Source organism: Rattus norvegicus, chromosome 1, assembly GCF_021556685.1.
Source record: "Rattus norvegicus strain SHRSP/BbbUtx chromosome 1, alternate assembly SHRSP_T2T, whole genome shotgun sequence".
Classification (NCBI taxonomy): domain Eukaryota; kingdom Metazoa; phylum Chordata; class Mammalia; order Rodentia; family Muridae; genus Rattus; species Rattus norvegicus.
The window spans coordinates 268671053-268742691 of record NC_141534.1 but is presented as its reverse complement, the minus strand read 5'-3'; the positions used below and the strand labels follow the sequence as shown (position 1 = coordinate 268742691).

Sequence of the window (71639 nt, the reverse complement as noted above, 5' to 3'; positions counted from 1 at the left end):
AGAACCATAGAGACTGAGAGCGTTTCAGTGCCAGCAGGTGGTTGGGATGTAGTAACGATAACTTCTCAGAAGAGTTTGAGGTGGACTTCCAGGGGAGTACGGAATAGGTAGCCGGGGGTGGATCCACACTTGGTTACACGGATAAACACACCAACAGTACAATGGCTTCCAATAGTGCTCATCTGTCCTTTGGAGCCTGGGAATCCAAACTCCCCGTGTCAGAAGGAACTTCGGAAATTAGCTATGTGGCCTGTGTGGCAGAAACGTGGCTTTGGATACCTGGTGGGCCCAGGTTGTTGTTTGTTTGAAAACTGTGAATCCTTAACAGGAAGTGGGAAAACTCTCCCGGCTGGGTCAGAGAGATGAGTGTGTGTGAGAGGCAAACTTGTAAAGACGGAAGGGTCCATGAGTCAGTGGCCTCACCAGGCAGAGAAACGGCCCGCTGCTGATAGCTGGCAAGACAGAGATTGCTGAGGAACCCAGTCCAGCCGTCACCGTGAATTTAATCCATAGAGACCCATGGTTCAGTAGGAGCATGCTTGCCTTAGCAAGCATCGAGTCCTGGGTTCGATTCCCGGCACTACATAAATCCGGTATTGGTGGTACCTGCCTACATTTCCAGCATATCGGAGGTCAAAGGTCATCCCCTGTGGCACAGACCAGCCTAGGGCATGTGGGACCTTATCCCAGAAAGGGGTAAGAGGAATCAGAGTGGGAGGTAGTTCCAGAGGACTGGTATCAAGTGACAAGACATAAATGATGACAGCTGAAGATGAATGACATGGGGCTGCAAGTGCAGATGGCCACAGAGGCAGATGATTCACTGGTAACGAGGAGGGAGAGGGAGGCGGGATGGAGGACAGCAGAGGGAGGGTGGTCATGGCGTTGAACTTCAGGGCCAAGGAGGATTGGGTTAGTAAAGGCCTTTGGTCCATCTAGACAGCCTGTCTTTTGCTTCTGCCTCCTCTCCTGGTCGCAGGGCTCCCCATCTGCTCCCCCTTTGCAGTAAATGAAGCCCAGAGTGGTAAAAAGATTTAGCAGTGCAGACCTGGAGAAAAGAGGTAGGACTTGAGCTGCTGCAGCCTCAGTGGTGATTATGAAAAGGGAGGGCCATGACCGCACCCTCGAAGCCCATTCCTACCTCCAGAGAAAGAAAAAGATATCCAGCTCCCCCCCACCCCCAGCCCTGGTCTTGTTGCTGAGGGAGTCAGGGAGGGGAGAGGGCTCTGGCTGACCGGGGGCTGCACCCCCACTCTTGCTGTCTCCCATTTTGCCTCTGCCCACTCAGACTTTGCGGGAGGAGGGTGATTGTTTGAATTTCTTGTCAGAAACTCATCTGTGTGGACAGAATTCAATATTTGTCTTCCCCCCAAAGCTACTATCTTCCTATCTATCTGGGGTAATTGATTCTTACTTTTCCTATAGCAGTAGATTGAGTTTGCTGAGGAAGCAATTCTAAATGGTAAGTCGCACAGACAGAAACAATCAAAGCTCGAGTGATTGGTCTCTGAGATTTCCCTCAGCAGGATTTTCACCCCAAAGGGGTGGACTGATAACTCCTGACAGAGAGAGCATGGCCGGTCCCTCCACTGCTCAGGGGCGTGAGACCAGAGTCCCAGGCTCTGTTCGAGTGAGGCTAGCTGGGTTCTGGGCCCATTGCCTAAGGTATATGTGACCTTGGATGAATCAATGCCCAGTGTTCTGAAGAGTGTTCAGAATACCCAAGGGAACACAACTTAGAGAGTGTCTTATTCTCGGCTTAGAGGTTAAGGCACGCTGGTCTATCACACTGGAAAAGTAACGGAGGCAGGGTCTTAAAACAGCTGTGGACACCGAGCTCAAAATCAGGAAGCAGAGAGAGGTGGAGGCAGATACACAGCTTCCTTTTCCTCTTAACCCAGCCCAGGCCTCGTGCGTGGGATACTGCTGCCCACAGCCCCAGTAAGCCGCTCTGGAAACACCCTCACAAACACACCCACAGGCGGGTTCCACGCTGATCCCGGAAGTTCAGTCAGGTTGGCAATGCAGGTCATCACACCAAGGAACACTTGGAGATTTGTTAGAGTGACTTACAGGCCATGGCCTAGCCGGTCCAACAGTAGCTGTCTGCCAAAAAGGCTGGGCATCCCAACTGGTCTTGTATGTGCTAGAATCCTGGAAAAGAGGGTGCAGTGCAGTGGAGGAACGAACTTACCAGAGACCGTGAGGGCAAGCAGGCGAAGAGCCTAGGCTTGACAGGCGTGATGTTCTTCTTCTATGTCCTTCCATGACAGGCACGATGTCCTTCTTCCGTGTCCTTCCATGACAGGCATGATGCCCTTCTTCCGTGTCCTTCCATGACAGGCACGATGTCCTTCTTCTGTGTCCTTCCATGACAGGCATGATGTCCTTCTTCCGTGTCCTTCCATGACAGGCACGATGTCCTTCTTCCGTGTCCTTCCATGACAGGCATGATGCCCTTCTTCCGTGTCCTTCCATGACAGGCATGATGTTCTTCCATGTCCTTCCATGACAGGCACGATGCCCTTCTTCTGTGTCCTTCCATGACAGGCATGATGCCCTTCTTCCGTGTCCTTCCATGACAGGCACGATGTCCTTCTTCCGTGTCCTTCCATGACAGGCATGATGCCCTTCTTCTGTGTCCTTCCATGACAGGCATGATGTTCTTCCATGTCCTTCCATGACAGGCACGATGTCCTTCTTCCGTGTCCTTCCATGACAGGCACGATGCCCTTCTTCCGTGTCCTTCCATGATAGGCATGATGTTCTTCCATGTCCTTCCATGACAGGCACGATGCCCTTCTTCTGTGTCCTTCCATGACAGGCATGATGCCCTTCTTCCGTGTCCTTCCATGACAGGCATGATGCCCTTCTTCCGTGTCCTTCCATGACAGGCATGATGTTCTTCCATGTCCTTCCATGACAGGCACGATGTCCTTCTTCCGTGTCCTTCCATGACAGGCACGATGCCCTTCTTCCGTGTCCTTCCATGATAGGCACGATGTCCTTCTTCCGTGTCCTTCCATGATAGGCATGATGTTCTTCCATGTCCTTCCATGACAGGCACGATGTCCTTCTTCCGTGTCCTTCCATGACAGGCATGATGCCCTTCTTCCGGGTCTTTCCATGACAGGCATGATGCCCTTCTTCTGTGTCCTTCCATGACAGGCGTGATGTTCTTCCGTGTCCTTCCATGACAGGCATGATGCCCTTCTTCTGTGTCCTTCCATGACAGGCATGATGTCCTTCTTCCGTGTCCTTCCATGACAGGCACGATGTCCTTCTTCCGTGTCCTTCCATGACAGGCACGATGTCCTTCTTCCGTGTCCTTCCATGACAGGCATGATGCCCTTCTTCTGTGTCCTTCCATGACAGGCACGATGTCCTTCTTCCGTGTCCTTCCATGACAGGCATGATGCCCTTCTTCTGTGTCCTTCCATGACAGGCACGATGTCCTTCTTCCGTGTCCTTCCATGACAGGCATGATGCCCTTCTTCCGTGTCCTTCCATGACAGGCATGATGTCCTTCTTCTGTGTCCTTCCATGACAGGCATGATGCCCTTCTTCTGTGTCCTTCCATGACAGGCACGATGTCCTTCTTCCGTGTCCTTCCATGACAGGCATGATGCCCTTCTTCTGTGTCCTTCCATGACAGGCACGATGTCCTTCTTCCGTGTCCTTCCATGACAGGCATGATGCCCTTCTTCCGGGTCTTTCCATGACAGGCATGATGCCCTTCTTCTGTGTCCTTCCATGACAGGCGTGATGTCCTTCTTCTGTGTCCTTCTGTGTCTTTTATATAGGCTACCACCAGAAAGTGTAGTCCAGGTTAAAACTGGGTCTCCCCACTTCAAATGATCCGGATGAAAGGTGGTCTTCCCACTCCAAATTGATTAACTAGGAGAATTCCACCACAGGTGTACCCTGCTGCGTGGGTTCTAGTTAATCCCAGATACAGTCAAATTGACAAGCAAGAAGGGCCAGCACAGCCATTGAGCTGTCGCATTCCAAAGCTCTGTCACTTGCTTTAGAGCAGCGGTTCCCAACCTTCCTAATGCTGCATCCTTTAATGCAGTTCCTCATGCTGCGGTGACCCCACAACCATAAAATTATCATTGCTACTTCATAGCTGTGATTTTCTACTGTTATGGGTCATAATATAAATATCTGTTTCCAGACGGTCTTAGGTGACCCCTGTGAAAGGGTCATTCAGGCCCCCAAAGGGGTCTCATCCCACAGGTTGAGAACTGTGGGCCCCTTAATGTTGCTTGGAAAGTGCCTCAAGACACCATCCATCTTCTTTCTTGCTCTCAGTTGACTTGAGATTCCCCAACCTGGGTATGACACAGCTGAACAGCACATTATTAGCTTCCTATTAGCCTAGCTGTTGTAGCAGTTCTCGATGGGTAGTGATCACAGCCTAGGTTGCTTTAGGGACTTTGAAGCCTTTTGTTTTGTGATAGGGTCTCGTTGTGTAGCCTGGGCTAGCTCTGAACTAGCCAGCCCCCTCCCTCAGCTTCCGAAGCTGGGATTACAGGTGTGGCTTGCTGTGCCTGTATGAGCCATCCTTTCCCCACAGAACACAGCCATTGTCTCCCCTCACACTTGCCCCACAGACACTTCCCAGGAGATGAGTTTGGACCTTGGTCTGCTCCACACTGAGCCCTACTTTCCTTCTCTTTCAGGGCCCTTGTGGAGGGTGGATGGAGACTCTATTTTCTCCATGTTGTGCTTATGAACACACACACCTTAGACAGTATGTGCCCTAGTGTGACAATATCACACATGATGTGTAGCACATGGCTTACCTTCTTGGCTCCAGGCCTCTCCTGCATCACTTTGATGGAGGGAACCGTGCTTCTCAGATTCTCTCGACCTTGACTTCTGGGTGCGTTTGGCCACTCATGGGTGATGGAGATCAGAAGGGGACAGGAAGTACTTGCTAAGGATCCTTCACCTTCTTTTGCCTCCTGCAGCCACTCTGGCTATGCCTGGGTTTCCTCTGCCATTTCGGGGCCTGCTCAAAGTCTGGTGGAGTCTGATTGGCTATGGCATAGACCCTTGTCATTCCCACACTGGGTATCTAGTGCTTTATTTCATCATCTCAACAACCAGGGAAGAGGATGTTCTAACCATCGGTCCCACTTTACAGATGAAAATACTGAGTCTGAGGGTGGTGAACTTGTCTGCTACCATCTGCTGCTACCAGTCAGTGGTACAGCCGTAAGAAGACCCAAAGTCACTGGAGTATCTAAAGCCACGGGCATTTTGACTAGCCAACGGTGGAACAACCGTGGTGACCTGGTTCAAGGCTCACTTCTATTAGCCAACTGTGATCCCAACCTCCAGGTCCACCCTAGCCCCCAATCCTGCAGTCCTAAGAGATAGGGAGCAGCCCCCCAAATCTACATTAGCTCTTGTGACAGACACCTGAGCTGGGCTGTAGGAAGCTCCCCGTGTCTTTGATGGGAGCCCAGATCCCATGCAGGCACTTCTAGGAGATGGCTTGCTTTGAACAGATCTCTCAGTATAAAGGAGAAGAGAAAGTGAGGGGGTGGAGGAGGCAGAAAAGGGAGAAGGCGAGAAGAGATGAAGCCCCCCGGTTTCTCAGAGCCCAGCCTCTGAGTCTCTGATGACCAGCGGAAGGCTTTGAAAAAACGGAGGGCAGCATAGAAACCCCACTCTCTGAAAGTGGGGGTGGAAACCGGCTGATATCACATGGGGACCCCTGCTGTGGATCCAGGGGGACCTTGGAGGAGTTCAGGTGATAAAATATATATATATAAAAGTTAATAGAGAGCTGCCACACTGTCTTCTAATCCCCAGTGGGAATCCTGGGGGCAGAACACGTCAGGCTGCTACATCTTCATGCCCAGCCAGACTCCACACATCCTGAGAGGTCGCTCAGAGCTAGGGAACAGTCTCTCAGCTTGGGATGAAAGCGTCCTCCTGGAAAATGTGCCGTGTGTGGATCTTGGTTTGAACAGCTCTCCTGCGATGTCACTTCCTGAATGACATCCTAGGGGATCCCCGAATGCTCACTGGCTGCAGGTGATAGCATCTGCGGTGAGGACCCCAAAAGTGGATTGTGTGAGCCCGTGGTTAGACAAGAGGGGTCCTGGGGATGCCCCAGGAAGAGCGCCCTTCACTGGATCCAAATCTGGGTCAAGTTGCTACCGCCTTGAAGTCATTTGCTGCCTGCTTTCTAACGTGCTTAGAAAAGATAAAAAATGCTTTCCTTGGAGAGCAGGCCTGTGTGCGTTTTCCTTCATTTTATCTGGACCACTTTCCTTCAATGGCCAGACTCCAAGTGAGTGCCAGGCTCCCCTGTTCCTTAGGCACCCTTCTCCACCATCGCTCTCTGCACATTCCCATCCCTCTCTCTGGGCTTTCCCTTCAGTCTGCTGTTTGTAAGCCCAGCTCATTCATGTTCTCTGGCCTCAGCCGCTGAAGTGCCCAGCACCATCTTCCTCCAGAGAAGAGCTCTCCTTTTTCTATATCAGCGTCCCTTTGAGAGATCCTACAAACACATGGTTACTGTCTATCCCTGCAGTGGCCTCCGATGTCTCACTCCCAGCGTTTGTCCATTTACCTGTACTGTGTTCTCAGAGTCCAAGCGCTGAGAGGCTCAGGAGAGTGCACGGTTGGTTGGTGCAGGGAAGGAAGTAGAGAAACAGGGCTGGGAGATACTCCAAGATGTCGGGAGGCGATCGGTCAACAACTAGGAGACGGTAGGCCAAGGACCTGGCAAAGGTTTCTAGCTTCCTACAGAAGCCCGACCCTCCATGGGAAGACACCCATGTGCTAAATGTGTGGTTCAGCACTTTACTTGGGTCTGGGACGTCAGCTCCATATGCATCTGCCTCACCCCTCCGTATTTCATCGCTTATCCTGAGGGCACATATTTGAAAACATTTCTGAATAATGTGAAAAAGCCTAAGGAGGGGCCACTTGGCTGTCCTTTGTGACCTGTGACCTGTGACCTGTGACCCATGACCTGTGAGTGTATTTTTGAATAACACGAGTAGATTAAACAATCTTCTGAGAGGCTGCTTCTGCCCAGGTCAAAGGTCAACAGGTAGTTGTCAAGTAGACGAGGTAAGAAGTGGATTATCTGAGGATGGAGACCTGATCACCATCGAGAAAACCAGAAACAATTAACACAGAAAGGAAGTTGCCTTTGGGTTTTGAGGGGAGGGTTGTTTTCAATAAGTCAGCATGTGGATTTAACAAAAAACGCTTTCCTATAACTTCAGTACAACTTACTTTATTCTTAGACCAGGGTCTTACTGGACTTACCTGGAACTTGCTATATAGACTAATGCTGGCCCAACACTCACAGACGCCAGCCTGCTTCTGTCTCCCGAGTTCTAGAGTTCAAGGTGTGCACCACCTGCCATGCCTGACTTCCATGATCTAGTCGTAAAACTCTGTGGTTTGGGTAAAATTTGCAAGGTTGTCACATTTTCTTAGACGTGAATTCCTTCTGAAGTGAAAGGACCCAGGGCATCCATCAGAGAGGCTGGGTTAGGTAGAGGAAGGTGCTGGCTGTCTCAGCAATCTGGAGAGCTGTGAGACCTGCTTCTCCACAGCGTCCTCTCCCAGTCTCACAGGCTGGCCCATGAGCTGTCTGGCACCGTCCTCCAGCCTTGCCCCACACTGAGCTCTGGGAAATACCTTGGGTCTCTGGGATGGTTTACCTGCACCAGCAGCTTGACTGCACTTGACCCAGACAGGCTTATGAGCGTGTTTCTAGAGAGGTTTAACCAAGGGCGGGAGATACCCCAAATGTTGGAAGCTGCCTCTCATGGGCTGGGGCCCTGCACTGAATAGAGGAAGCAAAGTGAACCCCAGCATTTATCTCAGCTTCTTGACTAGAGTAGAATATGACCAGCTGCCTCAAGCTCCCTCAGTGAGTCCAAATAAACCATCCTCCATTTAATTGCCTGTATTAGGTCATACAACGTAACCCATACTATTCTGGGCGGGCATGCCTGGTCGCCATCTTTACTCCACACTATAGGAGGCAGAGAATATTAATTATAGAGAAGCCAGATGGCCGTGGACGGAGCCATTGAGCAGCTGGACACCAAAACCAAAGGGTATCCTGAAGTTCACATGCCTGCAGTAGCAAGCTAGCCCTTCTCTGTGGCAGGGATGAGAATCAGGGCTCACCCTCGGTGTCCTCTCCAATGTGCTCTCCTGAGGCCATTGCCACTTGGCTCTGGGGCTCTGGGGCTTGGTCTATGCCATACCTAACAGTCTTAAAACCGTCCACAGGAGGGGACAGCAAGGATCAGGTGTCCAAAGCCTTTCCCACTGGCGCCTCTCCAGCTGCCTGCCCACCTCCCATTCTGAGGTCACTCTGCTGGCCCCCGAGCTTCCCAGCTAGGAGGGCCCTTCCTGTGCACACAGGGCCTGCAGCATCTGTGTTCCTGACAGTGGGCTCTTCCAGGCCACATCTGCACAGGCTGAAGTTCAGCCTTTCTAGAGACGACGACGCGGCCATTGAATTATTTGTTGAAGCTACCAACACATTCAAATGAGCACTGTCCACTCAGAAGCCCCGGGGCTAGTTGGAAGATGCACCAGTTCCCTTCGGTGGGCATCCACGTGACCTATCCCACTCTGTTTTGGCTCCCTGATGCAAACCTCGACTTCCAGCCTAGACTTCTTCCTCCGAGAAGGCCGAGGTCCTAGGAATGGAGATTAGGTGGCTTCTCGGTGAGTGCTGAGGTCCTCTGTAAGGGTCCTCCTGCCTGGGAAGGGCAGCAAGTATGGCCACCAGACTCTTGGCCTCTGTATTGTCGGATGCAGTGACTTCACAGGGTGTGCCCCAGGTAGGCAAACGGTCCCCAGGCTGAGGAGGGAAGATGTCACACACCTTCACAGGAGGCTCCGACATCATCCATGTAACCCCTGCTGCTTCCTGGCCCCTCTCACCCCCTATTTGTCCTCCACGGCTGGTCTATGTGTCCTTTGCTGCAGAAGAAAGGACATGGTCTGCAAACCGCTCAATGCTGGGCTTTGCCGAGGGGCTTTCTCTTATCTCCCTCTCTCCTTCCTCAGAACAATATTCAGCTGGTTTCAATGTGGGGATTAATCTGACCCCAGTGAACAAGCTACTCTTCGGCATGGAGAATACTCTCAGGTCTGTTGTTTATCTGTCTTCCTCCTACCCTACCCTAATCTTTGGAGCTTAAAAGGCTTAAAATGCTTCTTAGGCGGGGAATCATTCTTATAAGGCAACTATTGATGAGCTAAACAGGAATGATTTCAAAACTTAGTGTGAGAACTTTGCGTTCAGATCCCACTGCTGCGCACCAGGCAGACGAGAGAAGGAGTCCTCGAAGGCCTCATCTCCTAACACCCTCAGATACTGTCTCACCAGAGGGCCACTGTGACCCTCACATACACCAGCCCAGAGCTCCCCCTTCTCACCTGATCCAGCAGTGACATCCAAGACTTCCTATCGGCTCAGCCTCAGTGCTGGGCACTACCTCAGCCCGAGAGGACGTGTCCTTCCCTATTGTCCTTCTGCCCACTTGCAACTGACAGAGTGGCGTCCTCACCACCTCCTGCAGCCCAAGAACAGCTTTTGCTGCCTTGTTTCATTTCCTGCTTACACCCCAAGAAGAGAAATTTCTAGATAGAAAAGAGGAGGTTCAGAGAGAGGAGGAGCCTGCCCAAGAGCCATCGGTCATGAGGTATAGTATCAGGATTTAATCTCAAGGCTCTGACCCAACAGCCTTCTTATTTGGCTATTTCAGCAGGATCTAGAAAAGCGATGGGCAGTGACAGAGGGCAACCATGGGTAGAGCGTGAGTTTGTTGACAAACCAAGACAAGGAAGATCTGTGGGTCACTCCCAAATGATTGTAGCCTCTGTGTGATAGGAGGAGACAGAAAGACTAGGGACAGGGTGTCCCCTGGTGAGATGAGCAATTTATATCTGTGCTTGAGGACTCAGCATCCACTGCCATTGGAACTATACTACTCACATTAGAGTCATTGTGCACGGGGACAGGGTGGAGAAGGCAGGTGATGGAGACTATCTTGAGGGCAGTGTAGGCTGAGGACTTGGCAGTCCTATGCCTGCTCTCTCATGAGGTGGGGAGCACATTTGCCAAGCTGAGCTATTGAAGAAGCAGGCATTATTTGAAGGGGCTCCTGACTCCTCTACTAGTGTTGATTTTGGAGGGAGACCGGAGACACAGGCTTTGAGGATATAAAGTGTGGCCGCAGGCAGCAGCTTCCCAGACGTTCGCTCATGTTGTTGGGAAAAGAGGGCGCCTCCTCTCCGGCGTTTGCAGTCTCACTTATGTGGAAGGCCAGGCTTGGCATGAAGCAGGGAGAAGAGGCACAGAAATCAAGACAGGTTCTGGGACTCACTCACAAGAATCTATGGAGCCCCCTGCCCCCAGTTTAGGGGACAGCAAGGCCCCAGGCTGTCTACACTCTAAATCATCTGAGGAGTATGTGACATCTACTCAGGGACCACAGAATACACAGCGGTGTCCTGATAAAATAATAATGGGCCAGTCCTCCTCCCAGAATTGCTACAGGGAAGACTTACCATCCCCCTAGACAGGGATTAGAGCTAATAAATCAGGAGTCAGGATGTAGGATACATACACAGTGCCAGAGGCTACACACACACACACACACACACACACACACACACACACACACACACATACATACACACACACATGCACACACGCACACACACAGGGCTTGTCAGAGGAAAGAAAATCCATCATCCTCAGCTTAGGCACCCAGGAGGCACCAACCGGCAGGAAGTGGCCTGCAGGAAGTCCTTGAGACAGGAAAGGAAATAGTCATGCAGGGTCTATTTACTCTGGAGACTTAGTATCTGAGGGGCATGGCTGCCGCTTTTAAGAACCAAATAGATCTTCTTGAGAGAATTTTGTCAAACCTTGGGTCTTTACCACGGTTCCTGAAGGCACTTCCTGGGAGTTTCTCTCCCTGTAGGACTGTCCTTGTGCCCATGAGAATTCATAGCGGTGTCTCCAACTTCTGTTCATTCTGTTCCTCCAACAACTCGGTTCCCGGTGACCAGAAATAAGCCAGGGCACTACTGAATATCCTAGCTAGGGAGCTAGGCTAAGCTGTCCCCACCCGAGGATCACCAGAAAGATAAAGGCTGGATTCGGTTTTCCGTTCATCTACCGATGCTCCAGAGAGTTACTGCCTCCTGCCAGTCACGGACAGTGCATGCACCTGCCAGCCACAGATAGCGCATGCGCCTGCCAGTCATCGATAGCGCATGCTCCTGGCCTTGGCTTTTTGTAACCTCCTAGATCTATGCCTGCCATGCTCGCTTTCCCACTGTGTATTCTTGCGAGGTTTCCCATTCCCCAGGTTTGGGGTGTTCCTTAGGTTTCTTTTGTCCTGGAACCCACACATTCAGGTGCGTTGTTTAGATGAGCTGTTCTACCCAGGAGGGAGCAGTCGGGATCCCACACAGGGGAAAATAAGGGTCCTCCCAGCGGCCCCCTGCTGGGATGAGTTATAGAATCAGTAAACACTGGCTTGGCACAGGAGACTTCTCAGTGGAGCTGCCTGCAGGTTGTGTGGGAGACTTGGGGTACAGCCTTTCGGAGTGCTCTCCTGTGCCAGCGGCCGCGGCGGGGGCTTTTTAGTCATGCAGCAGCAGCTTGTGTTAGTTTCCAGTTAGTAACCTGCTCCCATCCATGTCCCTGTCCATCCCTTTTAGGGCCATCTTCTGACTATCCAACTCCACAGCCTTCCCATCCCGTCATTCCAGCCATTGGCTGCCATGTGCATGTGGTGTTGCGTTTCCCCTGAGTGTAGACCTCTTGGGACAGGCCTCTGCCTGGTCTGCCTCAAAAGGCATCTGCAAGCATGGGAGTGCCAAGGGCTGACACAGAAGGAAGGATGAGAGACACCGCTGAAGACTTTACTACTCTTGTGTCCCAGAGGAGTGGACCCTTGTCACCAGGGTAGCAGACAGAAGTACGGTGAAGAGAAGTCAGGGCCTGAGCCTTTGCCTGGCCTACACGGGAACAGCAAGACACATTGGGACTGGCTTCAGGGAGAAATCAGGGTAGGGTGTGGGCTCCATGGGTGGCCCCTTTCCCAGGGTGGGGGAATGCTGGGAAATTGGGATTGTGACCACAACAGTCTCTGTTCACCCCTCAGCACTCCATTGAGGCCTAAGAGGCATTGGGTGGTGTGAGTCATGAATTCCTGTGTCATGTTGTTTCTTCTCCTGTAGGCACGAATGGAGAATAAGACAGAGACATCAGTTCCCTTAGAAAGGATGTGGCAGAGAGGAGGCCACTGACCCAGATCTGCGTGAGACTAAGCACTTAGCTTGGAGCTGGACCAAGTTGGTTCAAATTACTGGGGCAAAGTCACACCTTAGCCTCTAGCTCTTCTTCCTCAAGCTGCACATGCAGAGACAACTTGGGGCAGCGAATGGGACTTGGATTATACACTGAATGTACGAGGTGCCGGCTGATCTTGGGAGACTTAGGATTTCCTCGGAGACAGGAAGAGTCAAAAGAGATCTGGACAGGGTGGGGATGCTAAGGCCAAAGGGATTCTGGGAGGTAAGGGAGGTGAGGGGGTTAGCCAGGGACCACTGAGTACCAGGCAGTGTTTGTGAGGGGGCTAGCCAGGGAGCACTGAGTACCAGGCAGTGCTTATCCCAGAGAGATAAAGGGAGGCTGGGACACTGGGCTCCTGATCTTCATTTATACCGCTCTGGATGTTCGAAACCCTTGCCCGTCCTTCATGGTATTTGATTCTCACAACACAGTAGGGTAGACATTTTTTCTCAGTGACCAGGAAAGAGCGGCCCGGGGCTTACAGATGGACATAAAGAACAGGGAGGTGAGGCAGGACCAGATTCTAAGCCAAGTCCTCTGCCTCTAAATTCACTCTGATTTTCAAAGGACAGCAACGTGATGAAAAACACTTTTGATACCACTGTGGTAACAGCTACCGTTTGTCTCGGGCTGGGCGCTACGCTCAGAGCCTTGAAGTCATCGCTGTCACCATGTTCCTGTGAGGAAGGTCCTCTAATCCTCCACTGTGCTCAGGTGGGGAAGCTGAAGCCCAGAGAGATTAAGACACTTGCCCACGGGGCAGAGCCGTGATTGGAACCAAGATGAATCTGGCTTCAAATCTGTGTGTGTGACCTTTGTAATATTTCGCCTGGCCCTCAAAGAGGTGGGCTCCGGGGGCCCTTGTCCCCACGACCTGATGCTGTTTGAAAAGATAGGAGGAAAGGAAGGCAGCTCTCCAAACCTTCAGCTTATCTGAGCTACAGACAGCATACGGCTTCCTCAGGAAGGGTAAGGAAGAAGACTGTCTGAGTCCTGGGTCCACAGGTGACCCACTCAGAGCAGGTCTTCACACCTGCGGCCTTCTCCCAAGGCCTAGATACAGTCACTTTGCCAGTGCCTTCCCAGTGGAGTCTGTACTAAAGAGGGCTGTGGTGGTTTGGACTTGAAACATCTCCACAGGCTTGTGCTCAGAAAATTCAGCTCCCGATGCACAGTACTGTTTGGAAGAATGTAGGCCTGTTAAGAGGTGGGGCCTGACTGGTCCAGAAAGAGGCACAAGGGGCGGGCCTTTGAAAGTTATCCGGCCCCTGGTTCTGGCCTGCATTTTCTACTTCAAGATCAGCCACTGTGTGGACAGCCGTTCCACCTCATGGACCCACTGCTTCAGACAGAACGCTCCCTCCCTTCCAACCTCCTTCCCCGCCAGGATGGGCTGAAAGCCCTCAGAAGCTGAGAGTCTAAATCTTTCCCTCCATGCTTTAGTTAACTGTTTGGCCCTGATGACACAGGCATTCATGATAAAGAACCATGGGTCTCTGACTTTCCAAGCAGTGATGGGCTGGGACGACCTCCGCTGGGTGCCCAGAGGCTCCTGTCCCCAGGTGTCCTCTGAAAGCTGTCTCTTTTGGTTCCGAGTCCTCGGCTCACAGAAAACACTCTGCAAACACAGGCGGCAGGATGAAAGGGCAAGCCTGTGGATGGGCGTGCTCACATTTCCTTCTGTCATTGTCCTGTGCCTGGACTAGACTCAGAGTGGCCCAGGCTCAGCAGAGCATCCATGGTCTGTGCACCCTACTTCAAAAGATCCCCCGGGGCCCAAGGTCAGTTTCCTCTCCCCTGTCTACTGTTTCTACCTGAGATCTCTGCTAAGGTTCTATAAGAAGTTCTCAGTCTTTATGCTAGTGGCAGGGAGGCGGGGTGGGGTGGGAGGGTCGGGGGGGGGGCAGAGGGAGTTCCTCCACTCTTGCCTGCCCTCCCCCTCTACTCTTGCCTGCCCTCCTTTGTCTTGCTGTAGAACAGGTGGAAGAGGGTAAGGAATGGATGAGTCTGTTACAGTTGCTCCGGAGCTGGGGCAAGGAAAACATTGTAACAGATGTGCTGTTTATCCTATTGGAAGGTATAGACTGGTAATTTCCGAAGGGAAGATGATTAATGCCCTATGTTATAGTTGACTCTGCTTTCATTCCAGAGAGAGCAGCTCACCTGAGGAAACTGTGGTCTTTGAAGCCCAGCAGCCCTTACTCAAATCGTTCTTTGCAACTTACTACTTACTAAGTATAAGACCTTGGCCAAGGGCTGGAGAGATGGCTCAGTAGTTAAGAACACCGACTGCTCCTCCAGAGGACCTAGGTTCAATTCACAGCACCTACATGGGAGCTCACACCTGACACCCTCACACGGACATTAAAAAAATACCTTGGGCAAGTTGGCTAAGGTCTCTGGCCCTCAGTGACCGTGTGTGTGTGTGTGTGTGTGTGTGTGTGTGTGTGTGTGTGTGAAGTGTTGTGGATTGGGTACCAGAGTGTAGCACCTTTCCGGATACAAGGCTTGCTCTGTGAATGTTACCCTCACCCTCCCTTGGCAAACTGCCCCTCTTCTAACTGCAGCCCGAGGAATGGAGAGCAGAAGACAGAGCCTACTGATCCTCCCAGGGGGCTATGAGCTATGCCATCTGGGGCTTCCCTAGGTCCTTTTCCACTTTGTGTGCTTCCTGGATGGCATAGGGGACAGAGATGAAAGGCACTTGGCCTGTCGGCTCACAGAATTGTGCTTCTCTGTGTCCCTGGCAGATGCAAGGAACCATGTCAGCCATGAAAAGGCACACTGGGCGTTTCAAATTGTTTCCTAAAGCAGGCCAGTGATTGGATAAAAAGATGACTCTAATCCATTCAATTGCGTGTCAAGTCCTGCACTAAGCTTGCATATGCATTGCTTCGTTTGGTTGCCACCCCAGCCCTATGAACTAGATACTCTATTATCTCCTGTGGATGAGGGAGTCAGGGTTCAGGAAGGCTAAGTATCTTGTCCAGGGTCACTCAGCTAGGAAGTGGTAGAGCTGAGGTTCAAATCCAAGTCTGTTTGACCTTCAAGTTCGGGGGACCTTGTTACCCATTAGGAAACAGTCTTGGAATAAAGGGGTTCTCACTTTGACCCTGCTTCTGATTGCTTGAGCATTTCAGTTAAATGTGTACGTTCTTTCTTAGCAACAGGGACGTTAGGGGTCCTGTGTATGAGACTCTTCAAACCCCAGTACCAAAAAAGTTCTTTTTCCTCCTCGTTTTTTTTGGGGGCGAGGATGTGAAAAGGACACTTGACCCAGATACGCAGTGTCTTTTCGAATAAGCAGATTGCAGGGAACGGCTCTTAATTAAGGCCTGACCTTCACCCAGTTCAGCTGTTTCCTGTCTCTGGCTTTCTCTTCCTACTTAGGCTGCTATGAGAGAAAATGAGGCTGGACTCAGGAGGCATTAACTGCCTCCTATCTTTCCTCTCTGTGGCTCCAAACTCCTTGCCAGCTGCCACAGGCAGTCACAACTGGGTGTCCCAAAGGCCAGGAGCTAGAAACAAGGCATCTCCTGCTCCCCCCACCCCCAGCCTGTTTTCTGGTGGGGATGCCCCTGCCCTTCAGCAGGTGGGATGCAGACACAAAGAAACCTCATGAATGGCCACCTTCCTGTTCAAGTCTGAGGATCCAAGAGGAAGCAGGTCTCCCTCCCTCATATGGTGGCCTCAATTCAGTCTCCCTTCCAGTTCGCCTGGCCTGGTACTGGCTGTCACAGAGATCAAGCATCTCTCCCCCCCCCCCCCCCCCAGTCTGGAGAGTGACCACACCCTTACCTGCCCTGCGTGAGGTTCCCTGTTGTCTCTGACTCCGCCGATGCCAGCTGTCAAGGGTTCTATAACCCAGCCCATCTTTAATTCACTTCTTCTTCCTCTTAGATCTGTCTTTTCCCTCACGCTTCATCTTACTCCACTGCCTCTGGCTAAAATGCCTTCCTCCTCCCCCAGTGCAGCTTTAATCTACCCAGGTGCCATGACCTGGAAAGAGAGTTTCCATTGTCTGACATTTCCCCACTCCGCTCAGCTGTTTTAAGTGCCTAGAGCCCCCTGTGATGTATACCCCGAAATAGATACACGATCCTCGGGAAAGAGTCGTGATTAGCGATGTATCCGAGAGTGTAGGAGGAAGTTATCGATTAGTGATGTCTGCTGCAGTTATGGGAAGAAGATGTTATTGATGAGTAATGTCTGCCATGGGTAAAGAAAGGCAGACTACTGATCGGTGATGTCTACTGTGGATAGAAGAGGAGAAATGGCAGTAGACTTTGGTCTAGAGCCAATGGGTGTCTGTTTCTTCCTGTAGCCTCTAACAGTGCTTTGTCTCAACTTATCACGGACTACCATATCAACAAACATCTTATTTTATTGTCTCTGAGGGGTGAGACCTGACTCCCTTCCATCTACACTAGACGGTTAAGGACTTATTGAAGTTATGGCTAACTGGATGCCAGCAGCACCCTGAAGTCCTGGCCCTGTCATTCATCTCAAGGTCTCACTCACTGTCAAAACCGAATAGCAGGATGTCCAGCTGAGCCATATTGGGGATGGGGGACGACATTCACAGAGATAAAGCAGCCTTTTAGAGTCAACTAGACAGTGTGTGGTGGGACCAGTGTCTGGCTCCAAACTTTGGCAGTTAAGACTCCATGAATCTTGGTCCCTTTCTTCGAATATCCTGGTGGTCGGTGTGACCCAGAGCCACTTGGTTTGGATGAGACTGCCACCATTATTCTAAAGTCTCTGCGGGAAGAAACCGCTATACGTTTTTATATCCTTCCCTGCCACATGTGGAATGAAGGTCACAGATGCACATAGAACGTGGAGCCTTGGCTCCGAATGACCCTGGGAGTTCTAAAAACAGCACTCCAGGGGGTAAAAACAGTACTCCAGGGAGTGAAAACAGCATCTTTGCTGTTAACGAAATTTCTAACTTTGCCGGATGCAGTAGCAATGTTTATCCACAAGAGGGCAGTAAAGACAAGGCTACCAAATCCAACTCCTAAACCAGGCCTCAAAAAGCAAGGGGAGTCCAGCGGGGAGGGATGTTGTTTCTTTTATTGTGGCTGCTGTCATTAATCTCAGACTACTTGTGCCACAGCAGGCGGATGCAAAGATCTAATGGATAATTTCCTCACAACTTCCAGCAGAATGCGGGAACAGGCATTTAGCCATCTATGTCTTTGTCCGGCCTGTATTTTAGTGAGCGTCTACTGTATTATAGCTCTGTGCTGTCAGGGAGGGGAGGAGGGTGGATCATGTAGGATATACAGATTGGAAAGTTCTAGTGCATTTGTGAAAAGATGTGTGGGAGGCCTTGTCTGAGAGCCAGGAGGGCATCTTGGAAAAGGTGACATTTGACCTTGCATTGGAGGTCATCCCAGATAAACAGAACTGGAGAGGGACAACCCTAAGTTTTATATCAGAGAGTGGTTTTCATAGTGCCCTCCTCTTCCACTACGATGAACTCACAAGTCACTGAATCAGGGCCTGACTGAGGATCTGAGCTGTGGACCCCACACACCTGAGAATCTTGGGGTCCTGTGGGCTTGGGGGAGTGTTCGGTGCACGAGGGTACACGGACTTGGGTTGATCCCCTAGGAAGCTCCTGGGAGAGTCCAGTCCTCTCCTTCCCTCCGTTTGTGGCACTCTAGCTGGGGAACAGAGGCCAGAAACTACTTGGAAAGTCTGTTACTCTTCCCCAACCCTGCTCCTTTAGCCCAAGATCTGGGAGACCTGAAGGCACAGGAGAAAACAATGTGCACGGACTACCATCCTGAACACCTGGGGGCGCTAGCGAGCAGGCACGGCCCCACCCAGGGGTCTCGGGGAGGCAGAGGGAGGAGGAGCTAATGCATGAAGTCTATGGTCTCATGAGCGACAACAGTAAAACCCTAAGTTTGATTTGCTGAGAACAAGCCATGCCAGGCCTTTCCCAGACAGGAAGTGTTTACAACTGCACTTCCTGGCTGGTGCCTTTACTGTTCCCATTTTGCAACAGAACACACTGAGGCTCAGGGAGTTTAAGGGACTCAGACCTCCTAAAACATGCAAGATGCCGGGGCTGTAACCCCACCTAGAAGATTTAAGACCAGCTTGGGTACACAAAGAGTTCAGTCTTTGGATCCCCCAGCACACATACATGCACACGTTCACAAAAGCCACGATCCAGTCTTCGTGTGTTTGCTCAACATCAAACTTCGGAGTTCTTCCACCTCCAGCTGCTTCTGTGGAAGAGTCAGTCACGGTTGGTCTGATCTGCAGGGCAAGTTTCCTTCATGGCGTTTGCTCGCTTGCTTCCTGTGGACAATTCAGCTACCCTGAATTAGAGTGAATCTGGGCTAGGGAGGAAGCCAAGTGGACGAAGGTGCTTGCTGATGACCTGAGTCCACACAGCAGGAGAAAACCGACTCCTGTAGGTTCTTTTCCTACCTCCACACAGGCGCCATGACAACCCCCAAATCAGCCAACAGATTGATCAGCCAATTGATTGACAAATTGATCCATCTATCAACTAGTACACTAATTTATTTTAAAAACTGCATCTAACTCGGAGGCAGAGCCTTAAAATCAGTTGAAGTTTGGGAGCTGAGCAATGACTGAGGACGACCCTTATATTGACAATGTGGAGCACAGCCCTAGGTCCTTCCCCTCCCTACCCCACCTTGCAGCTCACCAGCCTGCATGCTATCATGCCACGTGGCCTTTATCTCCTCAGGCTTGTCTGAAGAGCAGACACTCCCTGCCCTGAAGGACGTCTTCTCCCTTCCTGCCTCTCCGGAAGCAAGCACGGATCATTTCAAATGCAGAGAGAGGCCAAGGGGCCCTGGATGGGTCTCCTAACTGGTTTCTCAGAGCCTCAGTGTCCTCAATCTGCAAGGTGAGTACATCCTTCCATTGCTGTGATAAGATATTCTGACGTAAACGACGGTAGAGAGAAAGGGTTTATCCCTTACGGATCCCGAGGGCACAGGGACGACACCAAGCGGCTGCGCATGCTCAGTGCTCCTGGCGTCCCAAAGCAGAACACAGAAAGACAACAGGAAGTGGGACCCAGCTATAACACCTCAAAGCCCACCACTAGAGACGGATTTCGTCCAGTAAAACCACACAGCCTAATTGTTCCATAACTTCCCCAAATGGCGCCACCGGCTGGGGTCTGTTCAAACACAGGTGTTTATGCGGGACGTTTCACATTCAAATCACAACGGTGAAGTAACGCTCAGTTCCACCAATCTAAGGTGCGCACAGGCGCTTTTATGTGTCACTGGGTAAGAAAAAGAAAAATTGACACTCGGCTGAGTATGTTGGTGCAACTCTGTCTCCAACTCTTGAGAGGCTGAGGCAGGAGGATCACTGTGAGTTTGAGGTCAGCATGGACTATGTATAGTATGAGGTACACACACACACACACACACACACACACACACACACACACACACACACTGAAATGCCATGTATCTGTAAGAAACGCGCACAGTAACACCTCAGCACAGTTTCCTGCTTGGAGCCACCTGTGATTGAATACGGGGCTCATTATTCCAAATACTGTCTTGCCTAGGGTCCCTGTTGGAATCCCCTCTGCCCTCAGGGGCCCTCTCCCCAGGACCCACTCTCTTCCTGCCCGCAAGCTCTCCAGAGCAGTTTCTCCCCAGGCAAAAACTTGGACCCAAGTCCCTTCAGAAACAGAAAAAAGTACCTTGCAAGCTTCTCAGGGAAGATTTGATTCCTCTCTGTTCTCGGCAGCCTGTCAGACTCCTACCTGGTTCTTTGAAAGTTCGAACATTAGCTGGGTCAGCAGGGAGCCAAGTACACAGCGGAACTTCTTTGCTGCAGTAAAACTTTTCTTTCTCCCGAGGCAGGATGGAGTTCTCTAACCAGCCTCAGCTCAGCACTTGCCCGTTCCTGGAATGGCGAGGCCTTTACGATGGCTTGAAAGGCAGACACGCGCTGCCCAAAGAGGCCAAAAGCAAACTCTGCCAAAGGCTGCCGGCTCTCTGCAGACCCAGAGCAAGGATCCAGGAGCCCCTGTCATTCACGGTTGGAAACTTAGGGAAGGCAGTAGCCCTCTATCGCTGGGAAGAATGGGATTCGCTGGTGAGGACCGTGCCTGCCCCTTTGCATGCACACAGTCAGCCTCTCCATTACCTCAGCCTCCCAGCTTTGGCCCTACTGCATACACAGGGTCTCTCCGTTGCCTCAGCCTCATGGTTTTGGGTCCATTGCTTCCACTTGAACAGCACTTAGGAGGAGAGAGGGCGGAGACAACCCAAGACACTCTGCTTTTGAGGAAGGCTCTGGGTTCTGTTCGGACTTGGCCTTTTTAGGAGGCTCACGGGATTACTCGCGTAGGACAAAAAACTCTGAAGTAACCTGTTCCAGACCCAGGTGACTCCCAGGGAGTATCCTACAGGGGCAGGGTGATCTGAGCACCAGACGAGGACCCTGCCTGCCACTATAGAGATGTTCACTGTAGTGGATATGGACTGTTCTAGACCCACCAACCACTGGGAACCAATGACAGTTCCCAAGTCACGCAGCATCCCAGGCAGACAAGTCTCCTGGGGCTCCATTTTTAATATTTTGCCTTTTGTCTACCCGTGGGCTGATCCTCCTTCTTGAGAGCCAAAAAAGAAGAAGCGGGTTAGCTGACGAGAGGGAGCTAAGCAGATCTCTGCAACGGGGTAGGGGCTCCAGCATTTGAGTCCCCAGCACAGGGACTGGCAAAGAGAGGCAGCAAGGACTCAAGTTCCAGAGAGATGGCATTATATGAAGATGTCATTCAAAGTCAGAGTGTGGTGGTGCACAGTCAAGCTCAGCTTCCTCACTGCGCAGATGCTCCCTGCCTCTCACATCTGACAGGCTCTTCAGGTAGAAAGCCTTGCCTCTCTCTCCCAAGGATCGCCACTAACACCTACCTAGCAGAGAGCCTGACCTGAGTGGTCACGAAGCTAACTTTCGTGTATCCCACCAAATGTGAACATAAATAAAATCTCATGTAAAACACGAATCTTTCTGATCAAAGGGTACCACTGCAGATGGTCTGGGTGCTATGTGACTCGGTCTGTGTCTCAAATTATTCCTTTCTAATATATCTAAAAGGGGGAAAAATAATTTCAGCCAGGCTTGGCTCATACCTGTAGTCTCAGCACCTCACAGTTTGAAGCAGGAGGATAGTTGAGAGTCTGAGGCCAGCCTGAGCTAGCCTAAGCTATACAGTGAATTCTGGGCTAGGCCAGTCTAAATTATGATAGGCGAGTCCTTTAAAAACATTAAATGAGAAGACAAGGCAGGGATCGAAAGTTTAAGGCTAACCTGGGCAACTTTACCAATCCCATAAATAAAAAAAAGTCTCAATTTTAAAACATGTCAGACTCTGTAATTCTTTGGAGAAAGGCTTTCCTCAGAAGATTATTCTGGAAATCAAATGGAGTCGTGTACATAATTCACTATACAGGATCTAGAATGTTCTCCTCCCTTCTTCTGTGCCTGACTCCAAATGGCTTTCCTGCAGGTTTTGGGCCACCAAACACAATAGTTAGTGGATCTGAAGAGCTAGCTACCTTTACCTCAGGAAGTCACAGGGAAGCTTCTCGAAGCACCAGGAGACACCCCAGCTCCTCCTTCTCCCTCTAAGCTTCTCTCTTCCAATGGGTCCAAGCACACAGAACAAGCTCCCTCTGTGCCCATTACCAGACGGAACGTGCTTCCTCGAAAGAACAGCCACGTCCACCACTCTCTTCCCTTCTGCGTTGAGTTGCAGTCATTCTTGCTGATTAGGAGTGGGAAATGCTTTCACATCAGTCCTTGGTCTGCTCCCTCTAGAAGGACACGGGATCGCAGCAGCACAAAGGTATTCAGGTGAGCCCCTTTTGAAAGGGCAGTTCCCATCAACCATGAGCTAGCAGGGACTCCTTTACATGTGTTTTTGATGCCGAAAATGTAACATTTGACTTTCTTCTCTTGTTCCAGAGTGTTATCCAAACAAATAAGAGTTAGAGGATGTTTGTTTAAACCTGGAAACATGACCTGAGATTTTTTTTTCTCCTCCGACTTCAGCATACAGCTCAGCCATTTAATCCCTGAGCTTTAAAGCACGCGATTCACTTTATATTTATTTAATCTTCTATACTGTGAATTGACTCTTTCTTGGCATCTGCGGGCAGGGAGGACATTTTATAATCTCACCGCAGTGGGGCGAAACCAGCAATGAAGCCGTGGCTCTCTGGCTGCTGAATGGGCAACCCTCCTTATCCCGATCGGTGGGCGTTCTCTGGGGGTGGGGGAGCGCGCACTCTGAAAGCCACCGCTGTGTTGGAGGCTGTGAGCATAAGCGGGGGTGCTCCCCGCTCCCACAGCACTGGGACGGTGATTATTATAGTTGCTTTTGCTTTTAGGAGAATGTTCACACCTGTAGAAGACCCCAGATGGCAGAACCTGGTGTTGGACCTTTCCCAAAGTCACCTCGTACCGCGCCTCCCTCCTCCAGGCACCAGCGCACTGGCTTGCTCCGATCTCCACTCATCTTGAACCCTTTGCATCTCTCCAGTCTTCGTCCAGATACGCCCCTCGCTGCCTTTTCTTGGGTCACTGCTATTTCTGTCTTCCTCTCCTACCTAGAATTGGTGCCATTCTTTGTCCTGCTTGCCTTTTAAATTTCTGATCCAACCATCAGATTGGTTTCCCCAAAACCCAGCCTGTGTTTGCCAGTGTTTCAACTTTATGCTGCAATAGACAGTGCCAGGACATCTATTCGTGAAAGATGGATTTAGAAGAAAGGAGACCTCGGGAGAGGAGAGAGAGAGGAATATGTCCGAGGAAGAGAGAGGAATATGTCCGAGGAATGGAGGAGCCTTGCCTTGGGGCATTTTGCTGTGTAGGACCAGAATTCCAATTTCCAGGGGGCTATGTTCTAGTACTAAGAATGGTTAGTTAGCATTCCAGTTAGCTGGATTAAAAATATTGAGTAAATTGTTTCAAGTGTGCTCAAACACCTAAAGGAAACCATGTACAAAGGACTCAAGAAAGATCAGAACAAAGGAAGCCACTGGAATGCAGTAAAATGTGCAAATAAAAACACCCCCCCCAAAAAACCCAAATATAAATACTTTAGCTGGAGAAAAAAGGGTGAAAAATGTATTCTGTGTATCTAACAACATATCTGAGTGAAAGAAAAAAATAGCAAAAATAGAGGGTCTGGGAAAAGGCTCAGGCAGTAAAGCACCCTCCGTGCAAGTGAGGGGGTCAGGGTTTGAACTCCAGCACCTATGTTAAAAGAAACGAGCAGACCTGGGCACAGTGCTTCACATCTGGGCTTCCAAAGCTGCAGAGACAGAAACAGGAGGGTCCTCGAAGCTCCCTCCACTCACAGTGAGAGGACAAGTTTCAGAAAGATAAGGGTGTGGGGGAGGCAATAGTGGAGACATCTGATGTTGGCTTCCGACTGCTACACTAATGCAAGCCATATGCACACATGTGTGCTGGAATACGTGTACATATATCCCTGAAGGAGGTGCTAATGGTAGAATTGATATGCAACAACAACAATAATGTATTTATCAGTTTCTATTTATGTATCTATTGATATCTATCTATCTATCTATCATCTATCTATCTATCTATCTATCTATCTATCTATCTATCTATCTCAAATCCATAGGGGTAACTATGCCAGCATCTCATCATTCCTATAAAGGATGTGTGTGTGTGTGTGTGTGTGTGTGTGTGTGTGTGTGTATGTGCACATATATATGTCTATATATCACATATATGTGATATATATCACAGTGCAATGAGTGTAATTTCTTTCGAATCTTCCTTATCAAGAGTTACTTTAAAAGCAAATGGTTCAAAGTATTCATTTACAAGGCAGCACAGAACTATGCCGTTTACAAGAAACTCATTTTAGATACAAAGAGGCAAATAGGTTGAAAGCATGAATTGGAAAACCACGGCTAGAAAGGCCGACCGGAGGAACCTAGGTAACTCTTAACACCCTGCATGGCGGCCCTTAAGACCAATGTTGTTATAGAGACTAAAGAGATTGCAGTGTGACCCACAAAGTCACTCTAGAAAGTGATCATCGTGGGAGAAAGTCATACACCCGAAAGCACCGACCTTTCCAACAGGAATCATGTGGTGCTGGCGTAGTGCTGTGCACGGAGTGGAATTAAGAAGCCAAAATTAAGCCCATTCAATGCTGAACACTTGACTCTGACAAGAGTTTCAAGACCATTAGAGGAGAGAAGAGTGGTGTTCTCAACAAATGGGGTTGAGACAGGTGAATTTACACCCAGAGAAATACATTAGCCAGGGCCCCTGTCTTTTAGTGCTTAAAAAAGTAACTCGGAGGGAACAAACAACTCTGTGAAAGAGCTCAAACAGAGAAAGCATAGGGATGGGTTCACTGTGTCTGTGTATTTGTGTATGTGCACATGAGTGCAGTACCCTCAGAGGCCAGAAGAGGGCATCAGATCCCCGGGAGCTGGAGTTGCTGGCAGAACTCACGAAAAGCCTGTCCTATACCAGAGTCAGGTGTGCACTACAATGTTGAGCTTGTCAACAGATGTTATTAATGAAGTGAGAGGACAATCTACAGGATGGGACAAAATACTGACAAATCAGATCACAACATCCACAACAAAAACTTTTAAAACTCATAGAACATAAAGATTAATAACGGGCAAAAGACTAGAATCGATGTTTCTCCAAGGAAGATACCAAAATGGTCAAGAAACATGTGTAAGTTAAAAACAAACAAACAAACAAACAAACAAACAAACAAAACCTCGACTTCAAGTCATTAGAGAAAATTGCCACCCACACAGCAGGGAGGCGTGTTACACCCAGTAGGATGGCCAATATAGAAGTTAAATACATGACAATGGTAAGAGCTGGCTAGAGCCAGGTGTGGTGGCTTGTGCCTTAATCCTAGCACTCTGGAAGCTGAGGTGAGAGCTTGAGGCCAGCCTGTAAGACAGGATTCCTTATCTCAAAAAGCCCATAATGTCGCTGAGGATGAGAAGCCACTGGAAGTTTTCTGCATTGCTGTGGAAATGTAAATTGTTGGAGCCACTGTGGAAAATGGCTTGGCAGTTTCCCAAGAAGTTAAAAATAGAATTTCTATAGAATCCAGCAATTCTACTTCTAGGTGTATTCTCATGGTCATTGGAACCATCTGTTCAGAAAAAAACTTGTACCCAAGTGCCTATAGTGGCATTATTCACCATAGCCCCAAAGCGGAAACAACCCAAATGCCCACCAACTGATAAATGGATAAGCCAGACATGGAACATTGTACAGAGACCGTTCGGCCTCAAAGAGCTCGGTAGCGCTGGTGAATGCTACAGCATGGCTGCACCTTGCAAATATTATGCTATGTGAAAAAGCCCAGACAAAAGGCCACATATTCCACTTATATGCAAGGTCAAGAAAAGTCAGATCCATAGAGACAGGAAGATGAGTGTCTGCCGGGGGCTGGGAGGAGGTGGAAATGGAGGGCAATTGCATCATGGGAAGGGAGTTTCTCTTAAGAAGGGTGCAGATGTTTGGCATCCGACACTGGCGATGGTGTATGGCACTGTGAACGGCCCACCGAGCGCCCAGGAATCAGAGGCAGTTCAGGCCATCCTGGGATAAAGCAAAAGACCCTGTTCCCCCAAAAAACTAAATGCAGAATGGTGAAAGTAGTTTGTCTCCCCGACATTGCTTGTCTGATGATCAAGTCTGTACAAAGCCCCAGGGTTCTAGTCTCATCCTGTCCCTATGATACAACACTGTCTAAGAGCAGCATGGGAAGAAAAGATCTTACCCTGCTACACTTCCAGGTCACAGCCAGCACAAGCCAAGTCGAAACTCTTAAAGCAGACATTCGAGAACACAGCTTGCTGGCCGGCTTGCTAATTCATGTTTCTTAGCTCTCTTATATACCCAGGACCACCGGCACAGTCAATAACATTGGTCAGTGGACTGGGGGCTGTCTTCATCAATTAACAGTCAAGACAACCCTGACACCCCAACCCTGACACCCCACAACACAGACATGCTCACAGGCCAACCTGATCTTGGCAACTCCTCAATCCAGGCCTCCTTTTCAGGTGACTCAGTCAAGTTGATTGCTAAAGCTTATCACAACACCTGCCGTCTATTATGGTTGATGTAGTAACAATGTACAAAAGTGAGAGAAATTCAACTAACAGTGTCTCAGCTATGGGGATACTCTTCAGCAAGTCATCTGAAGCTGAGGGATCTCCCGGTGGGGCTAAAAGAAGTGCTCACCAGTGAGCAGTGTTGCTTTGAAGATCATGTCTACAGCTGAGGAAAGAGGAGAGAGAGAGAGAGAGAGAGAGAGAGAGAGAGAGAGAGAGAGAGAGAGGTGTCACTAGCTCTAGCTTCTGTCATCCAGAAAAAGAAAGGTTCCCAAGTGTCTCCAGTACTCCAATGGGTGCATTCCAGGGCCACCTTACCTCAGGAAGAGTTGAGGGAACGTGCCCATTTCTAAATACTTATCAGAGGATGTGGAAAGAGAATCAAAAACGCTTACTAGAATATATTATCACAACAGCTACCAAGATGGACAGATATTATTTGGAATAGGGAAAGAAGTAGACTTCCTTTTGGATGCTCCCAGTGATTGATTAGTTATGTCTGTTTGGAAGAGTTTACAATGCTCAATGCCCTAGTTAACTGATTGCTGCTGCTTTCAATAGATGTATGGCGTATAGCATCCAGCTATGTATTAACCATCCTGTCACAGGAACAATGGCTAAGCAAGAGACTCAAACCGTGAGTATCCACAGAGGTCCATTTGCCAACTGCAGAGGAATTCTCTTCTAGACAGAAGCAGTTACCCAATTCCATGGTTTTCTTGCACCAAAACCAAGGGCAATGTCTCACATGCCTTTGGGAACATGCTGATTTCTCCTAACACTGTGCCTTCATGGTTCAACATAGCTCCCATGTTGAAGTGCTTGAGAGATGTTTGTTTTGTTCCTCTTCCTCCACCTTTCAGCCATCTCAAGGGACTTCTGGAGTTCTGTACTCTCTGAGAATACGTCTCCATTCCTTCCCTCTGATTCACCTAAAGATTCTTCCTCTAGGGCTTTGACTACTCTTTCCTGGCTATCTGAGGAGGAGGCTGAGAATCCATCTCAGGGAGGAGGTGCAAGAAGAACCAGATGAAGTCAGAGCTTACTAAAGGACCCTGTGATGTTTACTGATTTTCTTTCTATAAACAGAATCCTTCTAGCCAGTAGCAGACAGGGCTCCCTGGACGCCCTTGGTAGTAGGGATCAGGCGGTGGAGGGTCACTGCTTACAGAAGATTAATGCTCAGTCTGAGGACCCAGGAGTTTTGTTTGGGGTTTATGGGCCTGTGGTTGCCACTCTGGATTAAACCATGCTTTGGGGATAAGTGGCAGGCGTGAGGCAGCAGACAAGAGATCCATTTAGATACCTTGAGATCCTCTCAGGAATCTTAAATCTGAAAGATCAACGGGAATGCCACGTAGCAGTGACCATAGCAAAAGCCCAGGACACCATCAGTCACCCCGCCTCTCTGTTTACCCCGTAGTTAGATGCAAAACCAAATGTTTCACTTTCTCGAAAGCCTCCAGTTTAGGATACGTTGGGTGGGGGTTGGAGGAAACTGTCAGTGTGAGCATGTGACTAACAGAGGATAGAAGATGCTTAAACAATCACAGATGAGCCCTGAGCTGGAGGAGCAGGTGATCAAGTTCATGTGTGTGCTTTCTCACACATACAATGTAGCGAACACTGCTAAAGACAGGTAAGAATGCAAGGCAACGGGGAGACGAGCTGCAAGAATGACCTCGTGTCAGAGGTAGGCTAGCGCACAAGCCTGGCCCGAGATGCCTCCCCATGTGTCTCTGAGTCCCTGAAGTCAGCGTGAGGCTTGCAAAACCACGTTTCATCTCCACACATTGGCTAGATATTAGAATAAATGAACTCCCCACACGAATTCTCATGGAGTGGTTACTGGGTTATATCAAGGTCAATATTCCTTCCAGTGCAAAAGGACAGATGAACACAGCACTTCCCATGGCACCTGCCATGTAAGCTGGTGGCCCTTCTGACCTCAAGAGGAGTTTAGTAGAGTCATCGGGAAGGGTCGAGATCCACCCTACTCTGGTCCTCCCTTAGTGTGGCCATTGACCCTGGAGAGTACGGACAATGTCCACGTCTGCTTTAAATGCTCAGTTGGGCTCTCAGCAATTGGTCAGGAGCTAGGAGCTGGAGCGCAGCCTTTTGGTCAAGAGCTAAGCTATAAGGCTGATCTGTTGGAATAGGCTGAAGATTTGATTCCTTGGACCCACAAGGCAGGAGAGAGAACTGACTCTTGTGAACTGCTTACCACTGACTACCACTGCTTAATTAATCTATTTGCTTAATTAATTGATTGGCCAATTGACTATTGGTAATAACTTAAAAAGTATATTAGAATGAAGCTTCTGGAACACAAAGGCTCACAGTCTGGCTAAGGAGCAGATTGTCAGAGTCTACAACAGCCCACTGGGTCCTGGCTGGGTTGATAACCTGACTTCCCATGAGCAAAATGCAGGTCGTAATTGGATTTCCCCACAAGGCTGCTGAGGTGCAGATGAGATCCCAAGTGTGAAATGGATTAGCAGCTGGCATTCGGTGGGCTCTCCACCCTCACTCCACAGTTTCAAGGAAAGCAGTGTTGCTATGGCCCACACTCTCTGGAGGAAGTCAAGGAGACTGGGATCTGTTCTAGACGCAAGCTCCACACTACTCCTGCTCACAGGTGCCCAAGAGAATCTTCCAAACTCCTAAAAGAGTAGCAACCTTGATTAATTTTCCCAAAAGGTGAGGTCATCTGCTTCCTCCCACCCTCTCCTTCCCTGAAGGGTACCCTACTGTTTGATGGCAAGGACACCCCAAAGCCTTGTTGTTCAAACAGGACAATGATTAAATAAAAGTCAATGAGGGAAGCGTTTCCTCCAGGGACTCCTTTTTTGCTTCATCCCAGAAAAGCTCCATCATTAATTAGGGAGCGACTGAGTTCACCACAGTCATCAATAATTTAGAGACTTTCTTTGAAATATAGGACAAAGACAAGCAAAGCCAATCCATTGTCATAATGACAACTCCAGTGTCGATGCATCATCCGGACCTCCTCCAGCACCCAGATTCTCTCTGCTGTACCTTCCTTTGTCTCTCTCGGGTAGCTCTACACTACTGCAACTTTGTTACAGCAAAGTCTGGGGCACTAGAATGACTGAGATGTGCTGGTCAGCTATTGCTACAATGTTGCCAAGTAACAAATGATACAGTGTTGAGATCAATCGCAAATCCATCTTACTTGTGAAGGGAGGGCTGTTGGCTGAGCAACTGTGCTTTGAGTTGTAGCTTCAGCTCAGGTATCCTTTTATTTACTCGTTGAGACATGCTCATCTAGCTATGACTGTCAGAACCTAAAGAAGGACAGAGAGAAACTAAAAGCAATCCTTCTCTTAGGCTCAGAACCGGCGCATTCCTGTCTCTGTTACATAGCTAGAACAAGTCACCTAGCCAAGTCTGTTACTCAAGGTGCAAGGACACATACCCCATCCACAGGGAACAATGTAAGGGCAGGCGGGGAAGAAACTTCCTGAGGGGATAACTCGCTCAGCTCCACAAACCTGGGTTGGAAGCCTGGAGGCCTGGTTGTGAGGTGCCCTAAAGCCTCAGGCACTGAGGTTGTCCTATCCTGTCCACTTTGCCTACTTGGACCTCAGAACCGAGTTTCTTTTCCTATGACTACCTAGACAGGGTGGTTTAGATGAAAATGACTCTGTAGGCTCAGGTGTTTGAACACTTGACCCTAAGTTGATGCTGTTTGGGGAGTTGTAGGTGGTGCAGCCTTGCTAGGGGAGGTTTGTCATGGAAGGAAGGGAGGCTTGGTAACTAGTAGCCTGCCCTTCCTTCCAGTCTGTGTCCCCCGCCTCCAACCTCATGCTTGCTGGTGAGGATGTGAGATCTTAGCTTCCGGCTTCAGATGTCATGCCTGCCTCCTGCCATGTCTTCCCACTGCGAAGAACTTTTATCCCTCTGGAACTGTAAAATCATAAAGTCGTCCTTCTATAAGTTGCCTTGGTCATGGTGTTTTCTTACAGCAATATGTAACTAGCAGACAGGGCAAGGAGAATCTAGAGAAATGACCAATGTTTGCCCAAAAGTCTACAACAAATTTCCACTGAAATACATCAAATTGAGAACAATATAGACATGGGAGCTTTGAGGGTTCCACTTAGCCAGCTACTGAGGGCAGGAGGCTGGGTCATCCACATCTCCTCTTGCTGTTGTTGTTGTTCTGAAGCAAGGCTTCATGTATCCAAAGCTGGCCTGGAACTCATGCTATAGCCAAGGATGACTTTTAACTTGTGATCCTCTTGCCTTTACTTCTGGAGTGTGGGTGTGCACCTGTCATTACATGAAGTGCCAATGACTGAACCAAGGGCTTAAAATGCTTGCTTGCTAAGCATCCTTCCAACTGACTTACATCCCAGTCCTGACCTCTGAAGCAGTCTGAGAGGTGATCTACCTAAACTGGTCTAGAAATGACTCTAACAGACTTGTGTTTCTGCTTTTGTACACCAAGAGTAGGCTCGTCACTGGGGTTCACCTCCCAGGAACTCAGTCATGAGCGCTCATTAAGGTTAAAGCCATTGGTCCACAGTTTGCTAAGAGGCCTCTTGTTCACCCATTGTGAGGGAGTGCTCGCGTGGAAGCATGGCTGAAATAGACTGATGCTGTTGTCTTCTTTTACACGGAGACTCATGTGGTTGGGGTTTTAGACCACTGGGCATAGAGGAGTCCACGTGACGCACCATATCCCAGTAAACGTAACACAGGAAGTTCAGGGTGTTTGGGGGTGGTGCTTGGGAAGGGAGGTGTCTTGGAGAAAGACCCAGAGGAAGTGTCTGGAGCTGGGAAAGAACAGAAGAAGACTTCCGAGACAGAGGGAAGAAGAGGTCTTGGGGAAGGAATTGGTCAGTCTGAAGTGCAGTGCAGCACCAAGTTGCAGATCATGGGATACAGAGAGGAGTCGGGAACAAGGCAGTTGACCTGACAGGGTCACACCGCCCTGGAGTCAACTCATCTGTGTGAGTCATCAATTCTACTTGGCGCTGTCCTTCTAGAAGGTTCCTTCTGTAACTCTTGTGGAGAAGCTAGTGTGATAAATGCTTAAGGGAAGAGCTGTAAGACAGCAGCTAGTTTCACAGTCTGGGATCAGGGGTCACAGGGAGGAAGAAGATATGCCCCCCCTTTTTGTTCACTGTACTTATTAGGGATATAAAGGAAAGAGCCACGTGTGGGGAGTCACTGTAAAGTCTAAGAATCCCCAGCACCCTCCGGGACAAGTTGAGGACGGTTTTTACCTGACACCACAGAGGCCCACATAGAGTTAATTTCAATCCTCTCCCCCAACCAGGAAAAAGCCGGGAGCATTTCCGTGTTATTTCTCATCCTCATTTTTAACTGTTTTCCTAAATTGCTCATTTTTTTTTTCAAGAAATTCAAGAAATTCTTTTGTCCCTTTGGAAAGGTGAAGTCGTTTTAGCTCTTCATGTTTATCCAAATCCAAATCACCAAGGGCCTTGTCAGGCAGGCCTGATCTCCTTGGCTTCCAGGTATAATTAGTGGCCATTATAACTGTGCAACTGACCAATCACAGAAGGCTCCTCAGGGAGTCAGGGCTGGGAGACAGGCTATTAATAAAGTTATACTTAATAGAGTTGTCTCTCGCTGGGGATGGGGTGAGGGGCCAAAGCCCATCTGCCTGCTCACCCACCTCCAACCCCTTGTGGGCCCTTCAGGCCACTGTCAGGAGACAACTCTCACAGACGTGAACAGCAAACAAGCTATCACAGAAAAGAGCCACACGCTGGAAACGGCCGCAGCGTTTGCGGACTTTGCCAATGAGCGGTTAGGCCAGTGCGCTGTTAGGGCTAAGTGTATCTTGCAACCCGGAAACAGAAGATGAGAAAGATGAAGGGTGGATGCTTTCTGTCTCTGCAGCTACCCATAAGGGGGCTGTATCTTCCTTGCAACAACGAACAAGTTGTTGCTGGATGGCCAGTGAGTAATGAGTCCCAGCCCATCCCTTTCTCCCACTCTTTTTTGAAGACCCACAGGTGTTTGTGTAGGTTGTCCTCTGCAGGTGATTAACAGTACAATCCCACGGCACAGTAGGCTCTGTCACCTGCAGTAAACCGTACCCCTAGGTATAACCAGTGACCCAGGCCTATGTGCATTGTAAGCTCCTGTTGTCTCCTCTCCTCATTCACACAATGGATGTAAATTCTTGCGGACATGGCTTTGGTTGGTTGAGAGCAAAGGAGCCAAAACCCACATTTAACAGACAGAAAAACCACAGGGATCTCACACCCTCGCCAAGAGGCCAGGTCCCATTGTCCCTGCTGAAGAGTTAGTTCGACTGGGTCATAAGATGATAAGGAATGGTTTGGGCCATGTCCACACCCATGTAAGTCAACCAGACTGCAAAACGTTTAAAATAAAATTAAAAGAAAGTGTCATCAAATACGGTTTTATACAAGGGTTTGGGGCTGGCAGTTGACTGGAAGCATGCCTACGTAATTAGAGAGAACCATGGATAGAGGAGTGGTTAGAAATATCGAGATAGCTAGGTAGGTAGGTACCTCAGGGTTTTGTTTGCTGGTTCATTTATTTTTTGTTGTTGTCTTGTTTTAATTTCCTTTTTTCCTGAAACAGGTTTTCTCTGTGTAGCTCTGGCTGTCTTGGAACTTGCTCCGTAGACCAGGCTAGCCTTGAACTCAGAGATCTGCCTGCTTCTACTTCCCAGATGCTGGGACTAAAGGCATGCGCCACCACTGCCTGGCTAAGAATCTTAGTTTTAAACCAAGAGCCATTTCAAAAGCAGCGACTGGGGATGAACACCCGAGAGGAAGGTTTAGGTGTTTAAGGGACAAGGTAGACCAGGATTGATGGCTAGAAAGTTAGCCAGAAGGTTCTTGCTCAGCTTATAGGAGAAGCCTCTTGCTGAAGGGAGCCGAGAAAACTAGGATAAGGGACTCTAAACCAACCCAGCAGAATTTTCTGACACTGACTGGGTCATAAGCTCCCAGGGAGTACAGGGGCGGAGCTCAGTGTGCGACTGAGTAGAGATCTGGTTCAGAGGACACCATTACTGACTGGAGCTCACAGCAGAACCCTAGGTGTCCCAGCAGCCGCCACATCGAGTGCACAAAGGGAACATTAGTAAAAAGCTTCAGGTTAGAGCTTCCAGCTCTTGATCCAGAAGTTTCCTACAAATCCTAAGCCTCTAACCCCGGTCACAGTCTGCCCTGTGCACACAGATGTGCTTCAGAGAGTTTACTGATTGAGTCACAGTTGGGATTTATTGCCTTAGAACCAAACCAATGCATGCTGGGATTGAAGTTAGCATCACTGGGAGGCAGAGCAACCAGACACCTGTCTTCTGGTTTCAACTCTGATAACACTTCCTGCTTTGCCCCAGGGAAGAGGTTGGAGGTTGCCATCTGGTTCTCCCTGAATCTGCCCCTAAGTGGCTATCTGATTAGAATTCCTCTGTTTTCTTGTCTATGGAGTCAGAACCGAAGAAGTGAGTAGATGGATCCCAAAGGGTACTTTGACCTTGAGAATCTTGGCTTCCAGGGCGCACATGGAACGCAGCTCCATTCCATCCCTGCAACTGGGAGACCACATTGTGGTTGGAGGATGACTCTTTCAAACTGAACCTCACACAGACCTCTCAAAGAGTGCTGATTTCATGTTCTTTGTAGTCTTGTCCTGGGGGTACCAGATGGGCAGGGCCAGGTGTGAGGAATCTCAGTTCCACATCTGTTTTGTTCAAGTGTCCCAGTGTTTGTTCTAATAAGGCTGATCTGTGGGAATGAAGACCTGAGCTGTTTAAAACATCTCCTTCCTCTCAGTTGGGGAGGCTCTTTCTTTTAGCATCTCTCTGGAACAATGTTTTCTCCAAGGTATAAATGGGAGCTGGATCACAATCTGGAATAATCCATAGTTCAAACCGTGCTGTTCAGGTGAGAGTAGGGGAGATGTGCACACAGCTTCAGGACCTTGGCTTGTAGGGCTCTATCATTCAGTGATGCAGAAAACAGAAAATAGAAAACAAAAGGGAATTGTTTAGAGTTAAAGATTAAGGCCAGCATAGCATTCCTGCATAGACGGTATGAGCCCCTGAGTTTGGGACCTCACTATTTGGGGGAGCAGGTTGATCAAAAGTTTCCTACACTTTCTTCCTTCTCCAGAGCCATTACAAAAGTGTTTCTGCATTTGCATGGCCGGTGAGTGGCTGGATGATATAGACACTGGCCATCAAGCCTTAGAACCTAAGCAGAACCCAAAGGGTGGAAGAGAGAACACAGCATGCACACCCACCGGCCCGCCCGCACACAGTACACATGTACACCCACATACACACATGTACACACAAGCACACACATGTGTACACACACATACACACAGGTGGACACACACATGTAGGCACACATACACACATGTAAACACACACAGACATTGTCAGTGTCCTATAGCTCAGGGATCATGACAGTAAAACAGATTTCTCCCTTCTTTTCCCATCCTCAAAAGCAAGGGGAGCCCATAGCTGGCCTCCTTGGAGCCCAACTCCTCAGCTGCCCTGGTTGCACACTCCCTCACCCCAATGCACAATATTGAATAAATATGCCTGGCCCAGCTCCACGAGGGAGTTCTAGAGAGCCACAATTGTTATTTCCAGGAATGTACAGACACCAGCAAAAATTCATTTCCCAAACACATGGCTGTTTTGAGAACCAAATCTCCTGGGTCGTAGCAATCAAATGGAGGCTCTTTTTAGAGTCTGGCTTTACGATAGAAACCTGTTCTGCCTTCAGCTGCCTTTTGCCTACAAGAATTCAATGAGAGAGAGAGAGAGAGAGAGAGAGAGAGAGAGAGAGAGAGACCATTAGAGTTTCCTCTTCCCTTCTCTGCTTTAGCGTGACACACGTTCCTGGCCAACTTTCTTGACTCTGCACCTTAGTAAATTCCTCTTGACAATAGTTAGTGACAAGCGTGTCAGAAACAACAAACTCCGTCATCTATACAGCTTATCAATAATTTAGTCTCTTCCCCTCGCGAGAGCCTGTGTGTTTTACAATAATGAAATATATGATTTTAGAAATAAATAATAGGCTGTTGTCAACCCGATAGTAGCTGCAAGTTCTGAATGTGATTGATTGATTGAACATTTGACTTCATCCGTTCCAGCAGGATCAAAGCAAGGCTCTTCCGTCCGCCTAAGGCCACTAGCAATTTATTTAGAGACTGTGTTCGTATCCCAGCAGGTAGCAATATTGGACTGAGGTACACAGAAAATCAGCTCTTTGAGGTTTTTTTTTTTCCCCAAGTCCAAGGGAAGCAACAAATGAGGTTTTTTTTTTCCCCTTTTAGTTCATTAAATCATTAACCACTTAATCACTAAAAACAAGACATTATAAGTGTTCCCTTTAGCTGGGAACAGAAGGGAGGCCACTTTGCTGAGATCTAGTGTGGCAAGGTGGGCTCTTTTGAAACAATGTGACAGTCTGTAATTTTTTATTTATATGGTGCTGTATTTTTTTTTTCTTCATCTTAACTAATCAGCTTGGCAACAGCCACACTGACATTCCAAAGTGGCAGGTGTCTGAATTGCAATGAGCCATCTTTACAGCAGCTGAAGTGGGGGGAAAGGAAACAAAAGAATGCAAGTGATGTGTGTAAAACAAATGTCCCCTCTGCCAGAAAACAGGGTACAGGAAAGACCCAGAGGAGGGGGAACTCAGCTCCCCCAAATTCAGCCAGAGCTGAGCTCCCCCTTCACTTGGCACCTAGTTGGCTTATAATGACTGCCTCTTGTTTCTAAGCACACTGTGAAGGTCACGTTGAGTGTCTGTGCCCCCACCCCCACCCCCCCAGCTTCCTTGAGCTCCTTACAGCCCTGTGAACCAGAGGTCTCCCCAAGATTGGGAAAACTGTTTGGCATTCTGGTGGGCAGAGTTGGTCTAACCAGAGTTATAAAGGAGACAGGATGTGAGACCTGCGGACATCGCCCACCCAGGGACAGCCTATTGTAACAAGCACAGGTTACTGTCTTAGTTATTCTGGCAGGGGAATGAAGAAAAAGTGTCTTCGCCTTCTGGCTCCCCTCGTCCTGCGCGCCGTCTGACCTCAGGCAAGGCAATTTAATAATCAGCCAAATGCTTTTGACTTCATAGTCGCCTTTCATCCCCGATCTCAAAGCACTTCACAAATTCCAACTCATTAACCTTCACAACCCACCCTGGGGGACCCAGGGTAAGCATGTTTCCCCTGTGGTGGGAGCCCTGCGCTAGAGGCGGAGGAAACAACCCTTCCTTCAAGGTCACCCGAAAGTTGATCAGGAGACTTGAGAGCCCGTACACCAGGTGCAGGTGACTCTGGACCCTAAGTTTACCCTCCAAACCAGATGCCTCTCTTGTTGTGCATCCAAAATACCCAACAAAAAGTGACTTAAGTTGGGGGGTGGGGAGTGGGATTTATTCTGGCTTACAGTTCAAAGGGATACAGTCCCCGGTGGAGGATACAGAGGCAGGGGCTCCACAGTGTTAGGAGTGTACAGCTAGAGTCCTTCACTCACATCTTGATGGGCCAGAAAGTAGACAGGAAATAGACTGAGCTGTAAATTATCAAACCCCACCTCCTAGAGACTCACTTCCTCCAGCAAGGCTCTCTCTCCTGAAAGTTCCATGAACTTCCATAACAGCACCACCTGCTGGAGATGCCGTGTTAAACACATGAGCCCATGGGGGACATTCCACATGTGCAGTTGGCCTAGCTTTGCGCCTTCTGTTCTCACACAGAGCCAAGGAGTCTTACGTACAGAAGGGGCTAGCTGCTGGCTATGAGCAAAGTGCTCTCAGGTGGCGTGTTTCATTTGCTCCCTCCCTGGAACCTGTGGGTATCTGCAGACTCTCATCTTGCAAGGCAGACAAGGCTTGGGGCGGGGAGGGGCTTGAAGAATTTAAAACCAAGGCCACTGAGCTCATCGCTACTAAAATTGATCTACTTTTATTTATTTAAGCAGCAATAGTAATGTATAAGTATTCCTGGCTATTTCAAAATACCACCTTGATGAATATTCTGTTCTTCTGAGTCCCTGATCAACCCACGAGGCAACTCTCTGCTGAAACCAGAGCCAAGAAGGCCAGGAGCTTCTTGTGGTTTTAGATCAGAAGGTAGAGACCAGTATGCAATTCTGAAAAGAGCACTGGGGATGTGTTGCAGGGGAGGTGGTGGACAGCAGAACTGGGTTGGCTGGGGTTCTTTCCACAAAGTGGGGGTGTTCAAGTCCCTGTGACCTGGCCAAGCCCCTGCTTTCTGGGTATGCTCAGGCAATAAGTGCTGTCCCCTATCTTTCGCTTTCAGGAAATTATTCTCAGCCCTTTTTTGTGTGTGCAGCCACCACCTCATCGTGGAGCCAGGAGAAAGCTTCATTCCTGGAATTCCCCTGAGATGTGTGCTTTCTAGGCCACCAGGACACTCCCCCCAACACAGCTCTGTTTTGTAACACAAATGTACACGGCCCTCTCGGCTCACAGGGTCTCATAATGACAAAAACCTGTTCCCACCGCAGTCTGTCCCTTTTCATTTTTTTGAAAGTACCAAGCTCTGGTTGTTAAGAAGACCCAGGGCTGCAATATTCCAAAGCAGTGTTTCTCGCTTGCCTGACCTCCCAGGTTCTTTTCTCTGCTGTGGTGTTCAGTCCCTGCTCTCTCTCCATTTGTAGAGACAAAAGAAAAAAAAAATTCCTGAAGCACTGGCCGCTGTCCAGGAGCACAGAAGAAAACCAGCAAAGCAAACAACAGAGGAGAGAACAACAAAAGAACAAACTCAAATGCAGCTGCTTAAGGATTCCGCAGAGCTGACCCAGCGGGTCGGGCCACGGCTTCTTTTCCCTCATCCTAAGTGTTTGGTTCAGGGTTCAGATTCCAAGAGTCAAATCAAGGGCTGGTAAAGGAGTCCAGAGAAACATCTGGGTGGAAGTTCCTTGCCCATCAATGCGAACCCTGGGTCTCTTAAGACCCACCAGAGGGAATGATTTGGCTGGGGTCCTCTGGAAGGAGACTGAAAGGAGGATTTGGTGCAGACAGTTTCTCAGGGAGGTGATCCAAGGAAATAGGTGAGAGACTGGAGAACATGAGGAGGGTGAATGAAAAGCAAAATGACGAATACACTAATGAGGTAATGCTGAATATGCTAATGAGGAATGCTGAATATGCTAATGAGGCAATACTCAAGGTAACACAACCTTTTGAAGATTGTCAGGACACTCTGAAATGCATGGGATCTGAGATATTATCTACCAACTTGTGTCCCTGTTGGTAAAAGACTGCTTGGGGCCACAACCACTGGTACATCCAGGCATGGCCAGAGGACAAGCTCAGACAGGTGACACAGGAAGCAGTGTTGTGTACCACAGTGTATCTAAGGGTGGGTTCCATGAGCTCCGATAGCCCCCACGAACACCACATTGCCTATCATTTTCTTCAGTCACATTTATTAGCAGCCTTTGTGCTGGATCCAGAGTCTTCCTGGCTGGTCTCAAACTCGCTTTGCAGATGGGTGGTGTCACCTTGAATTTCCAAACCTCTAGTCCTCACTTCCTGTGCTGGGAAGGTTGGTCTGGGCCACCACACCTGGTTTATGTGGTCCTGGGGATGGAATCCAGGGCTTCTTGTGTGTTAGATAATTTCTCTTACAGTTGAGCCACATCCCAAGCCCTGTACCGAGTCATATTAATTCTGTTTTCTATACTTCATAGGAAAAGCAAAGCAAGACAAACCAAAACTGGAAGAACACACACCCAATTGTTAATAGTGCCTCTGGTTGGATGATAAAAGTTTCTTCACTTCTTGCACTTCTATTTTGGTTAAATTCCTATAATAAGAATATATTCTTCTTAAAAAGAAAATAAAATGACAATTTTTTTTCTTGAAAATAAGAGGGAAAGAAGTCACCCGCCATACAGAAGGGTATATACAGGTGGCCTCTGCCTTCCCCTGTGCCCAACCTTCATGCGTGCCTCACATTTGGGGTTCTCTGATGAACGTGGAACCAGATCTATTGCAGAGTAATTTGGGGACACTACTCAAACATGTCTGGGATCTGCAGGTATCAAGAATCTCTTGATGAGATGCAAAGTTCTCAGGATACCAGGAAGAGAACCAAAAATACCTATTCCTTTTCTTTTTCCTAAATCAAGTCATGGAAATAGGCAGCCTACAGTGATGTCGTCTAGGTCAACTCCTCAACGTTGATGACATCTTCAATAGTCAGACAGTGGCTCTGGTGTCTGCCGGGCCTCTGCTTCTGTTATCCACCCACTGGGAGAAGGACTTCCAGGTTGGGTAATTCTCTTGACAGTTCTCTCTCTAATTGAGCCTTGAGACTTAGGGATGAAAGATGGTATTTAAACAAAGAGTGATTGTACCAGAGTCTCTCATAATATAGCATGAACTATTCTTAGAGGGCCAGAAGTAGGACTGCGTCCAGGATAGTGGGTTTGTTGGCATGGTTACCGTTGACAAAGTTAGTCTTAGAGTACTTTCCACACAGTTAAAAGAGGGAAGCATCCTAGAGACGTGTTCCTTGACTTCCCTCAAACCCAGTCTCTAAATCATTTCTGATAAATGGAAATGCTTTAATTCTTCAGCCTTTTATTAATACAATACTTGGTGATATGTCCAGACTCTAGTGGTGCCCAAGTCCAGGACCGGGGGCAGGTGAGAGACAGTTGCTTAAAGCTTTGCTTCATGGGAGTCTGCACAGATCCCTGAGGGAAGGTTAAAGATTCTGTTATATATAAAAGAGACACGTGCTCCACTATGTTCATCGCAGCCTTATTTATAATAGCCAGAAAATGGAAAGAACCCAGATGCCCTTCAACAGAGGAATGGATACAGAAAATGTGGTACATCTACACAATGGAATATTACTCAGCTATCAAAAACAACGAGTTTATGAAATTCGTAGGCAAATGGTTGGAACTGGAAAATATCATCCTGAGTGAGCTAACCCAATCACAGAAAGACATACATGGTATGCACTCATTGATAAGTGGCTATTAGCCCAAATGCTTGAATTACCCTAGATCCCTAGAACAAACGAAACTCAAGACGGATGATCAAAATGTGAATGCTTCACTCCTTCTTTAAATGAGGAAAAAGAATACCCTTGGCTGGGAAGGGAGAGGCAAAGATTAAAACAGAGACTGAAGGAACACCCATTCAGAGCCTGCCCCACAGGTGGCCCATACATATACAGCCACCCAATTGGACAAGATGGATGAAGCAAAGAAGTGCAGACCGACAGGAGCCGGATGTAGATCGCTCCTGAGAGACACAGCCAGAATACAGCAAATACAGAGGCGAATGCCAGCAGCAAACCACTGAACTGAGAATAGGTCCCCCGTTGAAGGAATCAGAGAAAGAACTGGAAGAGCTTGAAGGGGCTCGAGACCCCAAAAGTACAACAATGTCAAGCAACCAGAGCTTCCAGGGACTAAGCCACTACCTAAAGACTATACATGGACTGACCCTGGACTCTGACCTCATAGGTAGCAATGAATATCCTAGTAAGAGCACCAGTGGAAGGGGAAGCCCTGGGTCCTGCTAAGACTGAACCCCCAGTGAACTAGACTATGGGGGGAGGGCGGCAATGGGGGGAGGGTTGGGAGGGGAATACCCATAAGGAAGGGGAGGGGGGAGGGGGATGTTTGCCCGGAAACCGGGAAAGGGAATAACACTTGAAATGTATATAAGAAATACTCAAGTTAATAAAAAAAATAAAATAAAATAAAATAAAATAAAATAAAAAGATTCTGTTATGTTCCCGAATGTCTGGTGCAGCATCGGAGAATTTAATTCTGATGAAACATGTTCAACATGAACTTGAAGTGAATCTCTGCCCCACTGGACATAGAATTGAAACACTTCCCTGAGTCAAACCCTGGAGATTCTGGGTCAGTGTTTTAGGAGCAAGGCCCAAGTTATGGATCTTTTATAGTTCTAGGTGTTATGGGTACTGCCGAGACAGGGATATATTTTAAGATGTAATCTTTTAATTGTGATTTAGGGATTCTGTCTTTCTTAAGCCTGTCTTTTTCATATAAATGCACTGTGATGAAAGGATATTTTATTTTGAATGACCAGGATGGGGGACTGGAGCTGAGACCCTGTTTAAGGTCAGGGTTAATCCTATTGCTGAAACCATGGTGTTGGGTTGGAGTACTAACTACCTTGCTTCAAAGCCTAGATAAATGATCTCTAGGTTCTCCACGTTCTTATCTGTCATGTGTGACTATACCAGAGCTCCGGTGTCTAGATAAGACGAGTATTGATTGCTGTCTTAAAATTAGAGGGTCCATGATTGTCCGTGTGAGACTGTCCTTCCCCTTGTAAGAGGGGTCATCTGAGATTCCACTTGCCCGACCCCAAATACATGTATGTAAGTCTGCCTCAATGACATGTGACCTTTGCAGGGTGGGTGCTAGAGTATGTAAGAGGAGGAAAACTGGGGTTCAGACCTCGGCCTTGTGGCTTTTGCGATCCATCTTTCATCACTTTGTAAGGGTGCAGCTGCATTCGAATCGCCACGCTCCCAGGAGTAACTGGGATAAAAATCCTTGTTTCACCACACTGGGCTGGGAAAGGATACTTTCTTCAGTTGGTCTGTGCCCTCTCAGAGGGGAATAGCTGCTTCCCCTACCTCCCCAAGACAAGCATTAGGTGTTACAGTTTTTACCTGCTATGGCTGTGAGCAGATAGACTGGGCCAGCAAGCACAAAGCTTTCAGCACCGGGTTGCCAGGCCATCACTCTAAACAAGAAGACTAGCTCCCGGGGAATCGAGCAGAAGTGAAGAGAAACTGAGGCACCAGGCCAGAGGGCAATCATGGTTGGCGGAACATTCCTTTCTGTGGTCCAGGATTGGTTTGCTAACGTAGGACTGAGGTGAGGACTCGGAGACCCTTTGGGGAGGACTGTGGACTTCAGAAACCGGGCTGCCCTCTCACACATCCCCAAGCCTTACACTTCTCCCACAGACCCCACTGCCCACAGCAACACACAGTAGGCACTCATTAAATATGGGCTGAAAAAAGAAAATCAATGTATCTGACTGAAGGACGGAACGACTCGACCCCAGGAGCCACTGAACAGAAACACTGAAGGCTTTGCTTTCGTTTGTGTAGCTTTTCCCTCTCAGAACAAATAGAAGAACCAAAACCAAAACAAAAAACATAATCAGACAAAGCTCTGCCTCTGAAAGGTACTGAGCAAACACATCTGAGTTATTATTGCAGGAAAAAAATCAATGGCTCCTCTGCCTACCGCTGAGCCTTGGGCGCTGACTTGGAAACACAGACACCCTCCCGTACCAACACTCTCCTGGGCTCATGAGCTGAGTGCAGAAGGTCCAGCTTCCCCGGCCAGCTGACCGATGGGAAATCATTTCCTTCTTGGAGCGCAGCCATTGCTTGGGGTATGAGCACACATTCGGTGCCTCCTGCCTTCCAGCTAATGTAGCAAGTGAACATTTAAAAGTATGTGCGTGGGGCATTGTGGGAGGGGGGGAGTAAGCCAGGCAACCGTGGGGCTTAAGAGCTTGGAGAGTGAGTTTCAGAATCATGGGAGGATTAAGGAAAGGCAAAGAAACTGGCCCAGAGCTAGCCAGATATTTGTTTGAGCGTAGGATTCTGGGAACCTTGAAAATAATAACAGATTCCTTTATCCTACCAGAGACAAGGCCCTATGACTTCATCTTGACTTGCCCCAAGGATTTTCTGTGACAGCAAAATGGTGGAAATCTATTCTGCTAGGTCCTGGAGATGGCGATACCTTGAACTGTCCCAACCATCTGCAGCCACCAAGGGATCTTAGGCTACAGAGAATTCGTGTTTGCAGAGTCCCCTTTTGGAGGAGCAAACTGACAAGCTTACAAAAGACATATGTTCTCTGAAGAACCTACAGGAGTATCCACGCTCACAGAAGCAAAGGGTGGCACTGTGGTTTTCAGATCTGGGAGAGGGGGAGTGGGAAAATGGGGGCAAAGGTTCTGCTGTGAGAGGCGAACAGCTTGGAGAGGCTCAGTGGTAGAGCATTTGCCTAGTGTGTGCGAGGGTTCAGTCACCAAAAAGTAAATAACTATATTACACACTTAAAAAATCTGGTAAGAGTGTTGACTTCACGTTGACTGCTCTTACTATATAAGCTTCTTCTGTTTGTTTTTTTTTTTAAAGAATTAACAGAATTAAAACAGATATATAACACAGAAAAAAAGAATTTGAGTCTGGAACTTAGAGCTTTATCCCTATAATTCCAGCACTTGGGAAGCTGAGTTAAGAGATTTCTGAGAGTTTGAGGCCAGCCTGTGTTGCACATTGAGTTATAGGGCAGCTTGGGTTACATGGTGGGACTTTAGCTTTGAGGGATAGTCTTTTCTTTTTAATTCACTTTACAACCCAATATCAGCTTTTCCTTTCCTCCCAGCATCTCTCATGAAAGTCCCCCCCCCCCCGCCCTCCTGTCTCAAAGGAGAAGGGGATCTTTCTCTCTCTCTCTCTCTCTCTCTCTCTCTCTCTCTCTCTCTCTCTCTCACACACACACACACACACACACACACACACACACAAGTCTCTGCAGGACTAGTTGTATTCTCTGAAGGATTGTCTTGGTGGATGGTTGATGAGAGAGAGCCTGGCCCATTGTGAGTAACACCTTCCTTGGGCAGGTGGACCTGAGCTGTGTAAGAAAGTTAGTTGACTGTAAGCCAGCAAGCTGCCCTCCTCCCTGGTTCTTGTTTGAGTTCCTGCGTGACTTTCTCAATGACACACTATTCCCTGAATGCTAAAATAAAACCGTTCCTTCTCAGGTTGCTTTGGTCACGGTGTTTATTGTAATGGCAGCAGAAAAGCCAGTAAGAGCAGCCACCAGCGTGGGTGTTTCACTGACTCATATGCAGTAGGGCCAAAGAAGGTGCAAGAGGTAGCAGGGTGGACAGGGTGAGGGAGACAGAGCTGGAAGCAGACTAGGAGACACATGTGAGACCTGGTCCTGGCCGGATCATCAGTTGGGGTGCTAGTGGTTATCATCCTGTTCTCCGAGTCTTTGCAACCCCAACTGCTGCTAATTGATAGTCACAGTTGGAAAGAAAATAATATTTAGTTCATACACATGCATGCGTTTTTCAAATCCTGTTATTGGTATTCTCAGAAATACTAATTTTTGGAAGCAGAGTCAGCCACAGATTAGTAATCGTGGTGTGATTCTTTGTATCTATTGGCTAGAGGCTATGAGAATCATTTTACTTGAATATTGCCCAGTGAGATTCGCTTGTGTGCTGGCTAGTTTTGTCTGTCAACTTGACACAAACTAGAGTTATCTGAGAGGAGGGAGCCTCAGTAAAGACAATGACTCCATAAGATCAGGCTGTAACCCATTTTCTTTATCAGTGATTGGTGAGGGAGGGCCCAGCCCATGGTGAGTGATACCACCCCTGGGCTGGTGGTCCTGGGTTCTATAAGAAAGCGGGCTGAGCAAGCCATGGGAGCAAGCCAATAAGCTGCACTCCTCCATGGCCTCTGCATCAGTTCCTGCCTCCAGGTTCTTGTACTGAGTTCCTGTCCTGATGTCAACAATGGGAGGTCTGAGCCAAAGAAACCCTTTCTTCCCCAACTTGCTTTTTAATCATGGTGTTTCATGACAGCAATAGAAGCCCTGACTAAGACAACTTGTATGTTTCGAATTTATTTAGTCATTGTAGACTGTAGTTATTCATAAATTTTCTGAATAAAAGTGGTTTTTACCTGTTAAACTGGTTTTGTTAGATATGCATAGTAGCACTCAAACATGAAGATCATTGAGATGGCTTAAGAGTTACTTACTATGCGTTCAGGATTTCTACGTAATTACCAGTGGTTCAGAGATTGTCTTCTTGGTGACTGGAAATACTAACACTGATTATCTAGAAGCATCGGTCCCCGACATGTGACCCATCAGAGATGATGTCCCAGCCTCTTCCACATGAAGCTGTAGTCAGCGAAGTTTTATCAAAGGGGCATCAGTAGAGGTGAAACGGACCTGCCATGGGTTATGTTTGCATGAGGAAGGTGCTTGGCTTCCTTTCTCCCTCTCTTTTCTTCCTGCTTGGTAGGGGTTAATGCTGAAGGAAGGATTGAGAGTGCACCCTGGGTCTCATTCCTGCTGCATGGACCAAGCATGGTGGCACAACAACAGCGGGCAGTGGGATCAGAAGGCCAAGATCCTCCTTGGCTACCTAGTGCTACATTAGACCCTGTTTTATAAAAAAGGGGTAGGGAAAAGAAAGAAGGAAAGAAGCCATGTAGCAAGGAAGCAGGAGAGGAGAGGAGAAAGAGGAGGGAGAAGCCAGCCCTTACACGGTTTCAGAAAGAAATGAGGCGACGTTTGCTCTGTAACCATGAAACAAACACTGCAGAGTACTGCTCCTGTTTGGTCAAAGTGAGGAACAGAGTCAGGAGAGACATAGTTCTGTGTTTTAGCATTGCCTTTCCAGGGAACGGAGGGGAAGGTGTTTGTGAACGCAGCCGCTATGACTGAGTACAGATGGGTAGATCTGCAGAGCAGAGTGCCCTGTTGCTGAGATTGGGGGTTCTCAGTGGCCACCCTCCCTTTTTTTTTTCTTTTTTCCGGAGCTGGGGACCGAACCCAGGGCCTTGCGCTTCCTAGGTAAGCGCTCTACCCCACCCTCCCTTTTAAGGCTGGTCCTCGTCACGCTCAGAAGCACCTGGTGGTTGCACCAAGAGGTGACCCTACACCTTCAATGATTCTTCAAGAAATGAGTGGGAGGAGCCCCCTCCCTGGAGGGGTCCACTTCACAATCTCAATGAGCACCATTCCCCATCCTGCTATGGCAGTTCACTTTGCAATCCTGCCTCTCCACTTCTGAGACCTGACTTTCCAAGCCCAAGGTACAGAGACCTGAAGCATGTGGGGTCCCCCATTAAGCCCTGTGACAGAGCTCCCTTTATCTGAGAGCACCTGGCTAGCTACTGGGCTACGTGTTGGGAGAGCTGATAGCATCTTTTGGCTTTGGCTTTGGCAGGAAAAGGCAAAGAAAGCTGAGCAAACACTGGAGTGGAAATCTGCCCCTGACTTACACGGTAGTTTGGATTTTTGTCCACTTTTTTTTTTTTTTTTAAAGCAAGAAGTCATTCGTATTTTGTTACTTTGCATTTTGTTACTTTGCATTTTGTTACTTTGTATTTTGTTACTTTGCATTTTGTTACTTTGTATTTTGTTACTTTGTATTTTGTTACTTTGTATTTGCTGTGTTGTACTTTGCCTTGTCGAAGTCATTAAGTCTGTAAGAGCCTGAGTCATTGGAGAGGCGATAATTTTCTGTTGAGTAATGGCTGAGGTTTCCCCAACCCATCCACTCCCCTACCTGCCTGACTGACCCAGCAACTCTGACAGCCGCTGCCAAGGGGCCCTGACCACAAACCTGTCAGGATCCCTCTTGCACCAGAGGCTTCATTACCAACCAGAGGCTGAGTGTCTGAGAGGCACTTTAAACAGCTGAGAATCAGGAAGGAGAAGCCAGTGCAATTAGCCAAGCCCTTGACAGCAGGATCAGAATAAAGAGCTAATTAGGTGCCCTAGATGCTTCTGCACGCCACAGAATCATCGTACATGTGACATCGTCAGGTCACAAGAAAGACTGTCCCAGAGCTGAGCGTCTCTTGGGGTGGGAGTGAAGCCAGGCAGGTGTTGCCACGGCGAACTCCGTTGCCTCTTGTGTTCTGTATGGAAGACCTGGGAGCTCGGTGCCGTGTTAGCCACCCTCTTCTTTCTCTTCACTAACAGAAGCAAGATTCTTTGAAAACTGAGACCATGCCTGGGAAATTGGATCTCTTTCCCAGTCTCCTTTCTAACTAGAAATGGATGGTGAGATATGTAGAAGTCAAATGAGCCTTCTGGTAAGATGCTCCCTTCTCCCTGTACTGCAGCTTCCGCTTAATGTGGGGCTGGAGAGATGGCTCAGGGGTTAAGAGCACTGACTGCTCTTCCAGAGGTCCCCAGTTCAATTCCCAACAACCACGTGGTGGCTTGCAACCATCTGTGATGGTTTCTGATGCCCTTTTCCGGTATGTCTGAAGACAGCGACAGTGTGCTCACATAAAATAAATAAATGAATCTTAAAAAAGAAAAAGAAAGAATGTAGGTGTGAAGCATGGGTTCCAGCAGCTGTTCTGTCTCCATATAGCAATCCTAGGGCTCATTCTTGCCCTTAAGATCAAAGAGCAGAAAGACAGGGAATGGTCATGCAGAGTGAGCTCAGAACTGTCCTGCTGCTATGAGATCCTTAACCTGTAGACCCTGTGCTACATGCTCTACAATCGAAGCTTTGTCTACAGGTCCTCCTCTTGCAGCAAGTCTCAACAGATGCAATATACACTTCCTGTGGTGGTTTGAAAATGCTCGGCCCAGGGAGTGGCACGATTTGGAGGTGTGGCCTTGTTGAAGTAGGTGTGGCCTTGTTGGAGTAGGTGTGGCCCTGTTGCAGTAGGTGTGTCACTGTGGATGTGGGCTTTAAGACCCTCATCCTAGCTGCCTGGAAGCCAGTGCTCTGCTAGCAGCCTTCAGTTGAAGATGTAGAACTCTCAGCTCCTCCTGCACCAAGCCTTCCTGGATGCTGCCATGTTCCCGCCTTGATGATAATGAACTGAACCTCTGAACCTAAAAGCCAGCGCCAATTAAATGCTGTTCTTATAAGAGTTGCCTTGGTCATGGTGTCTGTTCACAGCAGTAAAACTCTAACTAAGACACTCTCTCTTTATCATTTGCACACATCCTTCCAAGAATCTCTAAAACCCTGAACCACCAACCACGGCTGTACCTTTCTGCCTCCCCGACCCACTTCTTGGGTCCAGCTGGGAAGCAGGAAAGCTGAGCTCACAGGGTCCTGGGCTCAGGCCTAGGTGCTGGGTGTCCACAGGCATGGCCTCCTGCCTCCCTCATCTAATTCAGCAATGGCCACATCTAAGCATCAACTTAAGAAGTCATCAGCCTCAACTCTGGGTTTCTGACAATGTCTGTGTCTTTCCCACCTTTGTGAAATAGAGGTTCAAGTGGATTCTTTCTCTTAGCACATTCTCTGCTGTCTACCCTGGCCATGTGGTATTAGGCTTGGCTTCCTTAGCTGAGTCAAGCCCTAGACCCCTAGGATTTGAGTGCACCCCAAGGTCAAGCCCAGCATGGAGATTCCTGAGGAAGAGCCTAACAGGCAGTGCCCCACACTGTTCATCCCTCACCACCTGTCTGGCTTTGCGCCAGCTCGTGCAGAATTGTCCCTTTTTTTGACAGGAGAGTAGCATATTAACTTTACAGAGTAACTATGAAGAAAGACATTGGTGCGGAAAGGCCCTTAACTGTGTTGCCCTTGATAAACTACCAGTGGTGACATTGTTACAACCTGTTAGTGATGCAGAATCATCACTGGGGATTTGGAAGTTTAGAATCTCCGTGGGAACACAACTGTGTTGTGCCGGTGAAGGTGCTTCGGTGCTTCTAAACAGAAGGCCTACCCTAACGGGGAGAGCCCCTTCCTGGACTGAACACAAGGTGAGAAACAGCTGAGCATCAGTGCCTGTTGCTCTCTGCTTCCTGACTGTGTGTGTAGCCTCAGGCCCCCTCTGCTCTGACTTCCCTGTCCTGACAGACTGCCCGTCACTGGGAGTCACACTAAACCTTCCCTTCTTTAAGTTATTTATTTATCTATCTGTCTATCTATCTATCTATCTATCTATCTATCTATCTATCTATCTATCTATTTATTTTTTGGTGGGGGATGGTGCCAGGTGTTCTGTCTCAGCAGTGGGAAGAGAAGCTAATACACTAGTGTAACCATGGCAACAAGTAAGCCCCCCTCCCCCTTCTTCAGGGTGCCGTGCCAGCTAAGGAATCCAGTTCTATTTTAGAGGTAAGAGGGTCGTTTTAAAAAGCGACCTCTTTCCTTCTTTATTTTTTCCTCCTTATTTTTCTAATTTCCCAGTTCTCACTCCCATCCCTTGGTTTAATGGCACCATTATTTGTTCCTGGGGGTCATAAGGGAAGACAATTCCAAACCAAGCTCTCACCCGGGCATCTCCACCACCTGATGTGGCTGGCGTTTTTTCTTCTGCTGAGTTTTACATTTGAAGTTTGGGTTTACCTGCCTGTCCCCCTGCCCCCCAAGACACTCCCTCCGTGGTTTCTCAGGTGTGGCAAGACAGGCTGAAATGGAGCAACACATGTGGGCTACGTGTGTAAATGTATTAGACTTTATTTGGGGAAATGGGCTTTCGCCACCACCCAAGTTCAACAGTAAAGGCTGTTGAACCACAAGTGGGGAGTTGTTGATATCCCCAAACCACTTGCATCTCGAATTAGACACAACAAACCTGGGGAGGAACCTTTAAATCCCACACATCCACCACCCCCTCGCTCTAGATTCCTTTCGGTATCGAACAGGAAAGAAACACACATACCAGGAGGAGATGGAAGGAGATGGGAAGCCGGGGTGGGGGTCGGGTGTGGGTTCCGGGGGTAGGGTGGAGGGCACTTCAGGCTAGAGCAGGCAAAGTTGCATTTGTTAACTTTGGGATTGAGCTAGAAAACCTGGAGATATTGGAGCAAGGACCTTGGTGCTGCTCCTTCTCTGTCCCCACCAGGATGAGCTGTCATGACTAAGAACTTGGGTCGTCCCGGTGCTGGAGTTCCAGGCAGCAAATAGAACCATTCAGGGATTCAACCTGTGAGATCAGTCAGGAGTGTGCGTGCCCTCCAAATGCTAGGCAGGGGCACACTTGCTCCAGGGTGCCCTAAGGAAGACCCGTGCTTCTGGGACCGATGGAACTGCTACTGCAGACCCAGAAGTAGCACTGTCCCCACAACCCTAGCTGAAGGCTGCAACGAAACACACAGAAACCTCGTGTTGGCCTATAGCTGGGCCTGGTCCTTTAGCAGTCCTTTAATTCTAAGTACTTGAGTCACTGAGGCAGGGGGACTGCAAGTTGAAGGCCTGCGAAACTTGATGATACCTTGTTTTAAAAATAAACCTACAGAGACTTTTAAATAGGGGTTGGGGGTGTGATAAGGCTCAGTTGTGATTGTCAGCAGGTGCGAGGGCCTGGGTTCAAAAAAGTGCCACACAAAAAAGTACACGGTGAAGATGTTGGTAAGGGATTGGACACTTTCTACAAAGCAAACAGATGGGCTGACGGGCGGGCTGGCTGGAGTTTCCAGGGTAGACCAGCTGCTCCTGAGTGTGGGGAAAGGAGATCTTTTCATCTTTCCCCCGAAGCTCCGTGTTCCAAGAGGTAGGCTACCAGCCCACGGATATGGTCAGTTACTTGCCTCACCCTGTTTTCTTACTGCAAATTTAATCTGGCCTATGAACTCCTCGGCAGGCACTGGGAAAAGCGAGACCAGAAAAGCAAAGCACAAACCCAGACCTGAACCTTCAAGGTTGCAGACGCAAAGATTATTATTATATATTTTTAATGTGTTTGCTAATGCTCTAGAATGGTTGAGACTGTTAAAACCACAAGAATAGCGAACGGTTCTCAGCCACTCTGGGGCATTCAGGGTAGCTTCAAGCAGTGCGGTATGGGCCGTCTGCACAGTGGGTGAGGTCGGGTGCTAGGGGTCTGTGGAAGAGCTGAATTCTACTCTAACTGCAGCTCTGTGTTCGAGCTCCAAACCTCCTCTGGGTTTTGTCCCCTTAGATGTAGACTATAGCTCTGCTGGGCTCTGTGAAGAACTAATTCCGGAGGGGAAAATGACCGACCGTGTGAGCAGGAAAGCTGAACCCTGACACAAGGATGAGAGAAACAGCATCCCGCTAGCAACAGGCCACAGGGTCGCCAAGCACCGAATCCCGTGTGGCCATGCCACAGAAGGAACACCTTACACACAGTCCTCAGTTCCAGGCTAGCAGCCACAGCAACCCAGGTAGCCCTTCTGAAGGCTGGTGTCCTCTGCTCTCTGTGCGCCGCCACAGAACAGCCATCTCGGGAATGGCAATGAGAGTAAGGCCAGAACAACAGCGCAACAAAACAAAAAGCCAGGAGCTGCTCCTCGGCCTGTGATTGAGCCCTCAAGGGTTGTCTGCTGCTAATCACCACAGAGGGAGAAGTTCCGGTGCCCACGCCGGCCCCACTGCTCGAGCGCAGACACAGAAGTGCCTCCCCACAAGCACACTGGATCCTCTCGCTTTGTTCCCTAGAGCTCAGACGCCAGGGCTGCTCAGAAATATCTGGGAGCTTGCAGAGCATTGTGGGTACTGGCATGCAAATGAGGAGCACAACCAAGCGTGTCCCACATTGCTTCAGAGGACTTGAATTTTTTATGGTCTGTATGCGCTTTTTGATGTTTTCATTGTCTCCCAGCATAACTGATATGCATTCCGATTCTGACAACCAGGAGTTGTGGTGGGTTTTTTCTTTCTTTTTCTTCTTTTTTTCTTTTCTAGGAGCTGCTCGTCTATACCTTAAAAAATTATGTATGTATAATACAAGAAAACAAAATAGCAACAACAAGAGTAACAACAACAGCAACAAAAAATCCACCCCAACATATGGAGGCTACCTCACTTACAGGAGCACAATCCAAAACGAAGGAAACTGGAGGTAGTGGGCCTGTTTCTTAACGTAATGGTGGTCAGTGAGGAAGAGTCCTTCCTTATCCCCATCCCTTTACCTAGCTGGACTTGCTTTTAGTAACATTGGACACACATACACACACATACAGGTACACACACAGACACATATAGACAGACACACACAAACACACAGACACACACAGACATACATGGACACACACATAGACATATGTAGACACACATAGGCACTTACACACACACACACAAATACACACATAGATACACACACAGACACACACACAGACATATAGACACACACAGAGACATACACACACACAAACACACACACATGTAGACACACAGGCATAAAGACACACAGACACACATGCAGACACATACAGAGACACATACACAGAGATAGAGACACCTATACATACACAGAGAGACACACAGAGACACACACAGACAAACACACAGACACAGATACACACACACATACAGAGACACGCCCTGATGGAGTGAACTTTTACAGTCATTTGTCCTTTCAAGACCCATCACCATGCTGCTCAAACCTCAGGGACAGAGGTATTTCTGGTTTGGCTGCAGGAAAGATTTGCTGGCCACGTCACCAGGAAGGCATCTTTGAGAGCTGCCAGCTCCCTAGCTCCCAGTGGCTCCCCAGAAGGGCTCATCGGAGCTCAGACAACACCTTCCAGGCACCAAGCAGCCCTGTTTCATGTCAGCCCTAAGCAAGCAAGCAAATAAACAAAGAAAAGCAAAATAACTAAATGAAACCCAGACATATCTATAAAGGCCTGGAGAGGTTGTGTTTTCCTCCACAGCCTCTCACTCTCATCATGTAGCTGCACATTAATGTAGCCTGATAACCCTCCACTCCCCTCATTCCAAGCTCCTTCCTCCCCTCCAGCCCCGTTCCTCCGTCTCCATTGGCCTTGGCTGACTCTAACAAATGAAGGACAACTGTAAACTCCTGGGGGTCAGTGCTGGCCGTCCTTCAAATCTAGGGCAGTTTGTGGATTCCTTTGCTCTGGCACACACACCCTCTCTGCAACCTCTGCCCCTCATCTTCCCGTGCTCACCTTTGCTGAAGCCTGATGTGGTGCCATCTCAGAACTGCCCACTGCTATTGCCAGGGTCAGAAACGTCTTTTTCCCACTACTTCTCTAAGCCCACAGCCTTCCTGGCACATACGTGTATGTGTGTGTGTGTGTGTGTGTGTGTGTGTGTGTGTGTGTGTGTGCTGGTATGTACCAGAATGAAAGCACACAGTATCCGTGATTACCTAACTGCAGACACACTGTATGTGTTCTTCCCATGAACGTCAGCGGTGACAGGTACCATTGCCATCTCCCAGCCAGTGAATGGAGGCAATACTTGGCTGTCCCCTTTGCCTTCGAACTCCTTCTGTGGCCTGCGGGAGGACCCTGTGGGAGCTTTAGGGGTAACTGTTTCATCAATGCCTGAGTGCCCACGTTATCTTTCCAGTCATGGCCTCTTTCTCCATCACCTTCCTTGGATTTAAAAAGGAGGCCGACTCTCCCACAGCTAAAGCTGCAGGCGGGTGGGAGACAGGTCAGTCGACAGCTTGAAGAAACCAGGTTACCCTTTGTAATTACGACAGCCTTTAGGGGCTTGCTTCACCAAGCCACCCTCAAGACCACAAGAATTTATGATCCTTCTAAAAATACCCAAATGAGTCTCTGGAATTATCTTAGGGAGTCCGAGTCTAGTTCCAGAAACCATATAAATACACTTAAATCCTCAGTAAATGGTTTCCACTCTTCCTTTTATGACTGAATAAACTCTAAATATAAATGCTGGCAGCCACCCTTTAATAACACTGTTTTATATTTAACTCATCCAAGAATAAATGGCAGTGCCCTGGGCTCTCGCTTATTCACTTTAAACCTCAGGGTCAGACACCTCTCATTTTGTATTGGTGACAAAAATAAAGAAGGGGCGCCAGCGTCCTTACATCGGCCTCCCAGCTCCCGTGCCCCATACCCAACTAAGAGGCATCTCCTGGTGAAGATGAATGATGCCAAACAGGCTGAGGCTGTTGGAGCCACAGAGAAGAGGAGTTTGTCAGAGGAAGGCTTTGTAGCAGGGACTGCAGCAGGGTTGGGGAAACTTCAACTGGCACTCGTTATGGTGAATACAAAAAGAGACACTGTCCGAACTTCGCATAAAGCTGACCAGCCCCCACCCCACCCTAGCCCATTCCCTGAATCCCTTCCCCAGCCACAGCCCCATATTGTTCAGATCCCAGGCTTGGGGAAGACAAGGATTTCTTTTGACACTTAATAATGTCTGTTGACATGCAACATCCCTGCTAGGCTCTTTATTTTCTTTATTAAATGATTAAGTTCTGTAACTGATACCAGTTGTCATCAAACGCCATAAAAGCCAATCATGCCTCAAGTCATCAATATTTATTGTCCCCCGTAGTGGGGGAGGCTGTTTTCAGTTCAGGGCAGATGGGTTTAATTTTTCAGGGGAATGGCTGAAGCAGAGACACCTAGTATAAAATATCAGACCAGCACGGATCTGCAGACATGGTAAGATTGAGATGTTTGAGTGGCCGAAATGACGAGGGTGAGGGAGAAGGGGGAGAAAGAAGGGAGGAGAAAGAGGAAGGGTAAGGGAGAGAAGGGCAGGAGAGAGGAAGCTGGGAAGAGGAGGGAGGGCGGAGGTCTTCACAGAGAAGAGAACCAAGTATGGGAGAAGAAAGAAAAAGTCTACCCCAAAGTGTACTTACTATGAAGTGCTAGCTAGGCCTGGTGGTGTGGGTCTGTGATGCACACCCAGGAGGTTGAGAGGGAGACTGCAACTTCAAGGAATGACTGAGAACAGAGTTCGAAGCCAGCTACTGTATGTAGTAAGAGTCTGTCTCAAAATGAAACAAAGGCCTAGTGTGGTGGTGCACTCCAGCCCTTGGCCGGTATAAGCAGGAACATCTGGAGGATGAGGGCATCCTCAGTTCCACGAGAAGGTCAAAACCAGGCAGAGCTTTGAGATCATGTCAAAGATGACCCAGCAAAACCAAATGTTTTAAAAGGGTTAGGATGAAGCTCCATGATGAGAGTTTGCCTAGCATGTTCAAGGCCCTAGATTGCCCCCAACAATATACACCCACACCCATGCACACACATGTGCGCACACACATGCATGCACACACATGCATACACACCCATATGCACCCATGCACATGTGCACACACACACTCACAAACATACATGTGCACACATGCATGCACATGCTCACACACACATACACACACGCACATACATGCACTCACACACATGCACTCACACACATACACATCCATACACAAGTATGCACATGCACACACACATGCACTCACATACACATGCATGCACACATGCACATACACACATATATGCACACATATGCACAAATGCACACACACACTCTTTCTACTGATATGGTCCAGATGAAATGACATGAGAAACACTGTGTTTCTGAAATCACAGATTGGTTTTTAGAGTGGACAGAGTGCTGGAGAGATGCTTATCAGTTAAGAGCGCTTGATGCTCTTTCCGGGAACATGGCTTAGGTTCCTGGTATCCACCTTGGGCAGCTTATAACCTCCTGTGACTCTGGCTCTAGAGGATCCAATGTCTTCTTCTGGCTTCTGTTGGCATCTGCTCACACAAACTCATGCACCATATAGACATATTTTTAAAAATAGACTCTAAAAAATTAAAAAAGAGGAATCAAAGGGGATGCAGGAGACAAAAAAAAAAAAAAAGGCCGGAGGAAAGAGCATGAGAGGGGAACAGAACACATACGTAAGAGACAAGAGAGCACAGAGTTTGGTGCCCACACACGTAAATCTTAGCATTTGGGAGGCTGAGGCAGGATTGCTGTAAACTCGAGGCCAATATGGGAGTGTCGGACTAGCAAGGGCCACACAGCAAGACCTTGTCTCAAAATGTACAAAGGAAGAAGGAAGGGGAGGAGAGGGAGAAATGAAAAGGGGGAGAGGTGGGGGAGGAGGGGAGGAGAGGAGGAGGGGAGGAGGGGAGGAGGGGAGGAGGGGAGGAGGGAGAAGGAGAAGGGGGGAGGAGAGAAAAGAAGGGAAGGAAGGGGAAGAGGGGGAGGAAGGCAACCGTGAGGAGAAGGACGAAGAGAGAAAAGGCAGATGAGTAAAATGAAGGATGAGAGAAAACATGGGAACAAACCCAGAAGTAACAGAGACAGTGAGGGGAGGAGGCTTCTAGAGACTGAAAACGTAGGGGAAAGAATGGGCAGGGGAGACACCAGCCGAGCAGGGGTGGCCCTGGATTCTGGGGGCTCTGCAAGCTTTGGGCAGTCCAAGCCAGAGCCTGTCAGGAGTGAGTGTGACCTTTGGCGACCCCATGGCTTCTTCCTGTGTCACCTTCTGCCTCAGAAGTCTGAATCTTTCCCGGCAGAACACTCAAGAGCTCTCACACCCCACCTCAGGGAAGCCTGTGGATCTTGTCCTTACTGAGGTATAAATGACTGATGGGACCGCCTGCGGAGACCTTTTCATTTCTAGTCACCCATTCCCAGTCACGGATCAGCCAGATGGGGTGACGTTAGGCAATGCCAGTTTCTCTTCTCACAGGCAAAGCTATTTTGTCCCCTGATGTGTTTGGCCACAAATATGCTCTGTAGACCCCTAGATCCTTTTTGGAGTGATGGTGTGAGAGGTATGACTAGGCTTTGAGCTTACAAAGCCCAGGTTACACGTTGGGCCCTCAGGTCTCTGCTTAAGGCCCTGGGCTCCTAAAGGGACCAGATGAGGCCTGGGAGGAAGGCTGGGACTGGATGTGGAACCTTGTTCTTTGTCTTTGGGGTTCAATGAGAGTCTTTCAGAGACCTCAGGGATGATGAAGGGTCGAGAACTCCTGGCAAAAAATAAGTAGGTCACACCTCAAGGGATCCCTGCAGACGCTTCCGAATGGTTGGTCATGTAACTTGGCCCCGAGATAGAATAAGAGCCGTGGCCAGTCCACAGCACACGCACCGGCATTCCGAGGCAGGGAGGGCCCGCAGATGCACCCAGAGCATGCTAAAGGCTCGGCTGCTTCCTGTCCTCAGAAGACTGGTGTTTGGGACCCTAATGTCCTGCGACCGACCTGTACATCTCCCATCTGCGCAGTACCAAGAGGACACATGATGCATTCGTTCTGCACGCTCTCATCTCGTCTGGACCCCGAGGTCCACCAGGGTCTCTCCTGCAGGGCTGCCTTCTGAGAGCCCACTCACAGGAAACGGCGGCTGCAGGTTCTGTCTCAAGGACCCAGCTACCACCCCGGAGCTCAGCACCAGCATCTCTGGCCCAGAGAACCAGCTGCCCGCCTCCTCATCAGCGCCTGCTCGTTCCTTTCTGACTCTAGACTTTCCACTGCCGTTTTCATTCACATCTTTTAGATGAACCATGGGTCCTCACATGTTCCACACTCACGGCCCGTCGGGGTTCACCTTCTGGGAGTGTTCTCTCTCCCCATCGGATTTCTCTCTTGTTCACCCCGTTGTTGAGAGCTCGTAACAGTGCTCCCAATCAGCGCTCGTTTGCTCTGGCTCCCATGGCCATGTTTGAACAGGTATTTTTTAAATTTCAGTGTAATCAAATTTACCATATTTACTATATTTGTTTTTGTCCCACGGTTTATGTTTTAGGTGTCCTGAATAGGGTCGAAATTATGCTATTTTTACATATTCTTCTATTGGCTACCTAACGTTTTTCTTTCACAGTTAGGACTTTTTAAGAGCCGTTTTAAAGTGCGTTTTGAATTAGAGCCACAACTGCGTTCATCGTTGTCAGAGCGGCCGGTTTCCAGCATGTTCTTCATAGCCCACCCTCGAGTGCCTTTGCTGATCCCGGGGCCTCCTCATCATGGGTCAGTCACGACAGGAAACTTCTAAGTGTCTTTTTCATTCCAGTTTTCTACCTGTCTCCACATGGTGTCCCCTTATCTACACGGCCACATCCAGTAGAAATTCTAAATATCAGGGCAGTGTTTTCTTTCTTTGCTTTCTTATTTTTTTCTTTTTTAAAAATGCGGTCGCTATCTGTATAGACTTATTTTTTATTAGCATCCATTTAAATAAAATTTTACTGGTTTTGAATATAATTTCAAGAACTAATACTGAGAGATTGGATGTCAATATGTTTCTAAAGATGTTCTATGACTCTGTTTATTTGGGTCTCATTTTATTTATGTATTATTTCTGATGGAATCCCGTGCATCTCTCAGTTAATTCCTAGATACTCACCATGATGGAGGTGGGGCAGGCTTTTCTTTCTTTCTTTCTTTTTTTTTTTTGGTTCTTTTTTTCGGAGCTGGGGACCGAACCCAGGGCCTTGCGCTTCCTAGGTAAGCGCTCTACCACTGTGCTAAATCCCCAGCCCCGGGGCAGGCTTTTCATAGCTGAGTGCTTGTATATTTTCTAGTAAGTTGTCGCTGATGATATTATAAAGTCTTTTCTCGCAAGAATCTTTTCATTTTTTAAATGACAACTTTATTGAAGAAAATTTTATAAACAGTAAGATAAAACTCATTTTAATTGTTAGGCTTTCTCTCTCTGTGTATGTCTACTTAACATCTGACACAATTAAAACGTAGCTTTTTCATCTATCTACAATGTTCCTTCTCACCACTTTGTCTGATTCCTACATTTCCCACCTACCCAAGGCCTTTTATTTATTTTTTGTTTTATATCTTTTTGCTTGACATAGGGCCTCTAGGATAACACTGAACAGATACATTGAGAGCTCGTAACTTGTTTTCAATCTTTAAGAATTGTAAAATTTTTATTACCATTTTTTAAACCATAGAGTATTTTGTAGAAGACCATTATCACTCTGAGACAATTTCCTGAATGGAAATATCATAAGAAATTTCTTTTAGTTCCTTAATGAGATGAGTTCTAGTAACTGATTTTGAAGGCTAAGTCATCCTTGCGTTCCTGAGAGAAGATCATCTGGTCACGTGGCTTGTGTCTGTGGATGAGATTTACTAATACTTTTGTAAGGATGACAGCATGTTTAAATGTGGATTTTGTCCATATACATTTTTTCTTATAATATCTCTGTTTCACCTTAATGGTTAAGTACTTCCCATCCATCACGAGAGTTGAGAATTCTTGTCTCTTAGGTTTTCTGAAAGAATTGGAGACTAACACTTTTTCTTCCCTAAATATTTAGTGATTGCCAGTGAAGCCATTGGAACTGGGACTTTCTGAGAATATGTTAGACTTCTTTTTTTAAGGTCAAATGAATTTATATATAGGTTGTTACATTAACCAGCATATATATATATATATATATGTATATATATATATAATATATTCCCTTATTTGCACTTTAACATCTATAGGGTCTGTAATAGAGTCCTATTGTTTTATTACTATTTTTCTATGTCAACTCTCTTCTTGATCAATTTGTTTTAAAGTATATTGCTTTTATTTATATTTTAAGAAAGCAGCTTTCATTTTATCCATTTTTCTCTTTTTCCTTTTTCAGTCTCCCATATTTTTTTTTTGTTTTGAGTGGGCTCATCCTTCTGCTAAGTTTTAACCTTATTTTTTCATACTTTCTAGTTTCTTAAAATGTGATGTTCTAAAAAAGAGTTCTGATGTCCATAAACCTTCCTTAAAACACTGGTTTCCCCTGCATTCTACAGGGAATTAGCTTCTCGCTTATATTTTTAAAAATATTATATCTAGTTGAGATACGGCCTCAATACATAACCCTTGACAGCCCAGGACTCAACTATGTAGACCAGGCTGGGTTCGAACCCCCAGAGATTTACCTGCCTCTGCCTCCTGAGTTCTGGGATTGAAGACATATGCAGCCAGGCCCACCATTTTATTGTTTATAACTGAGTGTGTGTGTGTGTGTGTGTGTGTGTGTGTGTGTGTGTGTGTGTGTACGGGTATGGGCATGTGAGTGTGAGCACTTGTGGAGCCCAGAAGAGGTCACGGGATCCCCTGGAACCAAAGTTATGAGGAACCAAACTCTTGTCCTCTGCAAGAGCAGCAAATGCCTTAAGCCGAGTCGTCTTTCTGGCTCCTGCTTATCTCTCATCTTTGTATCAATACTTTCTTTTATGGCCTTAAACCTTTCTGCTATTTGTTTCTTCGGTGTTTTCTCCTGCACCCCATCCCCAGCCACAAGTGATGTTTTCCTGCCTCTGTATATTTATACAAGTTGCTAATTGAATTCTATGCTTTGAGAATTTTATGCTGAGTTCTGGGTTTTGCTGGTCTTGCAGCTGTGGGTTTGTCTTGAATGTCGGTTGATTCTTTTAAGCCTCGTCTTTTATTAGGATGGGCTTAGTGTCAGCTTTCCTCTGGGCTAGTTTAGTAGTTTAGGGCTAGATGCACACAGTCTGCCTATTGGTTAGGACTCAGGTGTCTCTCTCAGTCCTGAGACCACCTGGAAGTTAGAGGCTTCACTGGTCTTCAGAGCTGTCTGCATGGTCTCTTGGACTTTTGTCCTCTATAAGCACAGTTCAGTAGTCAACAAAAGTATACACAAGCTCTTCTCATATGTCTCCTTAACCTCCCCCCGCCCCCACAGTGCAGCCATGAGCTGACCACTCCTCTTTATGTTGCATTTCGGAATGTCCCTTCAGGCTCGTTTTGTCGCTACTTTTTCCGGGATCATAGTGGTCCACTGCCTGCTGCCCATTGAAAAACATTTTCTTTGTATATTGTATCTTGTTTTATTCTTTTGTCTTAAGGTATGGAGTCTGGTCAAAACAACACCAATGTGGCCGCAGTAGCGGTCAGAAATGAAATTTCGTCTGAGGCATGTATTACTATGGGATACGGTGACATTGCTAACATCTAAGTGTGCAGTGGGTTTTGTTGGTTTCCCAGTGGAGGTGATCATTAGCCTCTCTAACTAGGGATACATTTTATTCTTGTTCTTTAAGTATCAGCGAGCTGTTCTTTTTCCTTGGGTTGTAGTTGGGATCCGATTATCTTAGAAAGCACAGTTTGTACCTTTGTCAAGTTGGCCCATGTCAGTGGAATCATCTGAGTGTTTTCAAGTTTAATTTTTCCATGAGCATTTGCTATTTAGCATGTATCAAGCTAAAGGAACTTTTAAAAAGAATCTTTTCTTCTGACTTAAAAGTATTAATTAAACACCGAGTTTTATTTAAAGCACTCCAATGCACTGATAGGCGCACAGGTTTTCTCCTCTAGGCCCTCAGCGTGCTGAGTTATGATACTGTTAGGCTCTACACGGGTAAGCCATCTTTGCTTTGTGAAACACAGGCGGCCTTCTCATTCTGGGTTTTTGCATGTTAGACTCGGTTGGCTGAAGTCTTTCTAGGTCATTTTATCTTTCTGTACTCATACACGTATGACTCATATTCTGGCAGTAAAATGTGTTAGGCTGCTTTTCCTCTTTCTGATCTCTGAAATTGGCTTTAGGTTGTGATTATCTGTTCCTGGGATAGAACTGGTTTCTAAGGCGTTCCAGCATTAGGGCTTACGGTAGAGGGCTGCTCAGTCCCTGTATCTGTTACCTCACTCACTCGATGTCCACAGCCACTGAGCCTGTGCCACCTCTCTGTTGGCCACTTAACAGGTACCTTGTTATTAAATCAGTTGTCACCCTAGCACAGTGCTGGAGTTAAGTCACCCTTAGTCTACTTAACAACAGCCCCATAGTGAAAGCCCAGTGGTGGTAGAGCTTCCTCCAAGGGAATGTAGGGAAGTTCTTGACTGAATAAGGACCAGGAAAAAATGTGTTGGTCAACACATTAAAGATCACCGGAGAGGGCACCAAAAGGTATCAGATTCTTGATTTCTCTCCCTGTGCTTTCTGTCTGTGTATCCACAGCAGGAGGTCCAGCTGTGATCTGTCATGTGTGTTGTACCTGAGGCCTCATAGTTGTTTCTGTGTCTGATGATTGAATCTACACTTGTGTCTGTGTGTGCCTGAATATCCCTCCCTCTCCCCTCCCCCTCTCCCTCTCCCTCTCCCTCTTCCTCTCCTTTTCCCTCTTTCCCCTCCCCCATCTCTGTGTGTATGTGTATGTGTATATGTATGTGTATGTGCCTGTGCCTGTTTCTGTCTGTCTGTCTGTCTTCGTGTGTCTGTCTATCCTAACAAAGGGCTTTGCTCTGATTTTATTGAACTGCACAGAAAACAGGACATGGCATTTCTTTGCAGGATGCCTTTACAGTTTCCCAAGGGCAGAAAGAAGTCATTACTGACCCAGCTGGCCTAGAAACACACAGTACTACAAACAGATGTTATCAAGCAGGTTTACCCCAACCTGTTCGCTGCTTTCAGTAAATGATAGTGGTAACCCACACATGCATTACTCCGGGTACATAGCCCCGGGTGCATAACCTAAGATTATAGCTATGTATTTAGCTTGGGCTGTAAAAGCTGGTTGGATAGGAAGTCCAAGGCACAGTAAGGTTTGTTATATTGTTCCCTTAAATTAGGCAGGTTAAACGGGCAAGCACGCTGTAGGATAGCAGCTGAGTGTATAGTCCTAAATGCTATTGAAGCATTCTCTTAACTTGGTTGTGAGGTCTACCATAATCTCAGTCTTTTGGGGATCAAGAGATACGATCATAAAAATGTATCACTATAGAAATACCTTGTGCTGAGGTTTGGAAGAAGGACTCTTCCATCTACATAGAAACCCATACTTTGTCAACATACCCCAGATTGCAAGTGCATAGTGCTTAGAGAAAAGTGGAGAAGGCATTATGTTCGGGAGTGGAAGCCTTAGACAGGAAACACTGCTGACAAAGTGATCCACCAGAAAACACCGAGCTTGGGTTAGCAAGTGATCCCTAGAACCAATGGCCACAAGCCATTTACTGCACCCCAGGGATGGCTGCACAGATTCAGGGGTTCTTATGCATGGGATTTTATGCTACTTGTGGTTGCAAGTATCCATTGTGGGTGTTGAAACACTCCCTGTGGGTAAAGGGGGCTGCTGCATTCTTTAATATCTCCTGTTTTCATTAGGTAAGGTATTATTTATAGCTCCCCCATTAAAAAAAAACCTAAGTTTTCATGAGAGATCTTTATGACTACAGAATTTCTCAGTCTCTAGAGTACAATGGTAAATACCCAACCCTAAACACAAGATAAAATCGCATTGATCTACACTCGCATGCACATGTGCTTGGGACACACACACACACACACACACACACACACACACACAGGAATACACACAAGTAAAACTGGGCAATTATGAATAAAATCAAGGTATTATATCAATGTCGATATCCTAGTTAAGAAGCCGTATTACAGTCTTATGAGATATTATCGCTGGGGAATCCAGGTTAAGAGTGCACTGGGTTCTGTGTATTTTCTTATCTGCTCCTACAGCAATTCATTTCCTACCTCAAGTCATATGCTGGCTTTTGGTGCTACGCGAGATCCCCATTTCACAAGTAGCCTCCAGCAACAATTAGTCCTGCATGTAATTTCTGAATCAAATGGTGGCTTTGGGTGAGAACTATGGAAGCGGTTTGGAAGCAGATGTAGCCTGGGGTGAAGTCGCCACCTGCTTTCGAGGGAAGTTGGGGGAGGAGAAGAGGGAAGCAGGACGCACGTACACTATAGCCTGCCACCTAGGACAGAGCTTTAACCTAGCGGCCCCACAAGATGTCCGTGCTGAATCAACAGAACTTGTAACCGTACCATCTATTGAGACAGAAGGTTAAGGACCCAGAGATGGGGATGAGCTGTGATGGCCTGGCGACTGTGCTTAGGTCCCACGAAAATGGCTCAGAAGGGTTGTCACTGGCACGCCATGCCTTGGCTTTGAAGATGGATTCAGGAGCCAGGAACACACGTGACCTCAAAAGAAGTCAAGAGACCAGGGAATGTACTCTTCGCTCTGAAAGGCCCAGGCCTACTAGCATCTTGGCCTGAGGTCAGGTGGGCCCATTTTTTGACCCCGGAAGTTTAAATCACCACCTCTTCAGTGTTTGGTACCAAGGCATACTGGACCTGCATAAGTCTCTCCTTAGTGTGTCAATCTGTAGAGTGGGTTTGCATTTAGTTTTGACCGTTCTAGCTGCCAGCCCACCCAGACTGGTAAGGTCAGTTTAATGAACATGTTGTAGGCCCCTGTGCAGGTCTCTTCTCTCCCATACCCCAGAGGACAATGGCCCTTATTCCAGGCCCCCTTATGAAACAACCTGCACTGTTCTTGCTAACTGTGCACACTCAGCCCAAGCTTGGCAGCTGAAAGAACTCTTAGTCCATCTCAGAAGCCCCAGTCGAAAGTTCATGCAAGGCTCTCTGCTTTGAGTATTTTGATTGGTTGATTTATTTGAAATAAGGACCCACTGTGTACCCCAGGCTAGCTTGCAACTCACTATACAAACCATACGGGCCTCAGATTCATGATTCCCCTGCCTCAGTCTTCCTGTGCAGGTGGGAATTTCCAAGCCAGGTTTTCTAGAAAACTTTAAACTCACAGACTCCCTTCCTTTATCCCAGATGTCCCTACTCAGCCATTTTAAGACCTTACAAACTATTAGCTCATCCAGAGAAGATCGATTGGGGCTGAGATGTAGTTTTTCCAGTAGAGTGTTTGCCTAACATGCACTCGGAAGGTAGAGGCAGGAGGATCAAGAAGTTCAAGGTCATCTCTGGTTCCACAGCAAGTTGGAGGCCAGCTTGGGGCGTGTAAGACCTTGTACAAAAACAAAAACAAATCAAAGAACATCAGGAGACTTGGGAAATGGGGGGAGGGTTGTCTGGATTCTTCCTCTGACTATCCTGGCTGTGCCATTGACTTGAGTCATTCATTGAGCCTATTTTTTTCTCATTTGAAACTTGAAATTGTTGACCCAGGTGATGTCATCTATCAGTAGGTGATGTCATCTGTCAGTAGGTGATGTCACCTATAGCTATAAATAGACATTCGTGTGTACCAATTTTTCCTTCATTTTCTGAATTCCTATTATGCAGACAATATTTTACAGTTTCTTTAATTCAATCTACATAGATAAGCCCACTCATATTTAATAGAGTTGTCTCCATACAGATGGGGAAAATGTTTCTATACTAGTATGGCTTAGTACTATGAACAGGGATAATTTTTCCTCAATGTTGACAAATTCAAATTCTGTATGCAGAGATGTATATCTATATGTGTGTATGTATATGTGTGTTTGTAAAAATCTAAGTTTTTTTTTTAACCGCATATCAGGGTCACCGTGGAGAATATCATTTTTCTCTGTACAAGGTTGCCACTGTAGACTTGGAGTCCTTGGGTGAATCCAAACGCTGTAGGAAGGCCCAGAGTTTGTTTTAAGACATGTAACTAAGTTTTTGGTTCACAAAAAAGTAAAATAAAAGCAATGGAACTTGGCTTTTTTGATGAAGTTTGTTTCGCTTCCCGAGACAAAACTACAAACCTGTGTGAGCCAATGAACGAGCTGGGTGTGGAGCGGGGCGGGTTCAGTGGACTGACAGGCACTCAGAGACAGGGAGGGGCCAAGCTTCTCCATAGATGGAGTTTAGGGACCCTGCATCCTCAGCCTCTTTCCTTCAGTTACCGAAGGGGCAGGAAAGCATCTTTGGACCTTTCTCTGAGTGTTTCTGTGAGCACCACTCACACATTACTGACTCTTAGCAAGCTCCACCCCCCTGGAGCACAGTGTCAAAGGAAGTCGAGAGACCAGAAGAGACTGTTTCAAAGTCATACCTTCTTTGATAACCAGAGTCGCTCATCTGAACCAAGTCCGGTGTACCGGCTGAGAGACTAAGCCGTGCTAACTACAGCTTCCCGGTGCGGGAACACACCCTAATAAACATAGGCTCTCATTCATTTTTTTTTGTGGACTTACCCTAAGTCCATCCCATATCGCCAGCAGGAATCATGGTAGTTATGGAGCCAAGGAGGCTCCCGGAGCTACCATCATATCAAGTAGTCTGGATTTCAAACAGCCGAGAGAGAGAGAGCTTCAGAAGTCTACCTTCTCGTGTGAAAGGCACACAGGTCATTTCTGCGCAAAGCCATTGGTCAAATCTAACCATGAGGCTGAACCGGAACATTCTGGGATGGGCGGAGCCATGTCTGGCTAAGGGCGCTCGTTCTCACCAAGCCTGTCCTCTTGTGCTAGCTGCTTCGTTCTGTCTTCCGTAAGGATGATCTGTAACCGGCAGCCTGCTTTCCTGAAAGCTCTATATGCAGTGTTCTTCCTGGGGATACGGGGATGGGAGAAACAGACAGCCTATCTAAACTCCAGAACTAACTGCATGAAGCTCCAGCCCAGCTGGGCTGTGGACCCTGCGCTGACACTTGCGAAGGGGCTGCCATTTTAGTTTCTCCCTTTTTGAGCTATGGGTCCAGCAGTCCTGGTGCTGTTTTAGAAGAGTTTTCTGGTTTTGTATCTAGCTTCTGTTTCACCCTTCTGGGAGTATGCCTAATGCAGGAGGGTACTTGGACCCTGCCTTTGACCCCGAGGTGGAAACCGAGCTAGCAGTCTGATACCTCTTCTTCCTTATTCCCAGAGTCTCTTTTGTGTTAGTTACATGACTGTGGTCAGATTCAATCGGATTGTTTTACTGGGTAGACTAGCAAGCGTTTGGGTGAACTGTCCCTTGTCCTAAGTTCAAATGATCACATTCAGTTCAGTGTGCAGCAGTACTCCACAGGGATCAAACTGGGTTTCTTTTTCCTTTTCTTTCCCTCCCTCCCTCTCTCCCTCCTTCCCTCCCTCCCTCCCTCTTTCTCCCTCCTATTCTTTCCCTTAAGTAATATTCACATAAGTTCACACTCACTTTTTGAAACAGTCTCGGTCTGTAACCCAGGCTGGCTTCAGACTGGTGCCAGTCCTCTTGCTCCAGCAACATTCATGCTGGGCTTACAGATGACACAATGACCTCCAGCTTTCCAATTTTCCGTTTCTGTAATAAGTTATCATCCTGTTTCCCAACCCCTTCCTTCAGAGACCTGGTCCCCATGGATCTATAACTTTCAGGAGAACTGAGGGGCAGGGGGCGGGGGTCGACAAGTTCAATTTCCACAGCTTGATGGTTTTACCCAAGGCAGCCTCCGTGGGCAGAGCAGGAATGGGTGGGCAGACCTGCTCATGGCTCTGTGATTGCAGTGCAAGTGTGCATCCCTGAACCACACCAACAAAGCACGAGTCTAGGCTTTGTTGATTTAGAATGCTGCAGACACCCCTGGAGGCTGAGGAATGATGAGCATCCCGATGTTCTGTGGTCGTGATGCAGTCTCCTTGAACATATCAAGTGCCAACTCTATCTAGAAACCCAGGGGACCACATGCTGGGCTCCCTAACCAACAGGTCTTACCAGCTCAGATCAATGTTTTAGTCTGGTATTATCCAGTTTGTGATGAAATCTTTTAGAAGCTGAGAGGACTTCTCATGCCCAATCTGGAAATCTTAAGAGAATCAAGTCCTCACCAGGACAAGCTGATCTGTGGGCACGTTTGGGTCCTACTGCCTGCTCCCTGAGCTGGGTCCAAGATGTTGCCCTAGATGTAAGGAACTCTCCTTTCAGAGGTCGGCAGAGCGCATGTCAGAAGATTCCTAAGAATTAAAAGGGCTCTCTTGTGTTCTTTTCAGGAAAGAAATTTAAAAGATTCAAAACTGTATCCGCACAGATTTTCCTCCACTCTGCTGGCGTCCAGTTGGGAAAAGATGGGAGAGGAAAATGAGAGAGAGAGAGAGAGAGAGAGAGAGAGAGAGAGAGAGAGAGAGAGAGAGAGAGAGAGAGAGAGAGACGGGGTTCTGGGGTTGGTTTGCTAAATGATAGAGCTGGGACCACCTTGCTGTGGCCTGGAGGTGCCACAAGATGGCAGCATTTCTGAATCTTCCCAATGCGAAAGGGGGCCAGCCCGCAGGGCGCAGGGCTGCCTTGGCCTGACCTGTCCTCCCTGCGTTAAGAAGCATTAAGAGTCCTAACCAGAACATCTGCTTGAAGGGCTGGATATCCATGGTCTGTGGACAGCTCTCTCAACAACATCAGCTCAGTGGCCACTTGGACCTTGGATTGGATTGACTTTAGTTTTCGAAGAAAATGTCTTTTGGCCAGATGTTGCATGAGGCTAAAGAACTCTGGGGTGCTTTAGGAAGCCTCACTGGCCACCTTAGTCTGGGCTCTGAGGGCTCCATCACCTGCCTGGCATCAAGGCCCGAAGCCCTGTGCTTCTAACTTCAAACAGTGGCACCAGTTGCCCACTGTGGCTTAACAGGCAGTTTTGTTAAGAGAACCCTTCTTGGTGTGGGCCTTGGATAGCTCACTCACTTACTTGTAAATAAACATTCTTTTGGCAACTTTCGAGCCAGAGTCTCCTGGGGAAACAGTGTAAAGCGCTCCCATTATGGAATCTGCATCTAGGATGTGCAACTGAAGCCCACATTCACGAAACTCTGTTGCAAAGGGTCTTGTTAGGGTGACGTCAGGGACTCCGGGAGCCGCCATCATTTATCATCTGAGCCTCCGTGTCTGTCTTCTGAGATGGTGTGTGGGATACTGGTAGCAATTAAAGAGCAAAGAGGTTCTTTGAATTTATCACATGTCCGATGAGAGCTGTCTAGTTTCAATTACAGCTATGCAGCCTCCCAACACCAGAGGGCGCTGTTTACATAATCTACTCCTGCAACCTTTACCGCTTAAATCTCAGTTACCCGTGGTGTTACTGAGGGACCGTTGTTGTGAAGATTAAATAAAAGAATAAATAAATAATAAAATATGTAAATAATGTTGATCTTCACACCTGGTGCCCGTCATTGCTATTAGGTTTAGATGCCTTAATCGTTAGAGCTAAATGTAGATTGAAACTTGCATTTGAAGTCATAACTAGGGTCTCAGAGCGTGTATTTGGCTCTGAATACCAACTTTCACCCTATAGTCCCTTCCTTTCACTTCTGACTAAAGGACTCGTCCATGTAGTTGAACGGGCTAGGAGTCCACACTTCCCTCTCTGAGTGTTCATGATCTGACCAGCGCCCAGCTCTAGATCACTGAAGGAATGCTGGACGGGGACATTGGCCAAAACCATTCAAGAGAGGACTGATGAATGGGGGAAGACCATGCCCATGTCGAGTGACCTCTACAGTGGTAGTTACTGACTTGCCCAAGACCAACCCACTGGTCAGACTCAGGGCTGAGATCTGAACCTAGCCATGTGACTCAGATCACAGTGTCAGCCAACTCGGAGAAGATTTGGAACACGCCAACCATCACATTCCACAGGAAGGCATCTGATTGTCATTTGACCCTGAACATGGTGACTCTGAGAAGCAGTTAAGGCAGAGAGAGGTCGGTTACAGCTCAGCACATGGGTGTGTCTACAGGAGACCTGACTTTGGGCTCTATGTCAAGTGCATGGGAGTTCAGGCAAGGTTTTTTCATCTCTGGTCTTCGGTTTCATATATCAAAGATCAAAGATGCCCGGTCACTGTATTTGAGGGTCTCCCTACTGCAACCACAGACAAGTAGTGAATTCAGAGGAACCAGGTGACCCAAGTCAGGCAGCTGGACCTGGTGCGGAGTTTTACTCAGGGCAGCAGAAGTAGAAATCTCCTCTCAGGAGTAGGCCTGGTTCGCGGCATCCACAACTGGGTCTTCCCTACTGAGGTTTCCGTTCCCCTCTCTAACCTGGCCCTCAGCTTCCTTCCAAGTAGAGCCTGCCTTGTTTCTCTAACTCCGTTACAGGCTCTTTCCTGATCATTTAAAAAAGCTTTTATCACATCTGAAAATGTTTCCCAAACGTCAACCAACTACCAGAGGGGGAGGAAAAACCCAGTGTTTTGATGAGTTAAGTGTAAACGAATCAAAACCATATGCGTTAAATTTCCCCTGAAATACTCTCGAATTGACCATTAAGGACAAATGCTTTGGGACAGTGTGGGCTGGGGTGGGAGGGAGGAGGGTGGGAGAGGGATGGGACCTGAGGCCAGACTTGGAACAGCCTCTGTGTCCCTTGGCAACAGGCTTATTTATTCCACGGTGTGCATGCCCCCAAAGTCCCAGATGCCCTAACGGACACTCAACGTTTTAAATGGATAAGCTGATAATCTTAAACAGTAACTTAATGAGACCTTGGAGGAAAACTCCAAGTGACGAAGGGCATCGTGTTCGGCCATTTGGGCTCTGTGAGTTTGTCTGAACTGTGGTAGACTTGTTCCAGGTGCTGTGGTTTGGGGAGGGGGCATCTCTGCCAAAACTCATGTTGGGGTTTAATCGCCACTCTAATGAAGGTGAGAGGTGGTAGGGTCACTGAGGGGCGGTGGATCATGGGAATTCTGCCCCAGTGAGGGGATTAGTGCAATTATTACAAGGGAAGGTTAGTTACTACACAACAGCTTCCTCTTAGTCCCCGTCTTCATCTTCCACTCTCTTGCCCACCTCCCCTTCAGTTTCTCTGTCACTAGACCTACACCGTAAGGTAAGAAGTTTGTGCCTCAAATAGTGTCTCGCAACCACCTTTGACTTCATTTCCAGGGGATCCAACACCCTCTTCTCACCTTGCAGGGCACTAGCATGCATGTGGTACCCATACATACACACAGGCAAATCATGCACCCACATATAATAAAACAAACACACCTTGTGCTGTTAAAAAGAAAGCCATTGTTCCACGTGGTCCTGTGTTTCCAGCCCCCAGGACTGTGAGCTTAATAGCCCTCTTCATGACTGACAAGTGACTCAGTCTCAGGTACCCAGTCAGAACGCCTGTTGGCAGAACTCAGTCAGCAGAAGAAAATACGTGAAGACACCTTCAAACAAACAAAACAGTTGATCTGTTCATCCACTCACAGGCTGTTTATTGCACGCTCAATCTGTGCTAGACAGTGAAAAGTGTAACTGAAAACGAGGATAAATAAATAGAGGGTGGAGTCCCTGCCCTGGAGTGACCTAACTCTTTAACTTCTTCCTCAGGACCTCGGCATGATGTCATTGGCAGTGGCCGATACTGGGAGGACTGGGAGGGGTAGGGAGGGGGAAGGGAGGGGGAGGTTTGGGGGAAGGTTGGGAGGGTTGGAGGAGGGGAGGGGGAGGGGGAGAGGAAAAGTCTCCTTTGCCTTCAGTGCCAGCTTGTGTTCTGCTGAGGCTTTCGGGTCTGTCTGAGACTATTTTCCCAAGATCCGGGTTCAGGCTGGGAACACGGTGTGCTGTGATGTGTGTTTTGAGGTCCACCTGTGGTTCTGTTTCCTCCCTCTCAGGGTGTCTAGCTGCTGCTGTGTACCAGGCTGGAAGGATGAATCGAGCCCAGAACCGATGGAGTTCTGCAGGATCCCAGTCTGGCTGGAAGTGAATGCCTGGGTTGAGAGGGTGGGGGAGGAGAAGGCCTTCTCCCAGGACCTTCAATGAAACAGCTTTTCAAGATGATCTTAGTGTGTGCTTATTTCTTTAGTCGGGGTGGGCTTGTACACACACACTCTATTCTTTATTTAGGGTGAGCCAAGGGTTATATAGTTTGGGGGAAGCAGGTGAGGGTCTCCAGGATGGGCAGTGGTCATTGGATG

The 71639-nt window shown here is 48.0% G+C and overlaps 2 long non-coding RNA genes across 3 annotated transcripts in view; one reads left to right on the top strand and one right to left on the bottom strand.

The window, feature by feature from the left end:
* The window catches only part of LOC148007936 (uncharacterized), a 25075-nt gene extending 3320 nt beyond the window's left edge, over positions 1–21755 (top strand). The window contains exons 2-3 of the long non-coding RNA XR_015648298.1: positions 19113–19274; positions 20257–21755. This is a non-coding gene — a long non-coding RNA (uncharacterized LOC148007936). The remainder of the gene's footprint in view (positions 1–19112; positions 19275–20256) is intronic.
* A 12023-nt stretch (positions 21756–33778) lies between these two features.
* Positions 33779–67288, bottom strand: LOC120100063 (uncharacterized). 2 transcript variants are annotated; one of them, XR_015655470.1, is made up of 3 exons: positions 66919–67271; positions 65982–66336; positions 33779–34515 (listed from the first exon to the last, which is right to left on the bottom strand). It is a non-coding gene; the product is annotated as an uncharacterized LOC120100063 (long non-coding RNA). The 2 variants fall into 2 exon arrangements; XR_015655469.1 differs by lacking the exon at positions 33779–34515 and having other exon boundaries at positions 65821–66336; positions 66919–67288.
* Positions 67289–71639: the final 4351 nt, after the last annotated feature.